Below are 54,215 nucleotides of genomic sequence, written 5' to 3' on the forward strand. Positions count from 1 at the left end.
CTATAATAATACAAACAAATAAATATTATATTCAGACCAATGTAATATATCTAATGTAAGTCTAGAAAAAGCTTAACCAACACTATTACAACTTAGACCAACTATTTCCTAAAAGAAAAAAAAAAGATAGACCAGCTATAAGATTGCAGGGTTAGTCACGTAAAAAAAAAAAGTACTTAACAACCTTAAAAATCAACATGTGTTTGTTTTCAGTTTCCTTCCAGCCACATCTAACCACCGTGCAATACTTGTGATTAAGTTGTCGTTCATCAATGTTGATTATTTAACCTTAAATCAATCACACTAACATAAAAAACACTTCAAGGAACAAAAACCAAATACCATAGATCAGTGTTCAATCTAAAAAAAGCAAAAGCTTATTCACGTATAATTATGATATTAAAATAGTTTATTGAAAATACTAAAATTTTGTTTGAAATCTACCACCTTTCAATCTAAATAGCCAAAAAATTTCAACGCATAGTCACCATCATACTTCATATTGTATCAACCTATCCCCCAATTGTGTTTTTTTTTGTCTCGACGATTCTTGTGCGTATCAATTTGTAGAATAAGAGGTAGAAAAAACATCTAAAACAAAGGGAACCAAAGAGTAACAAAAAAATTGAAAAAATGAAATAACAACGAAGAGAAGTATACAACAAAATGACACTAAAAAATAAAAACCAAAAACAACTCAGAAACGTATAAAATATTATAGCAATCGCCCCCAAAAAAATAGAATTTTTTCATAAAATATGAATTAAATTTTGTAAAAAAAACACGAATTAAATGAAAAAATGTTAAATATGAAAAGAAAATAGAATTACATGAGTTAAATATGTATCATATTGTCCGTAAGTGTAACTCAGTTGGTAGCTACTAGAGATAATTTGTGCAGGAGTCGGGGTTCGAACCACGGATTCTCTACTTCTCCACACATAATGTGTGTGAATCTAGCCACTAGACTATTTGACGATGTGTGTGAATCCAGCCACTAGACTACTTGTAAAAAAAATAGCCACTAGACTATTTGACGATGTGTGTGAATCTAGCCACTAGACTACTTGTAAAAAAAAATATGAATCATATTAAACATGAATTTTTTTTGGTTAAAAAAATGTTATAAATTTGACCAAAAAAATTGTCATAAATAAACTACTCCCTCCGTTTTAAAATGAGTGTCGCTTTAACCAAAAAAATTTGTTTCAAAATGAATGTCGCTTTCAGTTTCCAATGCAATAATAACTTTTTCTTTTCAATTGTGCCCTCCAATTAATACTCTGCACACTACTTTCAAAGTATTACTTTTAAAACTAACTAATAGTTAATAAGGATAATTTGGTAAAATAATCATTCTATTTCTTTTAATCAGTGCATTTTTTAATATGTGTGTAAACACCTAAAACGACACTCATTTTGAAACAGAGGGAGTAAAACATAAAATAAAGAAGAAAAAGGCCGTTGAATGAGACATTGAGACTCTCTCCTTCCAAAAGTTGATTTCAATTTTGAAAAATAGGAAAATTATTACAAGCGGTAGGGTTGGCGCCTTCGAAACTAAGCTCTCACTCTCACTTCCATTTTCTCACACTTCTTCTTCTTCTCTCTCTTTACCATGGCTTCTTCCACCGAACAATCTCTTCTCTCGAAGCTTGAATCCTCCGATTCCACCGGCATCTACGCCTTAGTCTCTGAATATCTTCGTCCTTTCTCCAATATCAAATCTTCTTCTTCCATCAACAACGTAACCCTAATTCGACAATTAACCAAACAATTTTTCCATTTCATCAAAACATCTCTCTCAATTCTACCTAAACGGATCCCAGAGCTTTTCAATTCAGAAATCCCCAGTTCAAACTATGCATTAATCACCAAATTGTGTAAAACCTACATTCTGTGTTTTGATTGTTTAGAAATCATTTCTCCGCAACTTGATTCGAAACCGTTACAGATCCATTTCTCGAAAATGAGGATGATTCGTTGCTTTGAGTCTTGTGATCGGTTTCAAGAGGCTGAAGTTGAAGGGTTGAAGCTTTTGGAGAAGCTTCATGGAGGGAAAAGGAAGGGGAAGAAGATTCTTCCTGAAGTTGGGAATAGTGGTTGTGGTGACGATGGAGATTTTTGCGAGTTGGTTGTTGAAATTGCTTTCTCGTTATTGAAGTGTGCAGCATCAATGGCTCCGGATAAAGATGATGATTACCTTAGAAGAATGCTTTGTTTAATCGATGAAGTTAAGCCATGGCTTAGGTAGGTTAATGTTTTTGTTGATTATATTGTGAATTTATTTGTTATACATGTTGATGATTTATGAGAGATTTCATTTCGGTATTTTTTGTGTTTGCAATAATTGTTGTTTGTATGCTATACTATGAAGCACAGACATCGGACACGATATACACACCGACACTTCGACACCGATAGTATTTTGAGAAAATGACATAATTTGGTATAACATGTGTTGGTGTTTGACTTGTCACTGCCACATGTTGGTCACACTGGACACATGTTGTTAGTATGCTATGCTATGAAGCAAGGACACCATAATTTAATGTAATCACATGTGTTGGGCACCGGACACGGCTTTGACCAGAAGTGTCACTGCTACAGAGATGGACACGGCTTTGACCAGAAGTGCCGCTGCTACAGAGATGATATGTACTGTGAAAGGCTACTCAATGTGATGCATGGATGGGGACTTAATACTTTAGAAGCATGTTGCAGGCACTAGTTTTGAATTTTGGTGACTGAATCTGATCAGGAGCTTGACTTTTCTGCCTGCGAATTATTTCTTATTGCGTTATTTTTTGATTTTGTTAGTTTTGCTCGATACCATTCCCCAAAAGTTTGACTTATTCTTTAGCTTTTCTATGTTAAAACTTCTTTTTCATTTCAACCAATTTCTATTAATACCTTTGACAAGTGAGACTATCTACATTCAATAGTTTGATATAGTCTTGGTTCTGTTTGGACTTTCCGCTACCTAAAGTAAATTTTTACTAGCCTGATCCAATAATTCATCTGTGGAAGAAGTGCGCTATGCTTTGCCAATGAAATACTGCACTATGTGCTGTCATGCTGTCATGAATCGGTGTATCAGTTGTGAAGCTAATTATCTGTTTGGACTCACTGTTTCAGGGGATTGGATTCCGATTCGTATGAGAAATATCACAATCCGATAGTATATAACTTGGGTATATGTGCTTTAAATTTACTTGAGAAGAAGGTGTCTTTCTCTGATAAAGATTTGTTGATCACTTTCTGCCGAACAACATTGGTTGAGTATGCGAAGTCTTCAATTAAAGATAGATTGTTCAAGGTAAGCTAATTATCTACTTTCGGTTATGCGAATCAATAAATATTAAACTAGGAATGCTGATGAAATTTTGAATGCAGGTTGCCCAAAATATGTGCTCCTTATTTTTCAAGCTGGAGGAGGATGAATTCTTGTATATCATGGATATACTGGACTGTGTTGCTCGTGAAAGCAAGGTAAGGATGTATATGAAATTCTACGACTAGAACTCGTTGATTCTGGATCACAATTTGCAAATCCAGTGATGTTGTTTAGTCTTAATTTGATTGAATTGAATGTTGTTAGGTTCAGGTTGTAATGATTCAATTGTACTAGATCTCCGACCTGCACAGGTCTTTTAGAATTTAAAACTATAGTATTTTTTATCAGCCTATGATATAAAATTTGTTATTAACATATTAAGCTATAATACATGACATTCACAGGATGTTTGCAATCAAACTATAAAAAATAGTGATGTGAAAGACAGTAAATTATAACAACCTTCACTATTATTATTGAAATTTCATACATTTCAAGAAAGGAATAAGTAATTAACTAATAAAGTGTATACATGCAGTGCATTTCCAAAATCAGTTGATAAAGTATAGTTAGTTGTCAATTCCAAAACATAATCATTTAACGTCCATAGAATTCAAACAATTATATCACCAATGTAGTTATCTATTTATACTTTATAAATCATCGCATAATCCATTCAAAATGAAAATTAGACTGGACACATTGTCGGTACAAAGTCAAATTTAGTAAAATAAGAATAAAGAAATGATTGGAAACAAAGTCGCCTCATGAGTCCAAACTCCTTCACAAAGCACACTGACTATTTTCCGTTCGGCTGCAAAATAGCACTACCACTGTTAGCTTGAGTTACAATGGCTATGTGAGTTTGCATTTCTAACACTGTAGTTTTCATCTAAATGTATTTTTGACATGAATTTTTAGTAACCATACAACACCAATCTTTTTGAACAGAAAAAAGAAGAGCATCATTCACCAAAAAAGAAAAAGAATAAAGTATTGATGGTAGGTAGCAACATAAACAAAACTCACAAAATAGGACTATCGCTGTTTGGCTGTGACTGCATTGGTACTTGGTAGTTCTTTTCATCTAAAATGTATCTGAGACATTATGAATTTTTACTAAGTACAATACTAATTTGTTAACCGTAATTTATGTTATACGTATAATTTTCATTAACAAAAAGCAAAACATCAATAGCCAAACATAAAGAAAGTTTTGCTGTTTCATAATAGGAGATTGGCTGTATCGAAATTCATGTGGTAAGTGCGTAGTTTCAAAAGATTAGTTTGCAGCGACAAATCAAACTCGCCACCACCATTGATAAGACCTGTCAGTGTGAGAAAAGCAAAGATAATATCACATGTTTATCAATAAAAAAAATAGCAACATCAGATAACAATAAAAAATAATCATGTATTGCAAGTTTGCTTAAGAAAAGAAAAAAATTGCAGACTTGTTAATGGATAAGTGAAGACAAAAATTAACCAATCCCTCGGCAGCTACTTGCGTATGCGTTACCATGAGGAAATTCTGCTGCATGGACTCCATTGTACAGGTTGCAAGTGATTTCTTTTCCACAATGTTCACATGCTTTTGATAGTATAATTTTTGCTGCAATGGAAAGAGTGCTTAAATGCATTGTTGGATAGGATTAGATGAAAATAATTAAAAGTTAAACGCCTGTTTATCTTAAGAGCGAAAACATGTTACCAACCCTTTGAATTAAGCAAACCCACAACAGCTTCTTCGATGTTTTTTGCTATGATGAATTTCTCCAGCCTCAATTCCATTGAAAGAGAAACAAGGAATAATTTTATAGATATCGAAACGCATAAGCTTCTTGGATGGTTTCAAGTGAATATGCAAGCCTGCTTTTATAGTGTGAAAGATTATTGCTGCAATAGAATGAATGTTTAGATATAATAATCTTGAGCCCTGCATAGTGACACAGTCTACAAAGCATTAGCCGACTTGTGTATGTGTTCTTAATCAATTGTTTGTCATTTTCAAAGATGGTTAGGTAAGATAGGTTTACTGATAGGGTTATATCACTTTAAACATGTGGTTATACCATTGCAAAGAAACAATTTGGTGGGCAAGGGTTTAAGGGCAGAACAAATTTTTTACGGTTTGCTTGCATTGCTATGTTCCATTTATATTTATTAAGATTAAGATAAGATTTATCCTTCCAGGTTGAAGAGGGAAATGCTGGAATAAAATTTGTGCAACTTGTAGATCATTGTGCTGTTAAATGTAAGACTGCAAATGCAAGTTTTTGTTATACATTTGCAGCATATCTGAACAAAGCAGCAGAACGTTATAAACAGGTTTTCTTCTTCTTATTCTTCTTCAATGTTTCTTTACTGTAGTTTTTACTTTTTATTTATGCAGCTGTTTTAATTGAATTAATTTGGCACTTTGGCAGTTTATCCTTAATTCAATATTGAGGCTCTATGCTGCTGGTTTGGTCCTTGTTAGCTGTAATTTGAGGGCAAGAGCTGAAGATCTTGTATCCCCTGGCACTGCAAAATTTGAATGTTTGCTGGGAGTTTTACTTGAAAATATGAAAATACTTCAGAGTTCACCACCTTTGCTCGGTTCCTTGCATATATTCAGCAGAAGAAGTTGTATGTCATCCAGTGTTGAAGACCAACAATTTGATGGTCATACATGCACACAGTCAGGTTCTGATTGTAAGGCTTCAATGACTTACCTATCATTTTACACAGAAGCATTGGACTTTATATGCCAACCACTTGCTAGTTCAATAAATTCAGAAAGGAAAGAATTTGTAACTGGAAAGGATGATGCTTCTGCTTTGACTGTGCTTTCCACTGTTGGAGATGCATTTCATGCTCTTTGTCAATTTGTTCTTTATGATCCAAGGTATATTCAGTGAATATCTAAATTATTTTGGTGAAGTAGAGTTTTTCATGTTTGGCCTATATGTCTTTCTATTTGATTATTTCATCTTGAGCTAACTGTGATGATAAACATCTAAATCCCAGTTCTTTCTCACTGCAGTTTTAAATTTGAAAAGAATGAAGACAGATTTAACGAAAAGAGTAGAACAGTGCCCTTGGTGACTTTGGCAGCTTTCACTCTTTCCATCAGAACCAATCTTAAACTCCAGGTTCTCCTTATTACCATGGAATGCTGTTTAGGTGTTATCATTTCGACTATAATACTTTTTCCAGTAGAAATATCTTTTTGAATTTCTTAAATGTTTGCAGAATGCTTTTAAGCTGTGCGTTAAAAAAAAACTAATGTTTTTTGCCTCTATTTCAGGAGAGCACACAGTTGATTAAGCATATCATTGCTAGCAAGTGGGTTGATACAGGACGGTTAAAATACATAATTAATCGTCTCCATAATATATTTTTAGTTTTCTACAGAAACAAGCAACTAAAAGAGGTATTCCATTATTTTTTTTTATCGAATTTTGCCATATAATGTAATATCTCATGGAAACATCATATACTTGCTTCTTAAAATATTTCCGCAAGCATTTGAGCTCCTGGTAGGAGCCATTAGCCATCAGTTAATAGGACCTGTCAAAAGTAAAGTATGCCATGCAATATAGATAGAACCAGTACATGAATCTTATTTGGTGCATGCTGTTAACTAAATGGCTTAGCATGAAAGCTTCAGGTATTTAGCAAGGACCCACAAATGACACATTTTAACTCAACTATGGCCCACATGAAAGGCCAGTGGGGTTGTAATGTGACTGAAAAATGAAACCGGATCTTGAAAGCAAATCTCTGAATAATAATACGAAAACAAGGATCAAAATAATAAGAAGAAATGCCCGTTTGAATACTAGAAATAATAAGAAGAAATGCTCTCTACTATAATAAGAAGAAATGCCCTCTACTATATTTGAATACTAGAAAAATGAACAAAATGAAAAAATTTCACCGTTCTCAAAGCTGCAAGCCCAATACTAAGAATGTAAAGGAGTTGTGGTTGAACAGTGAGAATGTGAAGGAGTTGTATCTAAAAGTAAATATTGAGAGTGTAATATCTTTTGCTAAGTAAATTACTTATGTTCTTGTATGATGATGTATCATTGCAGGCTTCAAAGGTTCTAAACTTGTGCTGTAAAGCATCGTGGCTCTTTATTAAACGCCACTGTGGTAATCTGTCAGAAGGTGCTCTAAAGGAGTTTGTTAATGATGCTTACACAAGAAGTGCCAGGCTTTTAGATATTCTCTATGAAACTGACAATCTGAAGACAAGAAAGAAATTGATTAAGACCCTTAAAAACTGGTCCATTGCTAAAGATATGTTCGAGAAGCTTCCAACTCCTATACCTGTGGTGAAGCAATGGGTGAAGGTAGCTTTTAAAGCATTTAATTTTTGTATTTAACAAGTTACATTTTAAGTTTTCTTCCTCCTATTGATTATTATATCATATTGTATGCATGTAGATAGAATGCCAGCGTGTTAAGGATGTTGATGGGAGTGTTGATTCTCCTAGCTTATACAGCCTATTGTCATCTTCTACAGAATTGTCAAAGAGGAACATTGGCACAATCTTAGAGCAGGTTCAGCCGCTTCGTAGACATTTCCTTTGAATAGAAACCTCATCACAATTTTCCTGCTATGCATTTGATGTTTATTGGTCCTTTTTTCAATGTGTATCTTTTCCTTTTCTCCTTCATGTCTGTTTAGGAGCTTACTGAGTATGAGTTGATGAGTTATTACTACCCAGAGTTCTGTCAGAAAATGCAAATGGAAATCACGAATATACTCCTTCAAAATATATATATCACGCCAAATAGTTGCTTTCAAAAGGCACAAACCATAGTCAGAAAAGGAAAGGCATTAAGGTTTTGCGGCATAGGTGGTCTCTCAGACTGCATTCAGTGTTTGTCAGAAGCAATCATCATTTTGGTAAGCTGTCGGGTGTCTCCCTCAAATATCTAACCTCTATTTTCTGTAAAGCTCTATATATCAGAGATGCATAGGCCATTAATATGAAGTCCACTTCTGCAGAAGGAGATTTCTGGTGAGATGTGTACCAATTCAATTCCCATTTATAATCAGCTGTGTGTTGCATATTGTCTACGTGCACTATGTACCCAGGAAGCTGAACCCTCTTCACAGGTACTAAAACATACTGGTAATTTCCACTTTGTCATTAAACTATTTCTCTCTATTTCTTTTCTGGGGCAGTAAATTGTCACAGGTGATGCCTACACAATTGTCAGTTCCTTGATTTCCCTCTCATGTATGTTGAGGGATTTGGCAACTTCATTGATGTATTCTTTGTTCTCTTTTCTTTAAGTTTTCTTACAATTTTGAAGGTTATTTTTTATTCTCCTAACTCTTTGTAATCATCTTCTCATTATTCATCAAAAAGCTGCTTATCGCTGACCTTACATTAAACAGCAATTTTTTGTGTGACTAAAAACAGCAAATTTTTGAAGATGTCAAAGCTGCTTTGGATCTATGGTTGGGCATCTCTTGTGTGGATTGCTTTGAAGAGGGAGAATGTTCTGCATTGTCTGACAATATAATGATTCTACTTTATAACATAATTGATTTATCACACTTGAAGGTCTGTTTTTCTTAAATATTTTTGGTTTGTGTAGTTTTTGCATAAGACATATGGTGACAGTATTTTGGTTTCAACAATATCTCTTTAGGGTTTCATGGAACTCTTAAATGATGCATACCGGCTGGTGATCAAAATGTTCAAATTAAAGAGTGTCTCAATGGAGAAGTGGTTGACCTTATTGTGGGAAAGTAGAAGGCTTAGTCACGCTCTCTGTGTTTCGTCTGTTAATGAGGCATTCATCCTGAATTCGTTGGATGATTTTAGCGACCTTTCAAATATTAATTTCTGGATACATAATCTTAAAGGAAACCAATCCTCATTAATAGGGTTTCAGCAGAATTTCTCTTTTTTGTTTGCAAGCTCTCATAGGAGTTCTTGCGATCATGGTAGCTCGTTTCAAGTAGAAATCACAGTTGACGAAGTTCAAAAAGCTGCACTCAAACTGATTTCAAATGTACAGTCCTTCTTAGACATAATTTATGGTACTTTATTTTATTTAAACTCATCATTCTATTTTCTGTTAATCTTCTCCTAGGTTCCTGTTCCAAGCCATTGCACTTTTCTTGCTGGATATCTTTACAGTGATTTGTGCGGAAGACTCATTGCAAATGGGCAGTTAATAGAGGCAAGTAGCAATGATTTTGATTTTAGTCCTTACAATACTGATCAGCATCCCTTTAACTTAAATTAATGATCATTGCTATTTGAACCATGTATCATGTTCGTCATAAGTGCTGCTTTTTGTGTGAGAGATTGCAATGCTGCTGATCAATCTGTGGTATTTTCTTTCAAGTCAGCCAAAACTGGTTTGGACTTTGATGTGTGATAACTTATTAACTTATCAATGTCTTTTCTACCCTAACTATTTTCTTGGTGGAGTACTGAACTGTGAAAACTTATTTCTGCACAATTTAATCTGCAATGAGAAATAGGCCAAATACCTTCTGCGGTCCTTTAAGTTTGCTGTTTATAACAATTTAGTCCTTTAAGTTTTTTTGTTACAAATTGGTCTTTTAAGTCATAAAATATCTGCAGCATTATCCTATTTTAATCAAACTCAGTTAAAAAGTGTTTATGTGGACGTTTAATGTTAAGTTGGTTGGTCTAAATTCACCGTTCTCAAAACAGGTTCATAGGTGTATTTGATTTGAAACAAAATTGATTGATTACTTGATTTATAACGCTTTTGATAAAATATTTATCTGTAAAATTAGGCCTGAATTCAAAAACAAGAACAAAATGTGCGCAAGAAATCATGTTTTATCTCATAAGCACTTTTGGACCTACCCCTTCAATGTTAAATGGTCCATAAACACTTTTTAACGAAGTTGGCTGAAAGAATGGTTAACAATGTAAGTATTATATGGTAACTTTGGTCTGTCCTCTCTAGCACTCCTTGTGCTGGTGGGATGGTCTGTTGGTGTTAATATATTCCATTTTGATTTCTTCAAAAAAAAAATGTAAGTATTATATGACTTAAAGGACCAATTTGTAACAAAAAAACTTAAAGGACAAACTTGTTATAATATAGGAGGTATTTGGCATGAAAAATAAGATTGAAAATGCTTAACGGATTTAGACTTGATTACTTATAGTACCTTGTCCTTTCCTATTTGAACAAGCAAACCTAGATTTGTTAATGTTAATGCATATTTTATCACTCCTATGCGACGTTCTTTCTAGGTAAACAAAATTGGTTAATGTTTTTTTCTACCTCAACTTCTTCTTGGTTGGGTAGGTGAATAGTGAAAACTTACATGGGCACAGTTTAAGCTTAGATGAAAAATAAGAACGTATAACGTAATGGATTTGGACTTGATTATTTATAATACCTTGTCATTTTCTCCTTCATATTTGTTTTCCTATTCAAACAAGCAGACCTTGATTTCTAAAAGTTAAAACTTCAAAGCTGTGTGCGTGTTTTTGTGCGTGGTCATTTGAAGATAACCTATCAATGAAAGTCATAATTTTGTTTTGTTTTACATCTCTTTGCACTTGGCTTGTTTAATGACTTATCGTATTTCTTGTCTTTTTTATTATTTATTAGGCTCTTTCATTTGCAAAAGAAGCTCATAGACTACATGATCAACTCTTCAAAGTGAAATTTAGGCACATTTTTCAGAAGCATAATGAAGAGAATAATATAACAGTTGATTTTTCGAAGAATCTTATGGACGGCGTTGATAAGATCGAAGTGGACATGTCAGTTGTTAGGGAAGTTTTTCTATTTGATTCGATATCACGGGACTTACAGGACAATTATCTGAGTCCGTGGAAAATTATGCAGTCTTACCTTGAGAGCACTCTTCAGGTTTGACCCGTATCTTGTCATCCTATCATTTATGGAATTATAGTATTTTTAGGAGGCCTTTTATGGACTGCATTTCAATGTCATAAAATGCATGCAGCTAGGAGCCATCTATGAAATTATCGGAGATGGAATTGAGGCTGAAGCATATCTTCGATGGGGGAAAGCAATATCCTGTTCACTTCAGTTGCCTTTGTTTATAGTTGCTTTCTCTTCCCTCTTAGGTATGTAAGTTACTTGTAGCCTTATTCTGCTGTTGGATTGATAAATTTTTGTTCTCTATTTTCAGTGTAAAATTGATGTGCCATTTTTTGGTTTGAATTACTAGGAAAACTCTACGCTGCGAAAAGACTTTGGGATTCAGCAGAAAAGGAACTTCAGTTAGCTGAGCAGATTTTGAATGATAAAAGCGCACCATTTTGTTGCTCAAAGTGTAAATTAATACTTGAAGTTACTCTTCATGGGTATCTCGGAGATTTGTGTCAAAGTAAATTTAATGCTTGTGAAGAGGGTGTTTCCGAAGAGACTGCAAAAAATTGGTACACATCAGCTCTGAATAAATTAACTCTTTCTGAATGGAAAAACCCTCTGAGTTGTCCTGAAGACGACAGTGATGCAACTGCAACATATGCAAAATGTGCTGGTGGGAAGACTTGTACTTGCTCTTTAACGAATGAAGTAGGTGAGGATGTAAAGAAATCTACGAAAGTAGGGCCAGGAACCAAGATTGGACCCAAACAAAATAGGAAGTCTAAAAATGAAGCTAAGGTTATATCAAAGGAACCAAACATAGTAGTTGAGAATCAATCAAGGCTAACTCGTTCTAGATATCGATCTATACAGAACCAACAAACGAGCATTTCTAGGAAGTTAGAAGTCAATGAAAATGTTGAAGGGAACCAAATTTCTGGTCCATCTGACATGCTTAGTCGGAAGGAGTCAATTTCGACGGAGATTGGTTGCAGCATTTCATCAAAGATAGGTGGCAGAGTTTCTTCAAAGTGTGCAATAACATGTGTTTTATCTGAAACGAAGTGTTGGAACTGCCTTCCATCTGAAGTTCTGAAATCTGGTTTATTGAATGATTTTATTATTCTTAAATGGGAGTTTGTTCGGAGGAAACTTTCAATGAAGCTACTCACTCGAGTAGGTATGTGTGCCATTTCGCATTTTCTGTCTTTGTAAATGCATGATTATTCTGTTGTCATTTTCACCTAGTGAATAGAGTGGTAACAGACATGCGCGACACATGTCTTCGTGCATTTGCAGAAACTTTCTGGAATATGAAAGTTTACTCATGTTGGCATGTAAATTGCTTTATCTGTTTATCTATATATCTATGTAGAGTCAAGATCCATTGACACCAGGTGTAAGTCTTTTAATTTACACCAAATCGTGGCCGTAAAATATAATAGATCTGATCGCTGTAATATTTCACGGGTCAAATTAATAATCGAGAGACACACGACATTCCATCTTCTTTTTCTTTTCAGCCATTTAAACCTTCAATGAAACTCACAATATTGCAAATGGAACCAACGCCACTAACTTCCAGACTCTCATAGGCCATCGTCAGAATCTTCCCCAATTTATTCTCCTATAGTCATTATCATATTTTCTTTCTGCCCAGTTCTAACTTTTTCATACAAAATGTTCATTTTGAGACCCTTTATTAGACACAACTCATTGAACTCAGGCCATAATAAACTTTTTGGGGTTGAACCTGAAGTGACTTGGCCTCACAACAATATCTCAAGTTGTTAATACCAATATTCCTTTGTCCTTAAAGTTTCTTTTTTTGGTGGTGACATTGTAAAAACTTGATAAGCATTCTTATTGGTGATAAAGATTCTTATTTGGTATGGTTATAAAATTCTGAATGAAATACTGGTTTGCTGCCATCCCAGACATTTGGTTCGATTAGCAATACAAGGAATGTGGCAAATTAGGTTTTGAATGTAAACGGGAGAAGAGAGAGTAGCAAAGATGAGAGAAGAAGAGATGTCCATGCCTCAGTTGGGTTTTTATTACCGGACATACGAAATATTATAAGCCGTTTGATCAATAGAAACTTACGGTTGAGATTTGGTGTAAGTCTAATGACTTACACCTAGTGTCAATGGATCCTGACTCATATATATATATATATATATATATATATATATATATATATATATATATATATATATACTCCCTCCGTCCCTTAATGTAACCACCCATTTGATTTTATTTTTGTCCCTAAATGTAACCCCCTTTTCAAATTACTAGATGCATTTATTACTTTTTTCCTAAACATACCCCTAATTAATACTACTAACTTGTCTTGAAATATGAATAGTCAAATTTAATACACATACAAACAAAGGACAATTTGGTAATATTAATACACAAAACAGACACATTAATTACACTGACAACTTTTCTTAAGAAATGTGAAAAATGCAAAGGGGGGTTACATTAAGGGACGGAGGGAGTATATATATAATCTCTCTCTCTCTCGTCATGTATTTTCTTTTAGTATATGTTTGGATTCATAATATAAGATGGAATGAAATAGAATAGACTAGTTAAATTTTAAAAAAATGAATGTAATGTCATTCCACTTTGTTCTGCTATATACCATCAATCCAAACATACCCTTAAGGTATAAAGTTTTGCTTCTTTCTTTTTCTAATATGATTGTTCATCTGCAGTGAAGTGTTTTGCATATCCTGATCAAATCGATGAAGCACAGAAAATTCTTCTAAGAAGCATGTCACTTCTGTTTGGCAGAAACCCATTCTGCCACACTTTTTCATCAATTCCCGTAGATTCTTTTCACCAATTGGTTGCAAAGGAGATACCGGGAGATGCATTTGCTATTGAGCGTGCTGAGATAGTTTATAGCATATGTTGGCATTCTTTGAAATGCTATCATTCAGAGCATATGAGGTAGGCATTGACATCCAAAACATACTGACAATGATTGGCCTCTCAGTTCAGCAATAATATACAAATGGTTTACTAATTTGCAATGTATACAACAATACTTTTTGACATGCTTTTTTGAAAATGTTTGAGCCTTACAAATTTGGCATTAGAGCTGTATGTTTGTCAACAAGTTTGCTTAACTAAGATTTTCCTCTAGGTTGTAATAGACAAGAGTTGGCAGTTTTAACAGACAACTATCGGATGATTTTCTGATAAAAGAAAAGCACCTGAAAATTGTAGTAAAAATATTGATTTCTAAATCTAATTTTTTTTCCTTGTTCTTCCAGACCCCTTATGCTCTTGTGGAATTTTTTTTATTGCTTTCCTGTATTCCTACAGTAGTATCTCCCTATGAGTTATGTTTGTAAAATTGTTATATTTGACGCTCTGTGAACATAACATTCTATAATTAACTTTTATAGACTTTGGACAATTTTTTTTTTCCTTACAGGAACATTTTTTGTAATCTATCTCACATCAAGTTTGAAGACATTGCTTCTTGGCTGATGGTAGCTTTTGTACTCTCTCGTGAGGTTCCCGCAGTTTCTCAAAAGGTCATATTCTCTATCTTCATGTTACTATTCCGTGACAATTTTCGCGTAATTGGTTTAATTTTTTGATTGGCTAGCTTCGTAACTATGAACATTTTAGACAATGATAACTGTCGTGACAAGCATAAGATAAAATTGAATCTTAAGAATGTATATTTTGGCTTTCTACAACTCTATTATGGTAGTTGAAATCCACGTCCCGCATGTGCAAGGCTCTACTATATATCCTCTTCCATGTTCATAATTGAAAATTATGTAGAAGTTTCCAATATAGCAACCCACATAGGTGGTAAGTAAAAAGTATCCACTTTTGATATAATTAAAAGAAACCCAAAATTTAACAACTTGTAGAAATTTGATATAACAGGTTGTTGTACTCTTAAGTTGTTTCAGTAATGGACTTGGACTTGATGACTCATGTTGTTCTATGAAGTGCAAATGCATGCTGCGTTGCTTAATAATCCTGTTTTATGAAGTGCAAATGCATGTTGTTTTGCTTAATAATCCAGACTCTAAGCTTTTTGTTCTCTTCCTTGGTGTCTATTGTTTTATCACTTGAGCTTTTTCACAGTATATGATCTTAATATGCTAATGTTACTGCAACAGGTGTCTAAATTACTCGCTGTGATGTATGTGGTTTCTTCCTCGAGTGAACAATTTTTAATGCCATCTTTTAGCAAAGTTTTCGATGAAAATTATTGGTCTTCGTACTTCCACCAAGCTTCTATAGGAACTCATCTTACTTATCAGTTTCTTTCTCATACAAGTGGGGGATGCAAGGTACAATCTCTTGTTGATGTTCAGGCATATCTTCATGTTTATCAATATTTTGGAATTTATCCATGGCTTCTATAGTAAGATATGACTCTTCAAAATAAATGTGGGGAAATATATCCAAATATTATTTAAATATCGTGTCAAGTGTTCAAACGCTAACATGCTTATATAGACTACACTGTACCTAACATGCCTGATTGATGGGCCGAATACAACGATTAACGTAATTACTAATACACGTCTATTTAAAACACTCTCACAAGCTGGTGAATGAGTATCTATCTATTTCTCATTCCTAGCTTGCAAGTAAGTTGGCTGAATAGTTTTGTTGGTAAGGCATTCGCTAACACATCTTTCAGTTGATGTCCAGAAGGAATGTTGGTTGTAGTTATCAAACCACTATTCAACTTCTCCTTGATCAAGCGTTGATCTATTTCAATTTGTTTGTTCTTATTATGATGAACTTGATTACGATCAATACTTATAGCCTATTTATTATCACAAAACAACTTCATAGGATTTTGGCAAATGGTTATAAACACTGTTTTGTGATATGGCAGTGAAGAAGTTTCTCTTGTGCTTTGTGCACCTGTTATTTTGCATATTTCCAGTACATTAGCATCTTTTTTGCATTCATTTACTTGTCTAAGTATCCTTAAACTTTGATATTATAAGATTCGACATTGTATTGTTTGCTCATGGGAATTGGGGGTGCATTATTTATGATTTTCTCAATCGTAAGTTCTGGGGGTTCCCTTTTTTGTACAACTTGCACACTCAAATCTATAGTACCATTGATCTATAGTACCATCAAATAATAATATAACTGATACAAAATTCATTGGTTTGATGTGATTTCATTCCTAATTCTATCATGTTTTATGTAACCATTGTTGATCTATCTTATCATTCTCATTTTGTAACATGGAGCTTACTATCTTGTTGGGATATATTTTCCATCTAACATCCGATCCTAAACAACATTGTTTCTCTTATAGCTCTACAGTAAAATTTCTTTAAGCTTGAGTACCATTTTTCTACTAGAAATCAGCCCAAAGCATTCCTCCATTCCATCCACCCTACTTGGATCCTATGATTTCATCTCCCTCTATTTCCTTGTCATTTTGTATGATGAACCCAAAGTACTTAAATACTAAAACTTGTGTTGTGATAATATGCTCTCCAATTTTCATTGCCAATCTAGGATCCATGTGTCTCTTATTAAACTCACATTACATATGCTCTGTTCTATTTCTGCTTAAGCAAAAGCAACGTGCTTGCTTCCAAGAATTGTCTCTAATTTTTATTTTTCTTTTCTCTTCCCCACTTGCCAACTTAAGATTATACCATCCATACCAACCATGCACCGTGACACCCTCTTTGATGTGTTCAGTTAGCAGTAGCACATATAGAAGAATTAGGACAAAAAAGAGTTCCCAGTTAACCCTGGATGAGAACCTATGATTATATCTTTTGTATCTCTACTTTGTGTTCTTATGCCAGTTGTGACCACTTTGAGTATCTTTCATTGCTCGAGTGTAAGCAATGAAAACCTCTCAATATTTCACAAAACTTGTCTAGGAACCCTAACACAGTACTTGCCCAAGAATGATGCTAAGTTTGAAAACAAGCATTTGGCCTACAAAATACAGTAGGTCTCATATTGTCAACGAATGTTGATTGTTAATAATAACATAATGACGTATGAGGAAAAATGGTGCACCTATGTCCCAGGGGATACCACAAGTTGAATGTAATACCAGTAGTTGTGTAGTAACTAGTAAGTCGTAAGACAACATTTGCTTCATTGTTGCTTGTTAGTTGATTGACAATTTTCGGGCTTTGTGGGGTAGGACTATAGTAGCCTGATTGGTGTATTTATAGTTCTCTCTAGGTGTTGACTTGACGGGGTTTGCCCCAATTAATAGGCTATCAATTTGGTATTTATAGTTCACTGGGTTTTTCAATAAAAAATATAAAGGCATTTGTCGAATGCTTCATCATTGTTTTTTTGATGTCCAATAATCTCTTTTAAAATCAAACGTGGAACTTGTATTTTTATGCTGTCCAGTCCTTCATATTTTAGCAGATCAAATCCATCCTAAGGACTTCTTGCTTCTTCTTCTTCTTAATCAATTTTGATTTCAGGGTCCACATGTTACCGGATCTTCTTGCATCAGAGAAGTTGCATTTGACTCACTGAGGTAAAAATTGTTCTTATTGCATAAGAAAGAAATGAATAAATTCAAAGACAACCTGGACCAATACTCTAATTGTATGTGTTTCTCCGTGTTGCAGGATTGCTCCTGATTCCACCGTAGATTTAGCAGAATATGTGAAAATTTTTTTTGCCCGTCTTCCACTCACAACCATCATCGGTATAAGTTTGCTCGATCGTGAATATACTAGTTTACTACAGGAGTTGTTGCTTTATCCTGCATGTGTTCGAGCATGGATGTTGGTTTCACGACTGAATTTTAAGACTGAACCTGTTGTGATGTTATTGCCACTGGATTCTATTTTACAAGGTATATAGCTCCTGTTTGTACAGAGTACATCATATCAAATCTTATACGTATAAATTTCATGAAGTTAGACAATGTAATTTATAACTGTTCATCATCTTTTTTAGATGAGGGTGATCTGAGTACTGGTTCAGACTTTTTGCAAATGTGTGAGAAACCTAGTAAAATCTGGCGTTGTCCATGGGGTGGTTCCACAATAATTGATGACATTGCACCAGCCTTCAAAACCATTTTGAAAGAGAATTACTCGTCGTCAACGTCTAATTTTGAAACTACAGAACAGAATATGAGGCTATGGTGGGATTGGAGAATCAACGTTGATCGTCGTCTTGCTAAGTTTTTGAGGTGCACTACTTATCGTGCATATTTTGCATCATTTCTCTGTAGTTGAACAACTATGGAACACTCACTTTATACATTCATTACCAACAAACGTAAAATTTAAAATAGCAGTATGCATGATTACATCATTGACAGGGTAGAAGTAGTTTTAACCTTAAAGAAACTAATTGTTTTTCTGTTAACAAAAAAAAGAAATTAATTGTTATCTTTCCTTGTACAATTGTCATCCCTTACCAGGAACCTTGAAGATTTGTGGTTTGGTTCATGGAAATTCTTGCTTCTTGGAGAATGGTCGAATTGCAAATTTTTTGACTCGGTGCTTAAAAATCTAGTGAATGATCTAAGATCTAAGTGCAAATTGGATGTAAATGAGGGTCTTCTTAAAATTATTCTTGGTGGCTCTAAATATGTTTGTGAAGGAAAGACATTGCTTTCACAGCTATGCTCAAAGAAAGACTGCTACATTGCTAAAGGAGGCTACTGTGATGGAGCAAAGAGTGGGATATTTTCAAACGTAGCCAATAAATTAATGTCATCAGAGGTTGCTTTTGAACTATTAAATGAAGCCTTAAATGTGCTGGAAGTGGATGACTCTATGAATAGAGAGCCTGTAATTCTAGTGTTGGATCCTGAGGTGCAGGTAAATCAATTGTTTATGACTTTCTTTTTATGTGTTTTGAAATATTTGAAGCATTACGTACTTAAGTAGTACTTTTTAAATGATTGAGAATGCATCATGTAGTGTGGTTTTAATCAATTTATAGTTTTATACAAACTTTGATAACAAAATCCTACTGCTGCAACAGATGCTCGCTTGGGAAAATTTGCCTATACTAAGGAAGCAAGAAGTTTACCGCATGCCTTCTGTTAGCAGCATCTCTTTTGTTCTTGATAAAGGCAGCACCAGTAAGGAACCAGTGGGAAGAAATTTGGCACCCTTTCCTTCTATAGATCCTCTCGATGCTTTTTACTTGGTAAATCCAGATGGTGATCTTGTTGACACACAAATTGAATTTGAGAAATATTTTAGAGATCAAAACCTTGAGGTATTGCATCTGTTTAAATTTTAATAAGAATACTTGGGAAAAACATTTATGTCTTTGTATTCCTGCTAGTTGTTTAATCTATAAGTCTAGTGAATTTTTGTTTCTTTCTTATCATGTCACTTTACAGGGAAAGGCAGGTTCCAAGCCCACCGTCAAAGAATTGGCTTCTGCATTGGAAAGTCACGAGCTTTTTATATATTTTGGGCATGGAAGTGGTAAAGTTTGAGAAAACATATAAAATAATACATAAATGCATACATTATATTTGCCATTCCATGTGAGTCTTATATTCATAAGTGTGTGGTTGAATTGTATGTGTCTTCACAGGAGTACAGTACATTTCCAGGCGTGAGATTGAGAAACTACCGCAATGTGGTGCCACACTTCTGATGGGGTGCAGTAGTGGTTCATTGACCCTAAATGGGAGCTACGCGCCGCAGGGTGTTCCCCTGTCATATCTGCTGGCTGGTTCTCCATCCATTGTTGCCAACCTGTGGGAAGTAACAGACAAGGATATAGATCGATTTGGTAAGGCTATGTTTGATGCCTGGTTGAAAGAAAGATCAAGAGTTGACATTCAATGCTTGCAGTGCAACTTACTATCAGAAGAACTAGAGGCCATGAATTTGAAGGGTGGCAAGGGTAGAGGAAAAAGAAAAGTCCCAAAGAAGAAATCACTAGAGTTGCCTGAGAATGATTCACTTAATACCAAGTGTAGCCACAGACGCAAAATTGGGGCTTTCATGGGCCAGGCGCGTAATGTTTGCAAACTTCCTTTCTTAATAGGGGCATCTCCTATTTGCTATGGTGTTCCTACTGGAATTTGGAGGAAAAAGGATACTTAACCTTACCAACCCAACACGAGGTCGCCTCCACGGTTATATGGGAATTTGGGCATCTCCCATATGCTCTGGTTTTCCTACTGGAATTTGGAGGAAAAGGGATACTTAGCCTTACCAACCCAACAAGAGGTCGCCTCCACGACTATATGGGAATGTCGGGCATCTCTCATGCAATGGTGTCCCTGTGGCGTTGAAGTGCATTAAAGAGGTTCATCTACCACAATTCAGCTAGTCAAGTCACTAAACAAGAACCCTGCAATGCTAACTCATAACCTTGACCCCCTGAAGATGGGGCATACCAACAGGGATTTCATTATTCTATGGAGATTTGAATCTTTTAGTTTACCTTGACCGCTGCTAATTGAGCCTTGCATTGGCTGTTCATTATTTGATGAATGACCGTTGTGTAACTGTGTAACTGTAAGCTTTCTTGTTAGAAGAAACATATTAGCTAGTTCCTGTCGTGTCCGGGGTTCTTTTTTTTTTTTTTTTAGAGAAAGTTCTTTTTTATTTTAGAGGTGAACATTCCAAATATTTTTTATACTGTTAGCCACAAATATTCAATTTATAGTTACATATCATTTCGATAACCCCCTATAAAAATCATTTTGATATAAAACTCGTCCAATTGCAATGCACGATGCAAGTCAAATCTAATTTTTATATTAGCTGTGTATACTTTAATTTCAATTTTTTAAAAATTAAATATCAAAATCAAGATGAGGTTTTGTAATCGATTGGTTGGCTTTTATTTTATTTTTAGTATATCATATTTTATTTTATACAATGCATATTAATACTATAAAAGTATATTTTCTTGAAAAATAAATATTTGTTTTGTTAAAAATATAAAACTGCAATTGTATTTTTAATAGTTATGTTTTACCTTTGTAATTTTAAGGTTTGTCTTGAGGGTGGATGATGTCTTTTTTCGGGGTAGACCATGGGTGTAGTTTCAAAACTAACTTAATCACTTTAAAATTTGATGAATTAGAAAATATTAACAAGATAACTGCATTTCAAGAAGAATCTTAACTTTTCTTTTTTGACAAGAAACCTTAAGGATGACTTTAAAATACAAGAAACCTTAAGGATGTATGAAATATTGTTTTTGATCGAAATGATGTATGAAATATGAATAACTTAACGGTCCTAAAAAATGAAAATACCTAAAATCCAAATTAAAATATTTTCCAAATAAAAAAGTATACCCAAATTGATGTGAAAAATGAAGGGAAGAATAGTTTAGTCATTTTCTTTGTGTTTTTTGTGTGATTTTTCACTCTGCACACACAGAAAGTACATCATTCAGAAGAATATTTGGATACACTTCTTTATGAATTGTTTTACCGTATTTTGCAATTAATTTTAAATTTAAAATGATGTACAACCATTTTAGACATAATGGTCTCACCACATTTTAGTCCTATTAAGTACATAACCTGTTAAGTACATGAAAATTGCTCTTCTCCTAACAAAAAAACGCTCACTCCTATATACACTGACCAAAATAGCTTACCGAACGTGAGTTAACTCACACGGGGGTTATAACCTACATGAGTTAACTCACGCTGGGTTATAACTTGTGTGAGTTAACTAACGTGGATAGCGAACGTAACTTAAGTCACGTTAGGTTTAACACATACGTGAGTTAACTCACATGGGAGGTATTTTGATCAGCTTGTATGGGAGAACATTTTTTGTTGGGAGAAGATCAATTTTTGAAGTACATAACCACCAGATATGTAATGAGTTCCATAACTCCCTTCCCATAACCAAATCAAAATATTGAAGCCATTTTCATCAACAACAAAAAAATTAAAGATTGAAACCATAAAAACTTACAACTTGCAAATTAACAAGTAAACTCAAATGTTGATAACCGGTTATTTGATGAGTCACTAACTCATCTCATGACTTTTGTTTAGGGGTTTGTGTGAGCTATAGACTTGATTCACTGTGGATGTTTAAATTAGTTATCTTAGTTATTTTATATGTAGTATTATCGTTAATACAACACATTACATAAATCAGAAGTTGATACTATAATCTATAAAATAACTAATCAAAAGTTGATAACTAATTTACACTTGACATATTTAAAGTACATTCGATTAAAAAGTTTCCCAAATATTGTTTAAATTTGGTTGTAAGAATTAGCTTCTCTTTTATAAAATACATAAAAAGAATGTTTACATGTATCCATAGGGTACATGTTAAATAACTACCTATAATGATTTTATGAGAAAAGTCATTTATTCAATTTTTTTAAAGAGTTTATTCAAATCATATATTTGAGTTAAAATTAATTTTAGGAAGCTAATTCTATTATAAGTTTATCTTAATCAAACATGTCAAAATCAATTTTATACCCCTAGAATCTATTATAAGTGCTCAAAATGTGGAATAAAAACATACATTATAACTTGCTCAAAATGTGGAATAAAAACATACACGTGACATAATAGGAAGCTTTTAAGTCAAAACATAATTTTAACACTAAAATTTATTCATCAATTCACTTTTACGTAAAATATTCAAACACAATTTGCTTTACATTTAATTCATTTTTGGTTTAAATGTGTAATTGGTCCTTGCACTTTCAACAGATTTTGGCATTGGTCCCTGCACTTTTTTTTGTTTGGCATTGGTCCCTGCACTTTGTAAAAATATTGGCATTGGTCCCTGCACTTTTTTTTGTTTGACATTGGTCCCTGCACTTTGTAAAAATATAGGTATTGGTCCCTGCACTTTGTAAAAATTTTGGTATTGATCCCAATCATTTCATGCCACGTGGCACCAATACCAATATTTGTCCAAAGTGCAGGGACCAATACCAATATTTTTACAAAGTGCAAGGACCAATGACAAACAAAAAAAAGTGCAGGGATCAATGCCAATATTTTTACAAAGTGCAGGGACCAATGCCAAACAAAAAAAAGTGCAGGGACCAATGCCAAAATCTGTTAAAAGTGCAGGGACCAATTACACATTTAAACCTTCATTTTTTATCTACAGTTTATCTTAATCAATTTATTCATTAAGATAAGCCACACATTCAAGAAAAATAATAAGAAAAGTGATAAAATAAGATCAATGTTATTTAAACATTCAAAAATCAACAACTATTTGATAATCTGTATAAAAATACATAATTTATAATTATTGATGTAACTATGAAAGAGAAATAACTAATTAAAAAATAAAATAGTAGTTATACAATATAAATATACGATATCGGACAACCAAATAATTGTCAACATAACATTTATCCGAAATAAAGTACTGTAATTCTACCCAACCTAACTAGCTAAAAAGGTTTAAAGGTGTGCAAGTAAAGAGTAAACCAATACTTTATTGGTCAATTTATTTTAATATTTACTAAAATAATAGATTATAAATCAATTTAAATATTAATTTTTTCCTGTTTTTAATTCCAGATTTTTTTCTTCTGTTTTTTTTTATGTCAAAAAAAAAATTAATTTAATTATTTACACAAAAATTTGAGTAAAAAAAAAGGTACAATTTTACCTAACCTAACTAAAAGTGAAAAGGTTTATAGATGTCAGTAAAGTGAAAAAACAGTATGATATGCATTGAAAGGGTTTTGTAATTCTAGAGAGAGAGAGAGAGAGAGAGAGAAGTAGCTCCATCCACTGCTGACAGATATCAATGGGGAGTACTGCGGCGGCGGAAAAAACTGAACAAGAACTTCGTAACGAGATCGATGAACTTCTTCGTCAACAACGCGAGGTTCATATATCTATATATCTATATTCATACTCTCTCTCTGGATATTGAATTTGATTTTTGATTCGTTGATTTTGAATTCAGATAACTGAGAGGCTTCGAGATCCTCGTGGTCTTCGTAAAGGTGCTTTATCAACTCCTCTTCTCCGCAATAATTCGATTCGCCAGCGTCCCTTTGTTCGTCACGTGAGTTTCTTTCCGTTTTTGTTAATTAGGGTTCAATTCAATTACACTTCAATTGAGTTTATGGATTTGTTTTTTTAATTAGGGTGGAGATAATCGTGATTCTGAAGATCAACCTCCTGCTAAACGGAGACTTTCATCTGCTGTTGTTAAGGTATTTTCTTTTTCCACTTATGATTTACAAGTTTAGTTTTTTTATTTTTAGTTTTAAAAATTCAAATGCAGTAGTGTGTAATGTTTGATGATTTAAGGGTTGTTTGTTACAGATTAAATTTGGCTAATTTGTTTTTAGTCTTGATAGACGATTTTATGAAAAGAAGTGAATTTCTCTATGGTAAATAAATACAAAATAACTTATGTGTATGGCTGTTCAAAATTCGAATGTAGTGTGCAATTGTCTGATAATTTAAGGGATGGGCTGTTATAGCTTAAATTAAGGCCTATTTGTTATAGCTTAAATTCGATAGAAGATTTTTTATTTTCATTATGGTAAACAAACTCAGAATAGTTATGGTTTTATTAGAAATGTCTAAAAAACAATATCGAAATTATTAGAAATCTCTAAATCATAACTAGTAGTGTCGTGTCCCTACTCATGTGCCTTCCTGACCCTTAAACCACAAAGGGGAAAACAGAAGTGTGTCTTTTAACTGTATATCTTGTTTGGGAATGAAGGTTGGTGATGGGGAGCTGACTGAGGATGCTGATGCTGGAAACACAAAGGATTCAACTGGCGACGGTGTAAATGGGAATGCTACCGTTGGTCAGAGTGATGGGAAGCCTTTTAATTCTCACCAAAGTGGATTGTCTAGAAGAGACAGTTATCAAAGAAATTCAATGGTATTAAATGCAATAAATGTCTTACCTTCTTGATGAATGATGATTATTGGTTTGAAGCTTTGTATCTAATGCTATGGTCTGTTCTTCATGTCAGGCTTCTGAGATGCCTACTACAGTACATGTTCCGAGGGTATTGCCTAAGAATGAAGACCCAAGCTTGGTTAATAGGAACAAAAGAATGCTGGGTCAGCTTTTGGGAACTCTGGAGGTATGTATGTTAGTTGATTACTTGGTTTTAAACACACTCTTAGATTGTTGCTTTAAATTATAAGCTCAATTCAGTAGTTGTTTTACAGTGTACATATATTTTCTCTCCCTCTCCTCTATACACTTATATTTTTCTTTTGTTCTGAACTGTACCAGAAATTCAGAAAGGAAGACAAGCAACTCTCAGGAACAGAGGCGTTTATGCGAAGATCGAATTCTTTGCAAAAAGTAAGTTTGCTGATGCCCATTTTAATATTAAGATTCTTCCTATTGAAGAAGTTGGTTGTGAGGATGCAGCTCCTATAGCCATTTGTGTTGTTAAACCTAATGCATACACTTGACAATAATTCACTTAATCCACTTTGTTTAAGGATATTTAGAATTATGAAATACACCTGCACTGAAAATTGATAAAATTATGCTTGGCCATTGTCCTTATTGATTGATGTTATTTGAAATCTCTCGTAAAGACTTGGTGAAACAATTTGATGAATACATCATTGTCTGGAATATTTGTTTTTTTTTTTTGCTACTCATTTGATATGTCCTTGTACTCGTTGGTAGATTTTGATAGGCAACATGTATAAATTGAAATTTGGGACTTCTATTTAAGCAGGATTCAGGAGGGCACGTAATATGTTTGCGTCTTTTTGAAGCAAAATAACCACCGCATACCTAAGTGTTTCTTTATGTACATCAGTTCTCTGATATACTGCATTCTTTTCACGCGTCTCGTTATTTCTTTGCATATGCACAAGATCAATATGTTAAGGAGTATTGCCCGTTGCGAGCCCTTATTTTCAGGCCTAGTGGCAGTTCCCTTACTAACTTTTTTAGATTGATACTTCCCTCCTATTAAGTTGTTTGCCCAACCACCTATACAATTGGCTATCAAAGTTTATGTTCAACTTTTAAAGATTGCATACAATCTTAAGATGGATGATAGTTGGGATTACAAATTCCGAACGGACATGTTTTCGAGGGTCCATAGTTCGAACAAGCATGTTACAGGTTATTAGTGACAAACATGTACATTCGTGTGACAATGATTTGCGTGCCGTTTTTCAATTAGACTTATCAAATGTACCATTTATTACTGTGCTTGCAATTTCTAGGCCCTTCTATTTGAAGCTCGAAATAATTTTTCTTGCCACTTTGTCTTCTCTCTATCTTGTTCTCATGCTAACATCCAAAGCTTCATAATACCCTGAAACTCCTTCCTAGGCTGAACAAAGAGCACGGGAAGAAAGTGAAAGGCTCAGGAAAGAAGAGCGCGAACAGATTGCTGAAAAACGGAGGAGGGACTTGGTAGGATCTCAAATGATAACTATTCTTTGCAGAGTTTCATTATGGTTCCATTAACAAATGTTTTTAATATACATTTTTCTTTTGTTTCCCAACTCTGATCAGACTCTTAGGGCACGTGTGGCTGCTAAGACAGAAGAAAAGCAATTGGAGTTACTGTTTCTTCGGTGGAGTGAGCATCATAAAAGACTAAGCAATTTTATAAGGTTAGTTCTCTTCAACTGTAAATTTATGAGGCAAGAGTTTATTCATGCCAAAATGTTTCACTAGTTTGTTCCACAGCTGGACATCTATTACTGTATCTAACGTCATACCATGCAATGCTCTGCAGGTTATTTTTATTTTTGGTCCAAAAGTGTCCATATTCACATTTTATTGAGACGAAGATAAGTTTCTGTTCAATTGCATTGTAATATTGAAGCAATTTGATGACTGGATGTTCATGCTAATTGCAAAATTTTAGATAAACATTAAAGTTTTTCTTTGATCTTTTTGGGCTGTTGTTTGATTGAATGTAATTTTGCAGGACTAAAACAGAACCTCCAATCTACTATTTGCCTAACAAGCCCTTGGATGAAGAAGACGTGTCAACTAATAAGAGCAAAGAAGAGGTAGTCAAACTTAGGCATTTGATTTGTTTTGATCTACATCTTATGTATCATTTTGTCTAATATGAACAGTCATCTATCATTAGCCCTGTTAAATTTCAAATATGATATATATTTTTTATTTCATGAATGTTTTATTGACTTTAAAATGTATATCGTGTTATTTTATAGATTGTTCATCTTTGCAATATGCAGGATTTCCTTGAATGGAAAAATGCAAGAAGAGAGGAATTGTCTGAGTATCAAAAACAAATTGGGGACCAGTATCTTGCCAATGTCGAGAAGGATTTGGAGAGATGGCAGAATGCAAGAAATGCAAGGAAAGGAAACAATGATCAGAATTTACAAGAAACTATGGACAAAGAATTGGATACTCATAGGCTCGAGCATGGTCCCAAGAAAAGAAAAATCCCTGACGGAAGCAATAATGAAGATGATGACGATGATGTGGAAGATATAAATGTTGGAGAGGATGATATGATGGACGATGAGTTAGATGATGATTCTGGTAGAAGGATTGATGAAACAATTAAGACGGAATCGAGCAATGCCACTGCAGATCCTGCAGCTGCTACTGATAATGTAGACCTAAAGTAATGGCCCGCCACGACACACATCAATTATTCAGTGAGATGTTTTATTTTTTGTAGTTTATCCCTTGCTATGGTTAGGCTTCTGTATTAAAACTTGCTGCTTTAATATTTTTCTGTAATCAAATGTACTTTCTCTACTTTTTGTCTTTGTATTTTTGGGTTTGTTTTTTGCAAACTAAGAATGTCTTATTTTAGTTTACGTGAGTTTCTGTTTGCTGTATTTGTTTTTCTAGGGATGTGTACATTTTTATATATTTTTCTTTGTTTAACTTGTCCATACAAAGACTTGTTACCATTGGTTATTGATCACCTTACACTGTCATGCGAGCCTTTGCGGGATATACCAAGTCTAGTGAATATATATGATTATAGGTTCTCAACTAAAAACTATAGGGCATAAGATTTCTTTTTTTGAGACAATTAGATTTCTCGTGCGGTGATTTTTTTAACGTCAATTGCTTTGCCTCTGTAATTAAATTGGTTATTCATGAAGTCAGTAAGCAATTAAGTTGCGGGTTTCTGATTTGAATTGATTTTATTTCTAGAATTACTTGTAACTTGAAACTAGGAAGGATTTATGGTTTGTCTGTAAATGCAACTTGAAACTAGGAAGGATTTATGGTTTGTCTGTAAATGCAATTTTTATATTCAACTTTATTGTTCAATTCACTATGGTGTGTGAACGCTTCTAAACTAGTATCTTTTTCATTAAACATTTTTAACTGAAATCAATCTTTTTACAAAAGACATGCTTAACAAGACCAATGAAATATCCTGTCAAAAAAAAAAAAAAGATCAATGGAATATCCCTTGTGTGTTGAACTAAACTTTCAAGCCTTCCTGATCACATATAAAATCCAAAAGAAAGTTATAAACCATTAATTTTCGTCTCATGGGCTTCTTTTTCCACTCCCACGGTTTAGACTCCCTGGGTGATTTTTTAAGAAAACCTTGAATATTTAGGCATCCAAGAGCACGTAACTTTAGCCCCTAATTTTGTTTAATTCATGCATTTATAATTTATCAATCACAAGCCAAATACTATTTGCAATAGGTTTGTTACTATAAACCAAAACAAGCCAAATACTATTTGCAATAGGTTTGTTACTATAAACCAAAAAAAGTTGAGAGTTCATTTGTTAGAGTTTACTCCAATCTTTAATCATCTGCTTTTAGTCGTCATCTTTTAGGTTGTAATTATTATTTTCACCTAAGTTGAATCTGTTTGTTTAATGATGGATAAATCTATAAGATAGGGTCAATTTCTCTGGCTTAGAAGAAGTGTGAACCGACATTGTGACACAATTTGTAGATAATTGAGTTTCTTAAACACCTGGTCATGTGTTCGATCTATGATCAATGCACATGAAGAAAAAAAATTGATGTGTGATGTCAATCCATCAAATGGATATGCGTATCTCAAATGATTAATCTTAAAATTTTGGCTATAGATACATTGGAAAATAAAAGTGAAAATGGAAGTTAAAAAGACGTCTGACCTAAAAAAAATTATCCGGTGCTATAAAATGAATATATATTTGTACTATTGAATCTTTTAGTGATATTCTGTTAAATCCTCTCATTCTTCTATATCAAATAATAATATAAAATTTCTTCAATTTAACTCTTTTCCCTCTTCTCACATTATTTGTCAACTATTCCTCTCCTTATTTTCTTCACAAAATCAATCAAACCTGGTGTGCAAATGCATGAATCAACATTGTGGGATCAATCTTTTTTGTGAGATGAGAAAGAACATCCAGCTTTTACTCAAAAGGCGCCACATTGATCATTTTTTTCTCTGACTTTTACAACTTTTGGTTGTCATCTAGTATTTTAATTGGTAGTTTAAACTAAAATATTTTAATGTATGAGAACAAATACTTGGTAAAGTGATATATGATCTGTTGGAGGTGAACCAAAACAAAAAATCAATATCTTAGTGCTTTCTAAAGTTCTAGCAATATTTTTCTCAAGTTTTAGAAACAAACTATTTTCTTATTCACGTGTCCAATACTCTCACCTTTTGGGTCATCAACTCATCATCATATTAAAAACATTCCTGCTCCACCAATCATTAATAACACTGTTAATTTCGACCCTGCCTAAATTTCTCTGATGTTACTATGTAAAAAGAAAAAGGAAGAAAAATGAATTGTTAAAGAATTAATCTCTCTTCAAGGGTTTCTTTTTGAGGGGCTCTCTTCAAGGGTTTTCTTAGTGGGAAAGAAAGGTGTGTGATGTGGTTGGAGCCTTCTTCTAGAGTTTTGGCTTAAATAAAGTGTTTTAAAATGATCCGCTTTTGGAAAACTTTGAGATATTTGAGAAACGTAATAATTAATTTGATGTTGAAAATAGATCGAGTACTTTAGTTATGGTGTTGTTCAACAATCAAGATTATCTCAACGGATCACCCGCAAACAGATCGAGTACCATTTGAGACAATATCAGGCATGAAATGTGGACATTTTTTTCGGCTTGAATTCAAATAGATTCGCCAAGTTTTATGATTTGAACTTTTGATTTTCGTGGAGTCCGTTCTTATTAGAAAGCAAAGCAGCCGAAAATGTATCCAATACTAACAAATTTTATGGCAAGAACTGTGCTAGTAAAGAAGATGAATATTGTCTCGAACATTTTCCTACGAGCATGGAGATTAAAAGAATGAAACTGTTACATTCGAGAATGAATTATGTGGAGACATATGAATGATTTTGATTGATGTTAACTCAGATTATTAAAAATAAATAGAAATTTTCCAAAGAAAAATATCGATTGTTCATCCTAAAGTTGAAGATTGGTCTTGATATCAACAGTGTTCAAAACACAAACCTAGGGTGAATATCACACAGGATGAGATCCACAAAGATGTCAGAAAGTCAGAGTACCATCTTAAAGTGAACATCTTAAAGTGAGTAATCAAGTTTAGAAGAATAAAATAAGGAAATCTTTATGGTAAATATCAAAAATATATGTTTTGTATTTACCATTTGAGACAATATCAGGCATGAAATGTGGACATCTTTTTCGGCTTGAATTCAAATAGATTCGCCAAGTTTTATGATTTGAACTTTTGATTTTCGTGGAGTCCGTTCTTATTAGAAAGCAAAGCAGCCGAAAATGCATCCAATACTAACAAATTTTATGGCAAGAACTGTGCTAGTAAAGAAGATGAATATTGTCTCGAACATTTTCCTACGAGCATGGAGATTAAAAGAATGAAACTGTTACATTCGAGAATGAATTATGTGGAGACATATGAATGATTTTGATTGATGTTAACTCAGATTATTAAAAATAAATAGAAATTTTCCAAAGAAAAATATCGATTGTTCATCCTAAAGTTGAAGATTGGTCTTGATATCAACACTGTTCAAAACACAAACCTAGGGTGAATATCACACAGGATGAGATCCACAAAGATGTCAGAAAGTCAGAGTACCATCTTTCTAATGCGGTGTAGTGTAAAATTCACCTAACGCAGCATGCTTTTGATTTGGGAAACCATTACAGTCATCCTGATGTTAAAAGCACATGTGAGTTTTAATTTCGAGTAATCCTAACCACTAAGTCAATTACTTGTCAAATATAGAATTTTATTTTATGATTGGTACTAATTCGTTGATTACCTCACATAAATTAACAAAAAAGCGTTGTGATATTGAGTTTATTAATCAATAGTTTGCATTATTTTATAAACCAACCCTTAAAAGAGAAATTATTTATGTTTCTATAATTTGAGTCTATGTGGCAAGACATATTTTTTTTTGCCTTATAGCTTATCGATCACATCTTATAAGCTCATTTAATTAGTAAAAACTCTTGTTTGATAATCGTCACTCTCTCATAAGCGCAGGGCCGTCTTAACAAATTTGTTGGCCCTGTTTTAGTTTTTAAGGATGGAAAAAAATATATTAAATTTTGGGCACCAAAAGACTAAATAAGGCACTAAAATAAAAATTATTGATAAAAAGTACTCTAGTGGGAGTTGAACCCACTCCCAAACATTCATTCAAAGGCAGGCGCGCCACTGAAGCACCGTGAACTGTTTGAAATATTTGCGCATTAACGCTATATAAATATTAATTAAGTGCCTTGCATATTAAAAAAAAATATGTTTTGGGCCCCAAAAAAATCGAGGCCCGGTGTCATAGCCCAGCCTCGACGGGCTATGGGCCGGCCCTGCATAAGCGTATAAATTATTTTTACCATCTAATAATATGTTTTGATACGCGGGCTCAAATAGCTTATAACTTATAACTTATTCTTTTTATCTCAATTTTTTCTTTGCAATAATTGAAAAAAATCAGCTATTAATTAAATAAATAATTTTATGTCATTTTATATGTATAAATTAGATTAACTACTAATTTTGAAGTATATGTATGTTTAAAAAAAGAAAGTAATAATTAGATTGATTTTGTGTAAAAAAAAAAATTAGATTGATTTTGAAGTGTATCCAAAATTTAATTAAATCAATTGTCGTCACAAGGATATTGTCATTGTTGAAAAATTTGAAAATAACCTATTAAAAAAAACGAATTTTGTAAGAAAAACCAATTTTTTTTATTCAAAGAAAATCCTATTTTTTTTATTTATATGAAAAATAAGACAAAAAAAAGGCTACTAAATGAGAGCGTTTGGATATATTTCTAAAATAAGACTTGTATATTTCTAAAATTAAAATATAATGCTTGTTCTAAGTTGGTTTTGACGAGATAAAAGGGTCACTAAATGAGATATATAATGATGTCTTGTTAGAAGATTAATTTCAGTGCTGCATTTAGTTTTAACCATTAAATTTACCAAATTTAATGATGAGTGGCTTTGATGAGTATTTATTACTACAAAAATTGATCAAATACTATGTTTTTGACTCATTAAACAAATACTCAATCTGTCTTGAATTATAGTATGGTTTTTTTGGAAAAAAAAAGATGTTTTAAATTATACGTTCGTTTTACAATAGTAATAAAACAATAGTATTACCTTTTATATTATATCCTCAACACTCTTTTCTTTCAATACTTTAATTTATCTTTTTCTTACCATTTTTTACAATAGTAATAAAACAATAGTATTACCTTTTATATTATATCCTCAACACTCTTTTCTTTCAATACTTTAATTTATCTTTTTCTTACCATTAATTAAGAATAATTTCGTAAAACAATTTATAATATCTCTTTTTGATACAAAATTAATTACATTGTCTAGTACATACGAAAATCGTCATGTAATTTAAAACCGATGAAGTAGTATATTTTAAGCATTAAATTTACCAAACATAGAGGAAAATATATATATATACTCCCTCCGGCCACATATATAAGCAAAAAAGTACTTTTTAGATTCATTCGATACTTAATGTATTTGGACTATATATAGACCAAATATATTATGTATTCAATGAACGTAAAAAATACTTTTTTGCTTATATATGTGACCGGAGGGAGTATATATATTTTTCGTTATTTGATTTATTTGAGAGAAGCATTATAAAGAAGTCTCATTATTGTCCAAATCAATCTTTCGTTCTCACTATCTCACTCATTCTTCTTCCAATTCTTACAAACCCAGAAATAGTACTATTCACAAAACATAGAATGACCACAAGAACAAATCAACCACCACCACCACAACAAAACGGTGTTCACGGCGGTGAACAAAGACCACGACCACCACCACCATCATCCTACTCAAACGGCTTCAACAACCACCACCAACACCCTCAATACTACCCACGAACACCCGCCCGCTCCTCCTCCTCCGCCTCCTTGAAAGGCTGTTGCTGCTGCCTCTTCCTCCTCCTCTCATTCCTCGCACTTCTCACCCTCGCAATCGTCCTCATCATCCTCCTCGCAGTCAAACCCAAAAAACCACAATTCGATCTTCAACAAGTCGGAGTCCAGTACATGGGAATCACACCCACACCGAACATCCCCACCGGAACCACCGCCGGCGCTTCACTTTCCTTAACAATTCGTCTTCTATTCCAAGCGGCTAATCCGAACAAGGTAGGGATCAAGTACGGTGAGTCCAGGTTTACTGTGATGTACCGTGGAATCCCACTTGGAAAAGCTTCAGTTCCTGGATTTTATCAAGATGCTCATAGTGTAAGAAATGTTGTTGCTACCATTGTCGTTGAGAAGGTTAATTTGCTTCAAGCTGATGCTGCTGATTTGATTAGAGATGCTTCCTTGAATGATCGTGTTGATCTTAGAGTTTTGGGTGATGTTGGTGCTAAGATCCGTGTCATGAATTTTGATTCTCCTAATGTTGAGGTAATTTTCTTAGATTCGTTTATTTTTTGTTTTTCAGAATTGGATATTATTATTGCCATTTTTAGTTCAAAATTAAGTAAATCTTCACTTTGATTTTGGTTTTTAATGTAGAAGAATGCAACATTATGGGATTGTGTTTTTTTAGCGGTGGTGGTGGTGGGGAGGGGGTGGCTTGTTTTCCACACCCCACTGACTCACACACATTGCTTTTTCTTAACTTGTCTTCTTTGTCTTTATTTCTTCCTTAGGCTAACGTGCGCCGAAAGTTTTTTTTGTTTCTTTTTTGGAAGGAAAAAGTTAGTTTGGTTTAATAAATTAAATAAAATGATGTTTATAGTATTTATTAGACTTTGTGCTTTGAATGTTGTGTTGAAAATAGCATGAGTTTAACTATATTCATTTCCATCTAGTTTGATTTGATTCTATTTATTTTTGGGGTTTTGTATTAAATTTTGTAATTTGTAATTCCCGTAATTGTGGCGATTCTTTGTGAAAGGAATCATTTTACGATCTTTGTTTTTTTGGGGTCTACATAGGATAAGATGGTAAAATAGTGCGGATATGGTAGGTTAGGCTAAGGTGTGTGCATAATTAGAGTTTAACCGGATTTGGATATGTGCTGGTTGCAATTAGAGGCATTTTTTTACAATTTTGTCAAATTGAATATGTTAGAGTGTGTTTGTTTCAAGTTTACCAAATTTATTCCTAGGAATAACATTCCTTGGAACATAAAGATGGGGATTTTATTCCAAGGTATATAGAAAAAAGATGTTTGTTTAACATTATAATATTCCCGGGAACCATAAAAATAGGGATTATAATAGGTAATTACATATGAAATTATTCCCATCTTCATGGGAACTTTATTCCCACCCATTTCCTTGGGAAATTTTTTCTATTCCCAGGAACGTTTTATACCCAGGAATAAAATTTAGTAAACTTGTAACAAACATAGACATGCATATTTATATCTTTTTATTCCCGGGAATCTACAAATATAACTTGAAACAAACGCACCCTTAGTGTTTTTTATATGTCTTTACGTAAATTATTAAAAAAAAAAAAACTAGTTTTACCGTGATATTTAACTATCACTGTACTTTCTTTTTACTACAAGAAATTTAACTATTATTAATAGTAATTAGTAAAATATGATATATTAACTTAAATTAGAATATTCAGTATGATATATTAACTTAAATTAGAATATTCAGAATCGTTCTAATATTCAGAAATTGAATTATTATTTTGAAAGATATTTCATTACTACTTTTTTTTTTGAAGGAGGAATTACTACTTAGTAATCAACAAAAAATAAATGAATATGAGAACGATTCTTCTTTTTTGTCTAATGTAATGAAATTCCCCTAAAAAAAATTCATGAATATTCAGACTTATTTAATACAGTAGATAGATAAAAGTTCCAGGGTTTCCTTAAAAATAAAAAAAAAAGTTCCAGGGTTATCTTTACAAATGCCTATTAATTTTCTTGTAAAAAAAATGCCTATTAATTTTGACCACAAATGCTGATTTGGTCTTTTTTGTTATTCACCCACATGAGTCATATCGTACAGTTATAATATTCCTTTTCCTTATCACCTTAATTTTGATATTATCAAATCAACTTTTGTATTTTAGTCCATAATTTTAATTGATGATATATGGGCCTTTTTTAATAATTGATTATGGTTTTCTATTGAGTGCTTTCTTTTCATGCTCTTTTATATATTCGTCTCTGGATAGCATTGTGGCAATGGCAAGACATTCCAATAGCCTCGTTGATGTGTGCTAGCATATTGTATTTGTGTTTGTGCACTATCTCTGTTTTGTGTGTGTGATGACTATAGTGAAATATTCAATTTCAAGGGTTTACAACTTTGCTTTGCATTTTTTTTTTAATATAAAAAACATATACTAGTGGAATAGGAATTCGGGAACCAAAAATACTAAGGTACTGTATGGGAGTGGAAAGATTGATGTTTGAGGACCCATCTTATATGGCAAAATAATGAATGATTTAGAATGGGCAAATAAAATGATAAAATTGTTAGGCCCCACGTGATTTAGAACTTGGTAGCTGGATTCCAAGACCAGGGTACCAACCACTGCACCATGTTATCAACAAACACCCTTTATCGCCAGCTCAAGTTCAATATGTCATTCTAATTGTTAATTTTTCTCCTGTTTTCCTTTAGAAATATGTACATGGATGATGCAATTTTTATCTACTTCTTTTAGGTGTCTTTGGATTTACATTCCCTATAGTAATGTGAGCACAATCTAGTGAGCTTATACCCTTAGATTAATTAATCCTTTTCTTTCATCTCTCTTAAAATCAATATATATAACGATAGAGACTCCAAATCTTATTTCATATACATTGATACTGTAAGATTTTTTTTCTATGAGAACATTGATACTATAAGATGTTGGATAAATTAAACTAAGCCCGTTTCATCTAACTTCAAAAATCAAGGTTAGAATATGTTTAAACGAAGCATACAAATGTCAAACGCTTCTGCCAATATGTGTAAACTTTTTAGGCCAAGAAAGTCTTCACCATGTGACTATCCTCTTTGTCGGGCACATGGGGTGATAGTAATGGCATCATCCTTCTGCTAATGTGAACATGCATTTTGACCCCCTCCTCATCTTCCTTTTGTATTTTAAGCAATGAAACTTTACTTTAAATATTTACTCCTCCTTCCTATTTTGTGCCTTTAAATTGTTATTTACTCCAATTTCCTATTTTCTTTATGTTTCATGTTCTTTATATTAATCAGTATTGTTTTAATTAAGCAATGCATTACCAATATATTAACTATTGATCATGAACTAAACTTTCCAGGTCTCGGTGGATTGTGCTATAGTGATCAGTCCAAGAAAGCAATCTCTGACTTACAAGCAGTGTGGATTCGATGGACTGAGTGTTTAATGAAGAAGAATAGTGCATATAATTCTTGTTGACACTATCAATGTCCTTAATTTTCACTTAATTTCTCTCTCGACTCTCATTTCTTCAATTAATTTTAGGAAGAAATGAGTAGGGAAAAAATAGTTGATTAGAGGAAATATTGAATTTACAATGGCTATCAAAAAAGGAGTCTCAACAAATTGTTTAACTCCATAGTCATGGGTGTTTTTTTTTGGAAAATATATTAAATCAGGGCACTAAACATTTTTCTCATAAGAATTTTTGCATAAACGTTTTATTTGGTTACTTCCATTGTAAGGAAAAAAAAAAAATCTGCTGACCAGTATCCAAACTGTAAAGTTAATCCAATTAGTGGGTGAAGCATCTGGGTTGGCTTTTGTTAAAGCTCTCTCTCCCAACCCAAACTCCCACTTTCTTTCTTCTAACCTTTTTGTTTCCTCACCTTAAATTGTCCCATTTCAAAAGTGCCTTGGATTGGAAGTTTTACCCATTTGATTATTAAAATTTAATGTAAATCATTTCTTTAATTTTTTGGGCTATAATGTGTTTTGATTAATATATATGGTTTATTTGATTAGTTTATAAGTTATTTCATTGCATATGATAACTTGTACTTGATCAGTTTTTCTTTTATTCTTACTCAATTTAATAAAATTATTCTATTATTACTTTTTTCCTAAGAGTCATGACACTCGTTATTTGTCTAGTATACTTTACTATGTTTGATTGTGAGAATAAAGTGAGGATAGAAGATGGTGGGAAGAAAGAAAAAGATGTTAAGGGGAGTACATTAAATATATTGTTTGGTATGAATTAACGAGTGAAAGAGGAAAGGAAAAGAGATGTTGAATTTTCCCTTCTATTGATGAGAAATGTTTTATTGTTTTTATACCAACAAAAACATGGTAATTCAAAGTGGATGAGCGTTTGCTCACTACCACCTTCCACATTGAATTTCCTTGGTTAAGCCTCACCATGAATCTCCTTGGTGAAATTGTTTAGTATTATACAATCCTTGAGTTTCATTCTTTTTATATCACAAATTGATACTCAGAGAAAGTTACAAAAGTTGATGTATTTGATCTAAATTTTGAATAAATAATTAGTTTAATTTTTTATTATGTTGATATTGCATCTATTTTTTCTTCAACCAATTGACTAAGTTTAATTTTTGAATCAAACAATCAAACATAGTAAAGTATACTAGACAAATAACGAGTGTCATGACTCTTAGGAAAAAAGTAATAATAGAATAATTTTATTAAATTATTCTATTGCAAAACTTATTAACATTTTTCCCGATCCACCGAATCTACTCCTGTAACGTCCCGGATTTTGATCCAAGACACTACGCCTAATTCATTTTCATTTTTCGAAAAACACTACTATTTTTTTTTATTTCATCAATAATATATATATTCTAGCAAAACCTATACAAAATTCTTAACATAATTTAATTAAAATTCTTAAACTAATATCCTTCAAAATTACTTCTAAAATTACAATTCAATAAAAACCCAATTTTTGTCCCCGCGTACGCTTTCATCACACATCAAACTTCATATATCATCTTTGGTACCTACAACATTATATTAATGTAAGGGTCAATTTCCTTATCCAAATTGGTTCATACTCAAAGCACCAGAAACAATGTCATAAAATAGATAATATCAAAACTTATCAATCAAAAAGAAATAAGAAAAATACATTTAAGTCTTTAAGGTAAAGTTCATACACATTTCTTTTATATATATAACAGTTTAATCACTTATCAACACACAGAGGTATAATAGACCCAATGCAATGCTATGATGTGCAAAATGCATGCTCTTATAACTATATGATCCGGATATAATTCCCGCCACTAAGGCATCCACACAGAAATATAATTGCAATTCCCGCCACACAGGCATCCACACAGAATATAATTGCAATTCCCGCCACACAGGCACCACACAGATGCATATGACATGCATGATAATGATAATGAAAACTAAATCCCGCCACTTAGGCACCACTAAGAAATGCAAACTAAATCCCGCCACTTAGGCACCACAATGCAATATGATATTTACCCGCCACAAAGGCACCACATAGAAAATAATTATATATCTCACATCACCATGAACATGATCAAAAACAATCTTTTCAATAAAACTCACATTTTCATCTCTTTTCATTTTCCTTAATTAATCAAAATCTAACATGTCTTTCTCAGCATCACAAAAACATATAAACATAATAAAATAAAATACAATTATCATTCCACATCACACAATTATCATATAAAACATAATTAAATAATCACATTTAGAAAAGATTAAATTTTAACCTTAAAATACATTTTTAATTATTTTTCTTTTCAAAAGACAAGAATTGCTACCACTATTTCATAACAAAGCCCTAGCACTTAGTATGAACGTGTTATACCCTAATTTTGGACCTAAAAATACTAGTCAATTTTTCTTTTCTTGCATTATAAGCCACTTGAACTGGCTCTGATCAATTGCACCTTTCTCTGCATTTTATTTCAATGATATTTGCAAAATGTACATGCAAGGGTATTTTAGTCATTTCCTATGTCAAATTTCTCAGTCTTTCAAAATTTTGTTTGAGTCCTTTCAAGTAGTGTGAATAAGCCTCTGTTTCATTCTATGTCAAAGTCCATTTCAAAAACTGCATTTGAAGTCACTTTGAGTCAGTTTTGCCCCTAGGGGCATTTTGGTCATTTCAAGTGTCAAGTCACTGTTTAAATCCTAAAAATTGTCTCTGAGTCTTTCAGGTTGGTTTAAATAAACTTTTGTTTCATTTCCCTGTCAAAAATCCATTTTTTAAATTTGCATCTGAGTCATTTTCAGTCGTTTTAGCCCTAGGGGCATTTTAGTCATTTCACACAAAATTTCGGCAGAGAGAGGTTACTTTAAAGTACCTCATTTAGGCCATTGGTTCGTTTTAGTCCGTTTTGTCAATTTTAGACGTTTCGCTTTACGTTATTTTCCAATTACCAATTTTAATTCATTTTATTTTTATTTTTAGTCCTAAATTCCTAAAAATTGCATTTTAGTCCATTTTTGCCCAAGTCATAGTCCAGTGCCACATGTCAGTCTTTTATTTGTCCTAAAGTTAGTTACGCCACATGGCAGTTTGTTATTGGTCCAGTCCATACACTTGTCAGCTATAAATAAGCCCAGTCATCATAGTCAAAGTCAGATCCATTCATTCCTTTACACATCATCATAACAACTTTTCTTTTCTCTCTCTATCTTCTCACAGATCAAACACAAAAAATCAGAAGAACTCATTGAAGATTCATCAAGAACTTCAACAAGTTCCTCAAAACCTCCATCATAACCGTCCCTGTAACTAACTCAGACCACCGTAACAAACCACAAAACCACCACAAACCGCCGTAACTAACAGCCACGGCCACCACTAAACCACCACAGACATCAAAATTCCAGAACACATTCAGATTCATCAACCGTTTCACAAACTCAGAGGAAATCGGAAAAATCATCAAGAAATCAATTCGAATCCAGCACTGATCATCACAAACAGTGACGAATTCGAATTCTCATCACAAATCTACAACAATCACAGTCGAACAAATCAACTCAGCACAACACAAAGATCGAATCCAAGCCACAACGAATTCGAGTCAGTTTGGGAGCAAGAAGTAAGAAACAAGGAAACGTGAAAGAGAAGGAGGATCGAAGCCAGAGAGAGAGGAAGCAGAACCGTTCGTATTCTTCTTTTTTCGGTAATTTTCGTTCGTAACTTCTCTCTTAGATCTACGTCCAGTTGTTGATTACTTGTGAAAACCGTTTGCATATTCGAAGAGAGAAGGGAAAGAGGAACGTTTTGATATAAAAATTTTCAAAAAAAAGAGCAAAAAAACTCCGGTGCGGCGGCGCTAGGGCCAACCACCGCACCGGAGGGTTTCCGGCCGCCTCTCTCTCTTCTTCTCCGGCCAGCAGGTCTGTCAGAGCTTCTCTCTCATCTTTGCGTTTAGAGAGAGGAAGTATGGGAAAGAATGAGCCTGAAACCGGTTCAGGCTTTCTTATAGTGCCACTGAACCGGGTCGGACCATCCTTAGACCCATGCCCATACCAGCTCCAAGCCCAATATTCTATGCCTGCGTGATATTCTGCTACTCACACCCCCCTGTTCCTGCGTTCTTGCTGTAAAAAACTGCTACATACACCCCTGCATGTCTATTTTTGTGCCATAAAACTCCATAAATTTTTTCATGAGTCCTTGATGTTTTCTTAAACCTTTTTGTGATATTTCTACGTGTTAAATTTTGATAAAAAGATGTGTGGTATTTTCTTGATAATTCTTTACTATTTTGGTTAAAATTTGTGAAGTTTTGCATGTTCTTGAGTCTAAAAATCTTCAAAAAATTCTAAACATTTTCATAAGCATTTCTTGATATTTTTGTAGCATGTTGTGATAATTCTTACATGATAAAATTGGTAAAAAATAAGGTGTTAATTTTCTTGTTATTTTTGTCATATTTTGTGCTAAAAGTGAATGAAAATTTGCTTGGTTTTAATCCAAATTGCTTGATGAATATTGGTGACCTATACCACTTGATTTCATAGGGTTTTAGCTACTGTTTGTGTTTGATATTGTTGCATAATTGTGAATCTTGGTTAATTGCTTAGGTTACAAGTTACTTGTGTAAATAAATAATGCAAATATGCTTAAAATTTGTTTTAAAATGCCAATTAAATCATGTTGCCTTAATTCCCATTCCAAGACTTGATTCTAAACCTTTAACATGTATTGGAGTGTGAGAATTATAGGTCATATGGTTCTTGCATTCTATGAACAAATTTTAGTCATGTTTGCACTCTTTTTGCCTTTATTTTGGTTTATTGTCTATCCTTTATGCTCTAGTATTTCTCTTGCTTTATTTCCTTTGATATTGTCATGTGTTACTAACCATTTCATTTCATGTCTCATATTCTCCATAAGCATTCCCATTTCATCCCACATCTCATCTCTTTCTCCACTTTTATTTCTTGCATTTTAAGTTTCAATTCCATACAAAAATTAGAATGTAAAGATTTAGGAATTCTTGTAAAATTTTACTTTCATGCTTTTAATTTCTTGGCAAAGAGGCCATAGAATGTATCTAGGGTATGATGTAATAAGGACAATGGACTCTAATAATGTACACCGACACAAGCACCGACACATGCACACACACCACTATAGCTAGAATATGCATGTTTAGATGTATGTCTAGGATTGTATGTTTAGATGAATGCCTAGGATTTATACTTAGAAAAAACCAATTTTCCAAACAAATGTGAACAACTTCACTCAAATCTTTTCCAAATAAACCTTGGGATCCAATATCCCATTGTATTTTCTTTTCCATTTTCTTAATCAAACTTCAATGAAAAAATAATCAAACTTTGACTTCTTTTGCAATTCACTAATCCAACCTCACTATTTCCTAATCTCATGCCCTTGAGGCCTCTTTCTATTCTTCAAAATCCCATTTTCAAACTTAAAATCAACCAACAAAAACAAAAAACATTTTTGAAAGAGAACTACGGTGGATTTGATCCCTTAAACGGGTACGTAGGCAAGGAACAAAATTCCTTCAATTCAACTAAAATAAAAATTCAAACACTTTCTTCTCCCTCCAATTCTTCACTTAGCAAATTTTAGGTGTAAATAACATTTTCAAATAGCATTTAAAAATAAAAGCGCGCGCGTAGAAATTAAAGACGGTTCCTATAGGTTACTATAGTCGTTATGGGTGCCTAACACCTTCCCGTAGCGAAAACAACTCCCGGACCTCGATTCTCAAGGGTTTTGCTTACTTTTTCCCTTCCCAAGAAAAAATAAGATATCACCGGTTTAAAAGGTTCAAACATAATCAATGTTTGACACCCGAAAACCAAGATAAAACAGCTGGCGACTCCGCTGGGGGGTATTCGAGAGTTACGCCTAGTCTTTATTTCCACGCTTGCGCTTGTATTTTTACTTGCTTCTTTACTTGCTTTCCTATGTGAATAAATGTTTAATTTCTTGCAAACGTGTGGGGTGAGAATATCAAAAGTCCTGCACCCGGGCTGAGTGAACTTAGGATTTAGGGGGGATATAATCGACAATTCATTCCGGGGGTTGCCTCGTGTTTTGGATTATGCGATCAATCCCACATAGCTGAGGCATTTTGGGGGTGATGTTGTCGGCGCGAGTTGTCGCGTTTAGGCACTTTGCTTCTAATTGTTCTATGACGCTATGAACCGTAGATAACCAAACCCATCCATGGCCATTTCCTAGGATGTAGTGCGGAGGCTAAACCGGGTGTCGTCTCGAGTTTTAGTCGTCACGCGATACTACACTCAAGTTAGACTTTCCACGTATAATCATGGAGCGAGTGTTGACTCGTGACACCATGGGATACGTCGGAGAGGTTGCAACTTGGGAACCTTTTTTAGAACCCGGTTACTATTATCCTAAAGCCCTAGATTCACCGGACACCGTGTCCACCCATGACTCCTCGACTTTGAACTTCAACCCACCATGTTTTCTCCGAACTTGAACATAATCATGCATTCATGCATACATGCATACATGCATAAACTTTTTGTCATGCATCGTTATCGAAGGGCTTAGACAAGTTGAAATTGTAAACATTGTAGGGATGAAGATGACTAAGTCCTACAAGTTCAAGGAAGTGGATTTGGCTAGTTTGAGGGATTTGGCACTCAAGATTGAGGATCCGACTGGTTTCCGACGCCGTTACGGGGCTTTACTTCCTATTCTCCATACTAATGTGGATGAGAAGCTTGTGCACACTCTAGTGCAATTCTATGATCCGGGGTATCGGTGCTTTACTTTCCCAGACTTTCAGTTGGTGCCTACTCTAGAGGCTTATTCTTCCTTGATGGGTTTATCTATTGCTAAGGGGGTACCTTTCTCAGGACCTGAAAATCCTCTTCCTCCATTGGTTATTGCTAAAGATCTCTATCTCAAGACCACTGATGTCTCCAAGAATCTTGTCACTAAGGCACACATCCGAGGGTTCACTTCAGAGTATCTTCTTGGGAAGGCCAACCTCAATACCACTTGTCAGGACACTCTCGAGGCTATTCTTGCACTTCTCATCTATGGGCTTATTCTCTTTCCGAATCTTGATGGCTTCGTGGACATGAATGCTATTATGATCTTCCACTCCAAGAATCCGGTTCCTACTTTGCTAGCTGACACATACCATGCTATCCACGATCGTTCCGCCAAAGGTCGTGGATATATTCTTTGTTGTGTGCCTCTCCTCTATAGGTGGTTTATTTCGCACCTTCCGCAGTCTTTCCACGACAATCCGAGGAATTGGTCTATTTCACAGAGGATTATGGCTCTCACTCCTAATGAAGTGGTTTGGCTCACTCCCGCTTCTAGAGTCAAGGAAATCATCTTTGGTGGTGGAAAGTTTCTTAATGTACCTCTTCTTGGTACCCGGGGTGGAATCAACTATAACCCGGAACTTGCTTTGCGACAATTTGGTTTCCCGATGAGAGATAAGCCCATCAATCTTGCTATGGCTCCCTACTTCTTTCACTACTCCAATGCCCCCACCGGAATTAGAGAAGATTTCATGCAAGCTTGGACTAAGCTTCGGAAGAAAGAGGTGAAGCATATGGGCGTAAGGTCCGGTATTGCTCATGAGGCCTATACACAGTGGGTGATAAACCAAGCTGAGGAGATTGGTATGCCTTACCCCTCTATGAGATACGTGTCTGCATCTATTCCTACCATGCCTTTGCCTCTACTCCCACCTACCCAGGAGATGTATCAGGAGCATCTAGCTATGGAGAGTCGGGAGAAGCATCAGTGGAGGGCTAGATACTATGAGGCTGAGAACTTGATCATGACTTTGGATGGAAAAGGTGAGCAGCAGACTCATGAGGTCTTGACACTGAAGAAAGAGTTAGCTAAGGCTAGGAGAGAGATTGAGGAGAAAGACAGGTTGCTTATGAGGGACTCCAAGAGAGCTAGGGGTGCCCGTGACTTCTACGCACGATACTGCGACTATGAGTCCGACTCTGAGGACGACGCTTCCACTTCCTATGCTTGAGGATTTCCATTTCCTGTTGTTATTTCCATTTGTTCATGTTGGATTTGTCTTGTAAAACTATATGTTAGTTGTTTGATTCCCGTTTATGTTAATTGTTGTTTAGTAATGTTTACGAGTTCATAATTTGTCTAGAACCCTTCGATAACCTAAAAAGAGTCTTTTTGCATATACATCAGCACATTTCATGCATCATATGCACTCATTGACCACAAAAAACCTCTCTCGTGCTCATTGCCTCCTGGTTTTGTCCGCCGCAGTCTGAAAAGTGGCTCGTGTTCGCAAAGTCTACCAACCAGATAGAATTCATCAGACAAGATTTCACAAGAGAAGGATAATGGCTAACTTTGAGGAAGAAAATGCTCAGCTCCGTGCCGAATTGGCTGCCATGAAAGAAGACTTGGCTAAGGCTCATGACGCTATGTCCGCTATGATGGCTTCACAAGAACAGCCAGCCACTTCTGTTCCAGTTACTACGGAGGTGGTTCCCTCTATCCCACTATCTACTGTGGCTACTGATGCTCGTTTTGTTATGCCCAACGGCCGTCCTTATGGCCTCTCAGCTTACTATTCTCCTAATACTGCTGCTGGTGTCTCTGGTTTTGCTGGTCAAGGACAGATTCCTGTGTCTACTGCTATGCCTCAAGTAACTACTGTTGTTACCGATCCTATTGTACACACTGTGCAACAGGTAGTTGATGTTGATACTCCGCGTGGACAAGATCCCGCAATGGAAGCTATGAAGAAACAGTTGAGGGAGTTGGCTGGAGAACTCCGTGAAGTCAAGGCTAGCCGGGGAAACAATGGTGCTCCTACTAAAGCTCGCGATCTATGCTTGGTATCCCGATTTGAGGTTCCTAAGAAATTCAAAGAGCCAGAATTTGACAAGTACAATGGGACTTCTTGCCCACATAACCATGTTACCCGGTATGTCCGAAAGATGGCTAACTACGCCGACAATGATGCACTGATGATCCACTGCTTTCAGAGTAGCTTGACAGATGATGCAGCAGATTGGTACACTAGTCTGAGCAAAGATAACATTCATACCTTTGAGGAACTCGCTGCTGCTTTTGAAGGTCAATATGAGTTCAACACCCGTCTGAAGCCAAATAGGGACTCTCTTAAAGCCCTATCTCAGAAATCAGATGAAACCTTCCGTGAATATGCTCAGAGGTGGAGAGGGGCAGCTGCCCGTGTTTCTCCTCGACTTGATGAGGAAGAATTAACGCAGACATTCCTGAAGACTCTAAAGAAGGAATATAAGGAGAGAATGATAGTCTCTGCTCCGAACAACTTCTCTGACATGGTTACAATGGGAACCCGTCTAGAAGAGGCTGTCCGAGATGGTATTATTGTCCTTGAGAAGGGCGAATCTTCAAACAGTGCACCAAAGAAGTATGGTAATGGTCACCACAAGAGAAAAGAATCTGACGTAGGAATGGTGTCTGGTAACCCGTCTGCAGCAGCCATGCAACTACCTCTGCCTTATCACTACATGCAATACTCTCAGCATCCTTTTTTCCCACCATTCTACCAGCAATACCCTCTACCACCGGGTCAACCACCAATGCCCGTCAATGCTATCCCTCAGCAAACACAACAACAGCCTCCTGCTCAACAGCAACGGCAGCAACAACAGGGTCCCCGACCCAAACCTTCTTTTCCAACAATACCAATGCGGTATGGTGAGCTGCTCCCAACTCTACTGGCTAAGGGACATTGCGTCACTAGACCAGGCAGGCCTCCGCCTAATCCATTGCCTCCCAGGTTCCGTCAGGACCTAACATGTGAATTCCATCAGGGTGCTCAAGGCCATGATATCGAAGGTTGCTTTGCTCTGAAATATATTGTGAAAGATCTGATAGAAAAAGGACGTTTGACTTTTGAGAACAGTGTTCCTCATGTCCTTGACAATCCGCTTCCGAACCATGCTGCTGTCAATATGATTGAGGCTTTTGAAAGGATTCCCGTTCCTCAAGAGGATCCCATGTTGGATGTCCGCAATGTCGTTACTCCCTTGGTGCCATTACATGTCAAGCTTTGCCAGGCTTCTCTGTTCAAACATGATCATGATTCTTGTCCAGAATGTCGTCGGAATCCTATGGGCTGTTGTGTTGTGCAAGATGATATCCAGAGTCTGATGGATAACAAACACTTGATTGCCAGTGATGTATGTGTGATTGTGCCAGGCTTGACTGTTGAGGGTGCAGAGCCCCGGAGGGCTGGTGCTAGCATGGCTTCACTGAAAGACGCCCAGAAGGCTGTTCAAGCAGGGCAAGCTGCTGGCTGGGGCAAGGTGATTCAGATTCTGGAAAACAAGCGTAAAGAGGGCCTTGGATTCTCCCCGACATCTGCTGTTTCAAAGGGAACCTTCTACAGTGCTGGGTTCATCAATGCTATTACCGAAGATGCTGCTGAAAGAAGCCACGTGCCTACATTTATTATACCAGGAGGCACTGTGAGAAATTGGGAAGCCATTGATGTTCCCTTAGTCATGCATGCTTCCATGTAATGTGTTTTGTTGCTCATGTTTCTTGTTTTCAAAATAACAATCCTTTCGCTCTGCCCAAGGCGAAAGTGATATCTTTGTAAGGGCGTGTTTGTTTCGGCATTGCCGTTATCAATAAAAGTTGTCGTTTTTCTCACGACTCTTTGTTTTTTTACTTTTTAGTGCCTTTTTCTTGGAAATAATGGTAATGCCAGAAAAAACCAAAACATTTGTTATTTTCTTATTAATTTCAAAAATCTGCATGAAAAACTTTTTCTAAAATCATCCCAATCATATTATGCAGATTGAACCATAATAAACCCGTTGAACACAGTGACCCTATGGTTCCTCCAAATTTTGAATTCCCTGTATATGAAGCTGAAGATGAGGATGATGATTACGAAGAGATACCGTATGAGATCACTCGACTGCTTGAGCAAGAAAGAAGAGCCATTCAGCCTCACCAGGAAGAGATTGAACTCATCAACCTGGGTACTGAAGAGAACAAGCGAGAAATCAAGATTGGTGCTGCACTTGAGCCAGAGGTGAAAAAGAAAATCATTCAGCTTCTCCATGATTATCCAGATGTCTTTGCATGGTCCTATGAAGATATGCCGGGTCTAGATCCCAAGATTGTGGAACATCGGATACCGACAAGACCTGAATGTCCTCCTGTCAAACAGAAATTGAGAAGGTCTCGTCCAGACATGGCTCTTAAGATCAAGGCTGAAGTACAAAAACAAATTGATGCGGGTTTCCTCATGACGGCTGAATACCCTGAGTGGATTGCCAACATCGTACCAGTACCAAAGAAAGATGGGAAAGTTCGAATGTGTGTTGACTACAGAGATCTGAATAAAGCTAGTCCAAAGGATAACTTCCCATTGCCTCATATTGATGTGCTTGTTGACAGTACTGCTCAATCCAAAGTATTCTCCTTCATGGATGGTTTCTCTGGCTACAACCAGATACGAATGTCACCTGAAGATAGAGAAAAGACGTCCTTCATCACTCCGTGGGGAACGTTCTGCTATAAGGTGATGCCGTTTGGCTTGATAAATGCTGGTGCTACCTATCAAAGGGGTATGACCACTCTGTTTCATGATATGATTCACAAAGAGATTGAGGTATATGTTGATGATATGATTGTGAAGTCCAGTGATGAAGAGCAGCATGTTGTGTATTTGAAAAAGATGTTTGAAAGACTGAGAAAGTACAAGCTGCGGTTGAATCCTAACAAGTGCACATTTGGTGTAAGATCTGGAAAGTTGCTAGGCTTCATTGTCAGCCAAAGAGGCATTGAAGTTGATCCTGACAAAGTCCGAGCCATCAGAGAGATGCCGGCCCCTCAAACTGAAAAGCAAGTCAGAGGTTTCCTCGGGCGTCTGAATTACATTTCAAGATTCATATCTCACATGACTACTACTTGTGGTCCCATCTTCAAATTGCTCAGAAAGAATCAGCCTGTTGTATGGAATGATGAATGTCAGGAAGCTTTTGATAGCATTAAAGAATACCTGTTGGAACCACCTATCCTTGTACCACCAGTGGAAGGAAGGCCTTTGATTATGTACTTGTCAGTGTTAGATGATTCAGTGGGTTGTGTTCTCGGTCAGCAAGACGAGACTGGTAAGAAAGAGCATGCTATCTACTATCTGAGCAAGAAATTCACCGACTGTGAGACTCGGTATACGATGCTTGAAAAGACTTGTTGTGCTTTAGCCTGGGCTGCCAAACGCCTGCGTCATTACATGGTGAATCATACAACTTGATTGATATCCCGAATGGATCCAATCAAGTACATTTTTGAAAAGCCTGCTGTTACTGGAAAGATTGCGCGTTGGCAAATGTTATTGTCTGAATATGATATTGTGTACAAAGCTCAGAAAGCAATCAAAGGAAGTGTCCTTGCTGAGCATCTTGCTTGCCAACCTCTTGATGATTACCAGCCAATTAAGTTTGATTTCCCTGATGAAGAGATTATGTATCTGAAAGCAAAAGACTGTGAAGAGCCACTGATCAATGAAGGGCCAGATCCCAATAGCAAGTGGGGATTGGTGTTTGATGGTGCCGTTAATGCTTACGGTAAAGGAATTGGAGCCATCATTGTGACTCCGCAGGGGCACCATATTCCTTTCACCGCTCGAATAACTTTTGAATGCACGAACAACATAGCTGAATATGAAGCATGCATCTTGGGCATTGAAGAAGCCCTTGACCTGAGAATTAAGCACCTTGACATCTATGGAGATTCTGCACTTGTTATTAATCAGATAAAGGGTGAATGGGAGACTCATCATGAGAAGCTGATCCCATACCGTGACTATGCGAGACGGCTGTTGACATACTTTACAAAGGTTGAACTGCACCACATCCCTCGGGATGAAAATCAGATGGCTGACGCTCTTGCTACTCTGTCTTCCATGTTTCGTGTCAATCACTGGAATGATGTGCCTGTAATCAAAGTGCAACGTCTTGATAGACCCGCTCATGTGTTTACTATTGAAAATATGCCAGATCAAGCTGATGAAGATGTGAATGATAAAAAGCCTTGGTATTACAACATCAAACAATTCTTGCAGAATCGCGAATATCCACCTGGTGCTTCCAACAGAGATAAAAAGACCTTGAGACGATGGGCTAGCAGATTCCTTCTGGACGGGGAAATCCTATACAAGAGGAACTATGACATGGTCTTATTGAGATGTGTTGACAAACAAGAAGCTGAGAAATTGATGCATGATGTACATGACGGTACCTTTGGGACCCATGCTTCGGGCCACACCATGTCGAGGAAACTGTTAAGAGCCGGCTATTACTGGATAACTATGGAGCGTGACTGCCACAAACATGCCAAAAGATGCCACAAATGTCAAGTTTATGCTGACAAGATTCATGTGCCTCCACACGCTCTCAATGTTATCTCTTCCCCATGGCCTTTCTCTATGTGGGGCATTGACATGATCGGAAGAATCGAACCAAAGGCTTCCAATGGACATCGTTTCATTCTGGTGGCAATTGACTACTTCACCAAGTGGGTTGAAGCTGCTTCCTATGCAAATGTGACCAAGCAAGTGGTTGTCAAGTTTATCAAGAATAACATCATCTGTCGATATGGTGTTCCCAACAAAATTATCACTGACAATGGTTCCAATCTGAACAATAGCATGATGCAGGCTTTATGTGAAGAATTCAAGATTGAACATCACAACTCTTCCCCTTATAGACCTCAGATGAATGGTGCAGTGGAGGCCGCTAACAAGAACATCAAGAAGATTGTTCAGAAGATGGTCACTACTTACAAAGACTGGCATGAAATGTTACCTTTTGCCTTGCATGGTTACCGTACTACAGTGCGCAGTTCAACCGGGGCAACCCCTTTCTCTCTGGTATATGGTATGGAAGCAGTTCTCCCTCTGGAAGTGGAGATTCCATCTCTTCGAGTGATCATGGAAGCAAAGTTAACTGAGGCTGAATGGTGTCAAAGTCGGTACGATCAATTGAATCTGATTGAAGAGAAACGTATGGATGCTATGGCTCACGGACAGTTGTATCAAGTGCGGATGAAGAATGCTTTTGACAAGAAAGTCCGACCTCGAGAATTCAAGGAAGGCGAACTTGTATTGAAAAGAAGAATAAGTCAGCAACCCGACCCAAGGGGCAAGTGGACACCTAACTATGAAGGTCCTTATGTTGTCAAGAAGGCTTTCTCTGGTGGTGCTTTGATTCTTACACATATGGATGGTGTTGAACTCCCAAATCCTGTCAATGCCGATATAGTCAAGAAATACTTTGTCTAAAAAGAAAAGAACAGCGTGGTAGGTCGAAAACCCGAAAGGGCGGCCTAGGCAAAAAAGCGCTTCCCGGCGGATCGAAAACCCGAAAGGGCGATCCAGGCAAAAGTTAGGGACAAAAAAAAATGAATATGAAAAAGCTCGCTGAGATTGTACGCAACTCAGGCAAGAATGAGCGCCTCGATGAGCCGAAAACCCGAAAGGGCGGTTCATGCAAAAATGAGGTTGACAATAAAAGACAAGTAACTATATCTGGCAAACTACCATCACCCCTTGGGGCATCTGCAACTGTCAATGATCGTCTTCATCAGAGGCTTCTGTACTTGTGAATTCAAAGTTTCTATGAAATGTAGCGGTTATCGTGTTCAATGTACCACCAACCAATAAAATTACCATCTTCCAAGCTTTGTAAATCCGTGAAGTCACGCCTTTGGCTGATTTTTACTCTTCTACATCAATTTGAGCCTTTCTATTGTTTGAAACTCTATTTTTCTTTCCACTTTCAATGTTATATACAAAACATTTTCTTTCTATTTGATAACGTCAATGTCTGAAACAAACATCTTTGAAAATTGAAAACTCTTTTCTGTCTATTTTGAAAGCAAACCTGAGCAATAGGGTACATTTCAATGAAACATGCATGACTAAATGTCTATCAATGTCTATCTCAATACATGTTACAAGCAGGTTACTCCCCAGGATGATCTGTGGTCAATGGCAAGAATGAAAAACAGAATGAAAATGAAAATGAAAAAATGAAAAATGAAAATAAAAAGATCGCTAAGTTGAAAACCCGAAAGGGCAGCTTAGGCAAAAATGAGCACCCCGCTGATTGACAACCTATGAAGGCAATTCAGGCAAAAATGGGGCAATGAAAAGAACCTATTCCCCGGTGAATCGAAAACCCGAAAGGGCGGTTCAGGCAAAAGTGGGGTTTGAAAATGAAAGAATGAAATATTGAAAAGCATTGACCACAGATGCAAACATCCGATGTTTACTCAGCACTGACACGCCTAGCAGCTGCGACCTGTATCCAAGGACCTTCCAAGGGTCCCTCCTCTACAAGTTTTATTGCCCTCAGCCATGGATTCAATACGTCTCAACGACGGTCTCTCCAAGAGAGGTTTTCCCCTGTGAATATGTTGCAGCACGAGCCACTACGTGCCCAATCTTCCAATGTCTTGTCCATCTCTGTGAAACTTTCTCTGTCCAACTGCCAGCCAATCATGCATTTCAAGCATTCATACATGCATAATCATACGTTCTATGTGCTCATACATCCAATAATCTTGCTATACCATACATACATGTTGCATATCCAACTTTCAACTGTCAACTGTCAAATTCAGTCCAAATTCCAACTGTCAAATTCAATTTCAAATTTCAACTTCAATTCCAATTCCAAATTCAATTCAATTTCAACCTGTCAAATTCGAAGCAATTTCCAATCTCAATTTCAATTTCAACTGTCAAAATCGAAGCAATTCCAATTCCAATTCCAATGTCAATATCCAATGACAATGCCAAATTTCCAATCTCCAGTTCCAATTCCAATTTCAATGACAATTCCAATGTCAATCTCCAATTTCAATTCCAATGTCAATGTCAATATCCAATGTCAATGTCAATGTCAAATGCCAATATCTAATGTCAATGTCAATGTCAATGTCAATTTTCAACTCAAATCAATGTCAATTTACTCTTGGGCCAACAAAAATGGTCATGTCTATCCTCAAACCAAGTCAATGACAATTTACCTTCAATTGGTATTCAATTGGTATCTTGTTAAACCAGACTCTCAATTTGTATCTTGTTTTTGGTCAAGTGCCAGGTTCGATCCAAAAAAGAACCACTTGTACCTGCTTATATGCCTATGCTTCCGGACAAACGGCAAGTTCAATCTGAAGAACAGTTTGTACCCAGCTCATGCTTCGTTATCAGTCAGACGACAAGTTCAATCTGAAGAACAGTTTGTACCCAGCTTATGCTTTGTTATCGGTCAAACGACAAGTTCGTTCTAAGGGAACAGTCTGCACTCCCCCACATGATGTGGTGATAATCCAACAAGCAAGTTCGATCCAAAGAAACGGCTTGTGTCAACCCTCTTGTCTATGTCTCCAGCCAAACAGCCAGTTCAATCCAAAAAGAACAGTTTGTGTCTGCCTATCTGTTTGTATCTTCAACCAAGTGTCAAGTTTGATCCAAAGAACAGCTCGTATCTGCCTATGTGTCTATGTTTCCGGTCAAGCGCCAAGTTCAATCCCAAGAACAGCTTGCACCTATCTCTTGTTTTGTTTTTCTTGGTCAAGTGACTAGTTCGACCCAAAGAACAACTTGCACCTTATTTTCTACTCCCTGGTTTGTCTACCCTGTCAATGTCCACCTGAATCCCCAGTGACATGATAGGTTCCATAGACTCCAGTTGTTTGTCTTGCATTCATAATCAAACATTACATAACATTCATGTTTTTGAAACTCTGAAAGCGTATTTTTATGTCCAAAAACAGTGCAAATGTTAATATTTAAGTATCTTCGTCCCGTCAACTCTAAGACTTCGTCTCTTGACTCTCCGGACAAAGAAACTTAAATAGGGGCAGCTGTTATACCCTAATTTTGGACCTAAAAATACTAGTCAATTTTTCTTTTCTTGCATTATAAGCCACTTGAACTGGCTCTGATCAATTGCACCTTTCTCTGCATTTTATTTCAATGATATTTGCAAAATGTACATGCAAGGGTATTTTAGTCATTTCCTATGTCAAATTTCTCAGTCTTTCAAAATTTTGTTTGAGTCCTTTCAAGTAGTGTGAATAAGCCTCTGTTTCATTCTATGTCAAAGTTCATTTCAAAAACTGCATTTGAAGT

General features: G+C 35.2%; 3 protein-coding genes across 3 annotated transcripts; all 3 read left to right on the forward strand.

Annotated features, from left to right (window-relative positions):
• Positions 1-1,470: 1,470 nt before the first annotated feature.
• On the forward strand, positions 1,471-20,884 carry LOC146943469 (separase-like). The gene is made up of 27 exons (XM_085741732.1): positions 1,471-2,250; positions 3,139-3,319; positions 3,397-3,492; positions 5,531-5,665; positions 5,764-6,224; positions 6,363-6,471; positions 6,627-6,752; positions 7,417-7,677; positions 7,772-7,888; positions 8,016-8,237; positions 8,340-8,450; positions 8,761-8,904; positions 8,993-9,358; positions 9,440-9,529; positions 10,952-11,215; positions 11,313-11,436; positions 11,541-12,362; positions 13,906-14,143; positions 14,634-14,736; positions 15,340-15,513; positions 17,659-17,714; positions 17,809-18,038; positions 18,143-18,380; positions 18,615-19,017; positions 19,184-19,423; positions 19,551-19,638; positions 19,751-20,884. The coding sequence occupies exons 1-27, from the start codon at positions 1,619-1,621 to the stop codon at positions 20,266-20,268; spliced, it is 6,549 nt and encodes a 2,182-aa protein (XP_085597858.1). The 5' UTR covers positions 1,471-1,618; the 3' UTR covers positions 20,269-20,884.
• A 2,967-nt stretch (positions 20,885-23,851) lies between these two features.
• LOC146943470 (protein-protein interaction regulator family protein) lies at positions 23,852-27,888 on the forward strand. The gene is made up of 10 exons (XM_085741733.1): positions 23,852-24,018; positions 24,100-24,201; positions 24,284-24,352; positions 24,874-25,038; positions 25,133-25,246; positions 25,402-25,473; positions 26,470-26,553; positions 26,656-26,756; positions 27,077-27,161; positions 27,354-27,888. The coding sequence occupies exons 1-10, from the start codon at positions 23,938-23,940 to the stop codon at positions 27,753-27,755; spliced, it is 1,275 nt and encodes a 424-aa protein (XP_085597859.1). The 5' UTR covers positions 23,852-23,937; the 3' UTR covers positions 27,756-27,888.
• Positions 27,889-33,277: 5,389 nt separating this feature from the next.
• Positions 33,278-37,228, forward strand: LOC146943471 (Late embryogenesis abundant (LEA) hydroxyproline-rich glycoprotein family). The gene is made up of 2 exons (XM_085741734.1): positions 33,278-34,035; positions 36,884-37,228. Exons 1-2 carry the CDS (start codon positions 33,358-33,360, stop codon positions 36,968-36,970), a joined length of 765 nt encoding a protein of 254 aa, XP_085597860.1. The 5' UTR covers positions 33,278-33,357; the 3' UTR covers positions 36,971-37,228.
• Positions 37,229-54,215: the final 16,987 nt, after the last annotated feature.

The sequence above is a fragment of the Medicago sativa genome, chromosome 2 (assembly GCF_051527215.1).
Source record: "Medicago sativa cultivar Bolivia chromosome 2, Bolivia_mono, whole genome shotgun sequence".
NCBI classification, from domain to species: domain Eukaryota; kingdom Viridiplantae; phylum Streptophyta; class Magnoliopsida; order Fabales; family Fabaceae; genus Medicago; species Medicago sativa.

What these genes read in the sequence shown, in the direction of transcription:
- LOC146943470 (XM_085741733.1), top strand. Translation starts at nt 23,938, where the DNA reads ATGGGGAGTACTGCGGCGGCGGAAAAAACTGAACAAGAACTTCGTAAC. An exon ending in AGCGTCCCTTTGTTCGTCAC is followed by an intron (nt 24,202 to 24,283) that starts GTGAGTTTCTTT and finishes TTTTTTAATTAG; the next exon opens with GGTGGAGATAATCGTGATTC. An exon ending in AGCTTTTGGGAACTCTGGAG is followed by an intron (nt 25,247 to 25,401) that starts GTATGTATGTTA and finishes GAACTGTACCAG; the next exon opens with AAATTCAGAAAGGAAGACAA.
- LOC146943469 (XM_085741732.1), top strand. Translation starts at nt 1,619, where the DNA reads ATGGCTTCTTCCACCGAACAATCTCTTCTCTCGAAGCTTGAATCCTCC. An exon ending in CAAATGGGCAGTTAATAGAG is followed by an intron (nt 9,530 to 10,951) that starts GCAAGTAGCAAT and finishes ATTATTTATTAG; the next exon opens with GCTCTTTCATTTGCAAAAGA. An exon ending in TTCCCGCAGTTTCTCAAAAG is followed by an intron (nt 14,737 to 15,339) that starts GTCATATTCTCT and finishes TTACTGCAACAG; the next exon opens with GTGTCTAAATTACTCGCTGT.
- LOC146943471 (XM_085741734.1), top strand. Translation starts at nt 33,358, where the DNA reads ATGACCACAAGAACAAATCAACCACCACCACCACAACAAAACGGTGTT. An exon ending in TTGATTCTCCTAATGTTGAG is followed by an intron (nt 34,036 to 36,883) that starts GTAATTTTCTTA and finishes TAAACTTTCCAG; the next exon opens with GTCTCGGTGGATTGTGCTAT.